This window comes from Nicotiana attenuata, unplaced genomic scaffold (genome assembly GCF_001879085.1).
Source record: "Nicotiana attenuata strain UT unplaced genomic scaffold, NIATTr2, whole genome shotgun sequence".
In the NCBI taxonomy this organism is placed as follows: Eukaryota; Viridiplantae; Streptophyta; class Magnoliopsida; order Solanales; family Solanaceae; genus Nicotiana; species Nicotiana attenuata.
The window spans coordinates 325,748-397,836 of record NW_017670748.1 but is presented as its reverse complement, the minus strand read 5'-3'; the positions used below and the strand labels follow the sequence as shown (position 1 = coordinate 397,836).

The 72,089-nt window shown below is 39.8% G+C and overlaps 1 protein-coding gene and 1 long non-coding RNA gene across 3 annotated transcripts; both read right to left on the bottom strand.

The window, feature by feature from the left end:
- Nucleotides 1–29,191: 29,191 nt before the first annotated feature.
- On the bottom strand, nucleotides 29,192–32,487 carry LOC109242964. Of its 2 annotated transcripts, XR_002070469.1 has the most exons (3): nucleotides 29,745–32,485; nucleotides 29,543–29,652; nucleotides 29,192–29,432 (listed from the first exon to the last, which is right to left on the bottom strand). It is a non-coding gene; the product is annotated as an uncharacterized LOC109242964 (long non-coding RNA). The 2 variants fall into 2 exon arrangements; XR_002070468.1 differs by having other exon boundaries at nucleotides 29,543–32,487.
- Nucleotides 32,488–35,970: 3,483 nt separating this feature from the next.
- LOC109242963 (protein IQ-DOMAIN 31-like) lies at nucleotides 35,971–38,875 on the bottom strand. Its single transcript, XM_019409856.1, has 3 exons — nucleotides 38,382–38,875; nucleotides 37,428–37,637; nucleotides 35,971–36,888 (listed from the first exon to the last, which is right to left on the bottom strand). The coding sequence occupies exons 1-3, from the start codon at nucleotides 38,832–38,834 to the stop codon at nucleotides 36,247–36,249; spliced, it is 1,305 nt and encodes a 434-aa protein (XP_019265401.1). The 5' UTR covers nucleotides 38,835–38,875; the 3' UTR covers nucleotides 35,971–36,246.
- Nucleotides 38,876–72,089: the final 33,214 nt, after the last annotated feature.

Here is a 72,089-nt window from a genome sequence, read left to right as displayed (position 1 = left end):
CTTCAATCCCCCTTTGCGATACCAAAAATCCCAGAAACTCGCCAGAACTGACCCCGAACGGGCATTTCTCAGGGTTAAGCTTCATGTTATGCTTCTTTAGGATGTCAAAGGTTTCTTGCAGATGCTTAAGGTGATCAGCTGCATTCAAAGACTTAATAAGCATAGCGTCTATATAAACATCAAAAGTTTTTCCTATTTTTTTTCAAACATCTTTTTCAAGAGCCGCTGATAAGTGGCTCCAGCGTTCTTCAACCCGAAGCGCATCACATTATAGCAATATGTGCCCGAAATTAGTTATGAACGAAGTTGTAACGACCCAGCCGGCGATTTTGAAAGTACTAGAACTGATCCCCTATTTAGTGTTTCCCCCTTATCATTTTGTGCTTATGTGACTTGTCGGGAGGTTTTGGTTGTGGGTTCGAAGTGATTTGGGGCACTTAGTCCCTAAAACGAAAGTTTAAGTTCTAGGATTTTACCGCAGTTGGAACTATGTGAAGACGACTCCGAAAAGGAGTTTCATCTATTATGTTAGCTCCGTTAGGTGATTTTGGACTTAGGGGCGTGTCCGGATTGTGAATTGGAGGTCTGTATCTGAATTAGGCTTGAAATGGCGAAAGTCAAATTTTTGGGAAGTTTCACCAGGAGTGGACTTTTTGATATCGGGGTCGGATTCCAATTCTAAAAGTTGGAGTAGGTCAGTAATGTCAATTATGGCTTTCATGCAAAATTTGGGGTCATTCGGACGTGATTTGATAGGTTTTGGCATCACTTGTAGAAGTTTGAAGTTTCAAAGTTCATTGAGTTTGAATTGGAGGGTAATTCATGTTATTAGCGTTGTTTGATGTGATTTCAAGGCTCGGTTAAGTTTGTATGATGTTTTAGGACTTTTTGGTATGTTTGGTTGAGGTCCTGGGGGCCTCAGGTGGATTCTGGGTGGTTAACGGACTAAAAGTCGGAATTGTGGAAGTTGCAAAATTTTCTGGTTTTCTAGTTGCTGGTTTCCTTCTTCGCGCTCGCGAGGAGAGCTCCACGTTCAAGAAGAGGAGTTGGAGGCAGAAAGAGATTTGTGCTTCGCGTTCGCGAAGTGGGGGCCACGTTCGTGAAGCTTTGTTCAGCAGTGCATCGCGAACGCGTGAAGGGCATCGCGTTCACGTAAAGGAAGTAGAGCAGCTGGGACCCCAAGGCATTGTCTACGCGTTCGCGAAGCAGCAGGCAGTTGAAGCTAAACATTTTCGAAGGAGGAATTTTTGGTCCGTGATTAATTATTCAATGCGAACGCGAGGGTGTGGCCGCGTTCGCGAAGAAGAAAATGCCTGGGCGGCAGAATAAATTTCAAAATCGAGGGTTTAGCCATTTTTAACATAACTTGAGATAGAGAGCTCGGATTTGGAAAATTTTTTGAGGGATTTTCAGAGACATTGATTGGGTAGTGATTCTTCACTTGTTTTTGATTATATCCCACTAATCTATCATTAACTCCATCCTTTAATTTCAGATTTTGGTTGAGAAAATCGGGAAAAATGGGAAAAGTTCTTCAACCGAATTTTTGAGTTTTGATTGGGATTTTGACATCGGATTTGGATAATTTTGTTTGAGTGCACTTGTGAGTGAATGAGGGTACATATTTTGTAATTTTTACCCGATTCCGAAACATGGGCCTGGGTCGAGTTTTTGGGGCGATTTTCTAATTTCTTGCTTAAACCTTGATTTCATTAACTATATTAGTTTCTTATAGTTATATTTATGGTATGTAATTGCTTTTGGCTAGATTTGGTCCATTCGGAGTCGGAAAATTGTGGAAAAGGCATTATTACCGATTGATTGAGCTTGGTTCGAGGTAAGTGGCTTGCCTAACCTTGTGTGGGGAAAATCCCCTAAGGATTTGGTACTGTTGTGATATGTGAGCACCGTGTACGTGAGGTGACGAGTGCGTATACGGGATATTTGTTGTAAAATTCGATTTTGTACTAAGTAGTAACCTGTTTCATCTTAATTGAGTTATACCAGCATGTGTAGTTATCCTGTTAAGTTTAATAGCGCATGTCTACGTGTCCTAAATGCTTATCTGAACTCTGTGCAGCATGCTTAGTGGATTTCCTGCTTTTTCCTTGACTTGTACTTAGTCTAAACTTTACGATTTTTTGTTGTACTGTTATTTCCATTATTTTTGAGCTGCGTATTTACTTTGGGACTACGAGACGGTATCTCGGGAGATCCCCCTGCATATTTACTTTGGGACTACGAGACGGTATCTTTGGAGTCCCCCTGCATATTTACTTCCACGAGACAGTAACTTGGGAGATCCCCCCTTGCATATTTACTTTTGGGACTACGAGGCGGTATCTCGGGAGATCCCCTGCTGTTTTACCCATGTGTGTGTTGTACTGTTATTCTTCTGTGATTTCCTCTTTGTTAAATTCCACTCTCTTATTATAGTGTAATATTTTTCTGCTTTATTTATTATATATACCAATAGGGCCTTGACCCGACCTCGTCACTACTTGACCGAGGTTAGGCTTGGCACTTATTGGGTACCGTTGTGGTGTACTCATGCTACTCTTCTGCATATGTTTATATGCAGATCCAGGTACCTCTTTTTAACCATGTCATCAGTTAGCAGTGATAGTTTGGAGACTTCAAGGTATATTTGCCCCGTCCGTAGACCTCGGAGTCCCCCTTTACTCCCTGCTATGTCATTTACCTTTCCGTACTTTTTCTTAGACTCTAGTGTGTAGAGATACTAGTTTTCTTTTGTAGCTTATGACTTATGATGTTTCGAGTTTTAGGAAAATACTGTGTATCCTCGAGTATTGGTACTGTACATGCCGAGCGGTATTTTTATCAGTTATGTGATTATCTGTTGCAGTTAGTTGTTAAGGTTTTGCTTTCATTTTTGTTATTTTTGCAAATGTGAGTCTTACCTAGTCGTTGAGACTAGGTTCTGTCACGACATCTCACGGAGGGAGGATTGGGTCGTGACAAGTTGGTACCAGAGCTCTAAGTTCATAGGTGTCGTGAGTCACAAGCGTGTTTAGTAGTGTCTCAGGGATCGCTACAGAGACGTCTGTACTTGTCTTCGGGAGGCTATGGAACTGTTAGGAAAATTTCACTTCTTTTGATTCCTTGTCGTGCAAAATTGTTGACTTCGAAATTTTAAACTTCTATCTTCTATTCTCTCATAGATTGTGAGGACACGTACAGCCGGATCAGATGACCAGGCACCCGCGCCCTTACTAGAGCCGCGAGAGGCTAGGGCCAGAGCCAGGGTAGAGGCCGAGGACGTCTACATGGTGCAACCAGAGCACCCGCACGAGCTGCTATAGAGGAGCCACTAGTAGCTCCAGTCGGAGCGTAGGCACCTGAGCCGCCTGTTACTGCACCAGCTCTTCAGGAGACCATTGCACAGTTCTTGATCATGTTCGATACTCTAGCTTAGGCAGGGTTGATTCCCCTTGCTCCTTCCACATCTCGGGATGGGGGAGGAGCAAAGACTCCCGCCGTCCGCAACCCAGAGCAGCGGGTTCAGGTTGATCAGATTCCAGAGGTTATGCTAGTACAGCTGGTAGTCCCAGTTCAGCTGGAGGGTAGGGCAGCAGTTTCTGAGGAGCAACGTGGGCTCGAGAGGTACAAGAAGTACCACCCTCCTACTTTCAGTGGCTTGGCATCAGAGGATGCCCAGGGTTTTCTTGAGGAGTGCTATCGTATCCTCCGTACTATGGGCGTAGCAGAGTCGAATGGTGTTTCTTTCACTACGTTCCAGCTTAGAGGAGCACCCTATCAGTGGTGGCGTGCTTATGAGTTTGGTAGTCCGGATGAGGTAGCTTCACTTGCATGGACTCAATTCTCAGATATGTTTTTGGGAGAGTATGTTCCCCAGAGCCTCAGGGATGCTTGGCGTACAGAGTTTGAGCAGTTGCGCCAGGGTGCTATGAATGTGTCAGAGTATGCCGTTCGTTTCAGTGATTCGGCTAGACATGCACCAGCCTTGGTTGCTACAATTCGAGAGATGGTCCGTCGGTTTATCGAAGGGCTTCATCCCAGCATCAGGATTAGCATGGCCCGAGAGTTGGAGCTGGATATCTCGTACCAGCAGGTTGTAAGTATTGCTAGTAGAGTAGAGGGCATGATTGCTCGGGAGAGAGGGGGAGGGAGGCGAAGAGGTCTCGAGAGTCTGGCTTCTTATACTGGTACTCGTTCCTCAGCTGCAATTCGCCAAGGCAGGGGCTATGTGAGTCACCCTGTTCATTCAGCACTTCTAGCCGCCAGTGGTATTCCGACTACTCCTAGGCCCCAAGAGACTCATTATGCACCGCTAGTATCTAGTGAACCTCCTGAATAGGGTGCTTTTAGCGGACAGTCTAGCAGACCGTGCCCGAGCAGGCCACAACAGCCACGCCCTCCGAGAGCTTGTTTTGAGTGTGGCGACACTTGCCATATGGTGAAAGATTGCCCAGAATTAGGAGGGGTGCACCTCCATAGACCTCTCAGGCACCACGTGCTCTACCGGGTCCTCATGCTATGATCACACCACCAACTACCACTCCACTTGCTCATCCAGCTCGAGATGGAGGTCGAGGAGGTAGAGGTCGCCCTAGAGGGGGAGTCCGAGCCAGATATTATGCTCTTCCTCGCTCGTACAGAGGCGGTTGCTTCCGACTCTGTCATTACAGGCATTATTCTGGTCTTTCATAGAGATGCATCGGCTTATTCCAATGCATCGACTCTTCCTCGCTCGTACAGAGGCAGGATCCACTTATTCCAATGTGTCAGCTTATTTTGCTCCGTATTTGGGCATATCCCGTGATTCTATGAGTTCTCCTGTTTATGTGTATACACTTATGGGAGATTCTATTATTGTTAATCGTGTGTATCGGTCGTGTTTGGTTGTTCTTAGTGGTTTTAAGACCAGAGTCGATTTATTATTGCTCAGTATGGTAGATTTTGATATTATCTTGGGCATGGACTGGTTGTCTCCCCATTATGCTATTCTTCATTGTCACGCCAAGACCGTGACGCTGGCTATTCCCAGCTTACTGCGATTAGAGTGGAGAGGTACCTTAGATTATACTCCCAGCAGAGTTATTTCATTTCTTAAAGCTCAATGAATGGTTGAGAAGGGGTGTGACGCGTATCTTGCTTATGTGAGAGATCTCAATATTAATACCCCTACAGTTGAGTCAGTCCCAGTAGTGAGGGATTATACCGATGTATTTCCAGCGGAACTTCCAGGCAGGCCGCTCGACAGAGATATTGACTTTGGTATTGATTTATTGCTGGGCACTCAGCCCATCTCTATTCCTCCATATCGTATGGCTCCTCCTGAGTTGAAAGAGTTGAAGGAACAGTCAGAGGAATTAATTGAAAAGGGCTTCATTCGGCCCAGTGTGTCATACACCGGGGTGCTCCGGTCTGGTTTGTGAAAAAGGATGGTTCTATGTGTATGTGCATTGATTATCGCCAGTTGAACAAAGTTACAGTGAAGAACAGGTATCCATTTCCTCGTATTGATGACCTATTTGATCTGTTACAGCCAGAGTGTTTTCCAAGATTAAATTGCGTTCAGGCTATCATCAATTGAAGATTCGGGAGCCAGATATCCCGAAGACTACTTTCAGCACTCGGTATGGTCACTACAAGTTCCTTGTGATGTCATTTGGGCAGACCAACGCCCCAGCAGCATTTATGCATTTTATGCACAGTGTATTCCGGCCCTATCTTGACTCATTCGCCATTGCATTTATTGACGACATTCTGGAGTACTCTCAGAGTCGGGAGGATCATGAGCAGCACCTGAGGACTGTGCTTCAGACTTTGAGAGAAAAGAAGTTATATGCAAAATTCTCAAAATGTTAGTTATGGTTAGATTCTATGGCATTTTTGGGTCACGTAATGTCGAGTGAGGGGATCAAGGTGGATCCAAAGAAGGTAAAAGCAGTGCAGAGTTGGCCCAGACCGTCCTCAGCTACGGAGATCTGGAGTTTTCTTGGTTTGGCGGGGTATTACCATCGATTTATTGAGGGCTTCTCATCTATTGCAGCACATATGACTAGACTGACCCAGAAAGGTGATCCGTTCAGGTGGACAGAGGAGTGTGAGGAGAGCTTTCAAAAGCTCAAGACAACTTTGACTACAACCCCAATATTGGTATTGCCTACATGTTCGGGGTCTTATACTGTATATTGTTATGCGTCACGGGTCGATCTTGGCGCGGTGTTGATGCAGGATCGTAGGGTGATTGCCTACGCATCCAGAAAACTGAAGGTCCATGAAAAGAACTAACATGTCCATGACCTTGAGTTAGCAGCTATTGTTCATGCCTTGAAGATTTGGCGGCACTATTTGTACGGTGTCCCTTGTGAGATCTACACTGATCACCGGAGTTTGCAAATCTGTTCAAGTAGAAGGATCTAAACTTGCATCGGCAAAGGTGGTTAGAGCTGCTTAAGGATTATGATATCACTATTCTATATTATCTCGGGAAGGCCAATATGGTGGTCGATGCCTTGAGTCGCAGGCGGAGAGTTTGGGGTGCTTAGCATATTTACCAGTAGCAGAGAGGCCATTGGAATTAGATGTTCAGGCCTTGGCCAATAAAGTTTGTTAGATTGGATATTTCTGAGTCGGGTCGAGTTTTGGCTTGTGTGGTCTCCTAGTCTTCTCTTTATGATCGTATCAGGGAGCGACGGTATGATGACCCCCATCTGCTTTGTCCTTAAGGACACGATTTGATAGAATATAAGGTCCACCAAACTCTATAGAGAACCACGTTCTCTATCAGGTCCAACAGTACACACACACACAACAGTAATTAAATGGCAAAAGGAATTTTACATCGAAAATTCCCAACTCAACGGGATTAAAAACCACGACCTACCTTTGTAGGATTTCAACTTCACTACTGAGCAACTTTTAGATTACAACTTATGCAACCTAGGAATTAACTTCTTAATCCCTTACTAACTTGTAATACTCTATTACAAGCCACTTTGTAATAACTCTATTACAAATACTTTACAACATGACTAACTCTAGCCAAGACTCAAACACACAAGTTTAAGGTTTACAAATAGGTTCCTATAGCATGCTTCTAAACAAGCTAGATAGGAATTACAATTAAAGAACTATTTCAAAGTTACAACTCAACTAAGGACATATAATAACTCTATGTGGGAACTGGTCCGTAGTTGTTTTGTTCTTTGTTCTTGAAGCACTTGAAACTTGCTTGCTGGATAGTTGATGATCTTGTCAAATGTTCAACTGTTTTGTTTTACCTCCCTTGAATGCATATATACATATGTGACATCATATGTAATGATGCAAGCAAGGTAGGTAAAAAGTCTTCCCTGGGAAGTTGACTGCACCACTGTTCCTACACTGTAGCGTGTGCAGGCAGCAACTTTCTAGCTGCAGAGTTGACTTCGTACAGTCTCCTCAGGAACTGGTCGAGACCTGGTCCCTCAAATATTCCTTCCACTCTGAGAAGTTGAATCATATTCCATGCTGAATCCCAACCTGGAATCTTGTGAACTTGAGGTCTTGTAAATGTGTAACATGTTTCTTATCTGGTTCTGGATAGTAAGTTTGTCAGATCATCAAAACATAAAGTAAAGTACTTATAACCAAAGTATTTATAACCTATCACGGTTTATCACGGTGATTTTAAGGAGGTCATTATTGGTGATGATGGTGCATTGAAGATGCAAGCCAAGCTATGATGGTGCATTGAGGATGCAGGCCAGGCTATGTGTGCCCAATGTAGATGGATTGCATGAGTTGATTCTTCAAGAGGCTCACAGTTTGCGGCACTCCATTCATCCGGGTGCTGCCAAGATGTATCAGGACGTGAGGCATTATTATTGGTGGAGGAGAATAAAGAATGACATAGTGGAATACATAGCTCGATGTCTAAATTTCCAACAGGTGAAGTATGAGCATCAACGAACAGGTGGGTTGCTTTAGACGCTAGAAATTCTAGAGTGGAAATGGGATCGGATCACTATGGATTTCGTTGTTGGACTCTCACTAAATCAACGGAAGTTTGAAGTAGTTTGGGTGATTGTGGATAGGCAGACCAAGTCAGCTCATTTTATTCATGTGATGACTACTTATTCTTTCGAGCAGCTGGCTCGAGTTCATATCCGCGAGATTGTCAGGATTTACGGCGTGGCGGTATATATCATCTCGGACCGGGGTATGCAGTTTACATCACGGTTCTGGAGGGCCGTACAACATGAGTTAGGTACTCGAGTAGAGTTGAGCACAACATTTCACCCTCAGACGGACGGACGGACTGAGTGCACTATTCTGATACTAGAGGATATGCTTCGTGCATGTGTGATGGAGTTTGGAGGTTCTTGGGATCAGTTCTTGCCACCTGCGGAGTTTGCATACAACAACATTTATCAGTCAAGCATCCAGATGGCACCGTATAAGTCTTTGTATGGTAGAAGGTGCCGGACTCCACTAGGTTAGTCGAGCCGGGTGAGCCTAGGCTTTTGGGTACAGACTTAGTTCAGGATGATTTGGAGAAGGTAAAAGTGATTCAAGATCGACTCCACATAGCCCAGTCCAGACAGAAGAGTTATGCGGATCAGAAGATTCGCGATGTTGCATTCATGGTTGGAGAGCGAGTCTTGCTCCGGGTTTCACCCATGGAGGGCGTTATGAGGTCTGATAAGAAGGGCAAGCTGAGCGCAAGGTTTATTGGCCCATTTGAGGTGTTGCGACAAGTTAGGGAGGTTGCTTATGAGCTTGCCTTACCTCCAGTCTAGCAGGAGTTCATCCGATATTCCATGTTTCAATGCTCCGGAAGAATCACGGTGATCCGTATCATGTGTTGGATTTTAGCTCAGTCCAGTTGGACAAGGATCTATCTTATGTTAAGGAGCCAGTGGTTATTTTGTACAAGCAGGTTCGAAAGTTAAGGTCAAAGAATATTTCTTCAGTGAAGGTTCAGTGGAGGGGTCAGCCGGTCAAGGAGGTGACTTGGAAGACCGAGCATGATATGCGCATCCGTTATCCTCATCTTTTCACCACTTCAGGTATATTTCTATGCTCGTTGGAGGACGAACGATTATTTTAAGAGGGGGAGGATGTAACGACCCGGCCAGTCGTTTTGAGAGTAATAGCCCCGATCCCCTATTTACTGTTTCTCCCGTATCTTTTTTTGCATATGTATCTTTCCGTGAGGTTTTAGTTGTGGGTTCGGAGTGATTTGGGAAACTTAGTCCCTAAAACAGAAGTTTAAGTTCTAGGATTTTGACCATAATTAGAACTGTGTAAAGATGACTTCGGAATGGAGTTTCGTCGGTTCCTTTAGCTCCGTTAGGTGATATTGGACTCAAGGGCGTGTCTAGATTGTGAATTAGAGGTCTGTAGCTGAATTAAGCTTGAAATGGCGAAAGTCAAATTTTTGTAAAGTTTCACCGAGAGTGGACTTTTTGATATCAGGGTCGGATTGTGATTCCGAAAGTTGGAGTGTCCGTAATGTCAGTTATGACTTGCGTGCAAAATTTAGGGTCAATCTCGTGTTTTTAGTGTTGTTTGATGTGCTTTGAAGGATCGACTAAGTTTGTATGATGTTTTATGACTTTTTGGTATGTTTGGTTGAGGTCCCGAGGGCCTCGGGTGGATTCCGGGTTGTTAACGAACTAAAAATCGGACTTGTGGAAGTTGTAGAATTTTCTGGTTTTCCAATTGTTGGTTTCCTTCTTCGCTTTCGCGAGGGGAGTTCCGCGTTCGCGGAGAGGAGTTGGAGGCAGGAAGAGATTTGTGCTTCGTGTTCGCAAAGTGGAGGCCGCGTTCGTGAAGGTTTGTTCAGCAGTGCATCTAGGACCCCAAGGCTTTGTTCTACTCATTCGCGTAGTGGAGAGCGCGTTCGCGAAGCAGCAGACAGTGGAAGCTACGCGTTCGCGAGAGGTCACTCGCGTTCGCGAAGGATGGATTTTGGTTAGTGATTAATTGTTCAACGCGAACGCGAGGGTGTGGCCGCGAACGCGAAGAAGAAAATGCCTGGGCAGCAGATTATATTTCAAAATCGAGGGTTTAGCCATTTTTAACATAACTTTAGATAGAGAGCTCGGATTTGGACGAAATTTTGAGGGATTTTTAGAGACATCGATTGGGTAGTGATTCTTCACTTGTTTTTTGTTATATCCCACTAATCTATCATTAACTCCATCCTTTAATTTCATATTTGAGTTGATAAAATTGGGAAAAGTGGGAAAAGTTCTTCAACCGAACTTTTGAGTTTTGATTGGGATTTTCCCGAGATGCGGGCCCGGGTCGACTTTTTTGTTGCTTAAACCTTGATTTAATTAATTAGATTAGTTTCTTATAGTTATATTTATGGTATGTAATTGCTTTTGGCTATATTTGGGCCGTTCGGAGTCGGAGAATCGTGGAAAAGGCATTGGTACTGATTGATTGAGCTTGGTTCGAGGTAAGTAGCTTGCCTAACCTTGTGTGGGGGAAATCCCCTTAGGATTTGGTATTGTTGTGATATGTGAGCGCCGTGTACGTGAGGTGACGAGTGTGTACATGGGCTATTTGTTGTAAAATCCGATTTTTTACTGAGTAATAACCTGTTTCATCTTAGTTGGGTTATACCAGCATGTGTAGTTATCTTGTTTAGCCAAATATCACATGTCTACGTGTCCTAAATGCTTATCTGAACTTTGTGCAGCATGCTTAGTGGATTTTCTACTTTTTCCTTGACTTGTACTTAGTCTAAACTGTAGGATTTCTTACTGTAACTATTATTTCCATTATTTTTGAGCTGCGTATTTACTTTGGGACTACGAGGCGGTATCTCCGAAGATCCCCTGCATATTTACTTTGGGACTACGAGACAATATCTCGGGAGATCCCCCTGCATATTTACTTTGGGACTACGAGACGATATCTCGGGAGGTCCCCCCTGCATATTTAGTTTTGGGACTACGAGACGGTATCACGGGAGAACCCCTACTGATTTACCCCTGTGTGTTGTACTGTTATTCTACTATGATTTCCTCTTTATTTATTATATATACCAGTAGGGCCCTGAGCTGACGTCGTCACTACTCGACCGAGGTTAGGCTTGGCACTTACTGGGTACCGTTGTGATGTACTCATGCTACTCTTCTGTACATGTTTATGCAGATCCAGGTACCTCTTTTCAGCCATGTCATCAGTGCGCAGTGATAGTTTTGGGACTTCAACGTATATCTGCCCCGTCCGTAGACCTCGGAGTCCCCCTTTACTCCCTGCTATGTCATTTACCCTTCTGTACTTTTTCTTAGACTCTAGTATGTAGAGATACTAGTTTTCTTCTATAGCTAGTGACTTATGATGTTCCGGGTTTTGGGAAAATACTGTGTTTCCTCGAGTGTTGGTATTGCACATGCCGAGCGGCAATTTTATCAGTTATTTGATTATCTGTTGCAGTTAGTTGTTAGATTTTTGCTTTCATTTTTGTTATTTCCGCAAATGTTAGACTTACCTAGTCTTCGGTAGTGAATCCATCTGCTGACCGGAAACCTCTGTTGCGGCCTTCTATCCGTTCATAGGGCAAAAATTGGCCCCTCGAAGACCTTCTATCTGTGTCGAAGTCATCTTTTGATTTTTCTTTATTCTTTTCTTGTCCCTTTGCCGACGATGGGAAACCGGCCTGATCAACCTCGATCCTTATCTTTTACTCATACCAATTGTGTACATCCGCTCAAGTAGTTGCTTGGAACTCAAGCAAACTTTCCTTCAGTTTTTGGGAGGCATCCGAACTTCTCAGATCCAGTCCCTTGGTGAATGCTTCGGTAACCCATTCATCTGGAACAACTGGGAGCAACATCCTCTCCTTTTGGAATCGGGTAAAGAATTCTCTCAGCAACTCGGATTCTCTTTGTGCAATTTTGAATATGTTGGCCTTTTGGGCCTGTACCTTTCTGGCCCCGACATGAGCCTTAATAAAAGAATCCGCAAGCATCTCAAAGGAATCTATGGAATGCTCGGGTAATAGTGAATACCACGTCAAGGCTCTCCTCGTGAGAGTCTCTCCAAATTTCTTTAGCAAAGCAGATTCAATCTCGTGAGGAGTTAGATCATTTCCCTTTACTGCCGTCGTGTAGGTGGTTATGAGCTCCTGAGGGTCTGAAGTTCCATCATACTTTGGCACGTCGGGCATTTTAAACCGCTTCGGGATTAATTCTGGTGTCGCACTCGATTTGTATGGAACCTGAGTATACTTCTTTGAGTCCGGTCCTTTAAGCACTGGTGGTGAGCACAGATTTGGTCCGTGGGGGCATTTACCTCTGTCATAAACCGTAAAAGTTCATTTCCGAAGGCGTCGTTTTTGCTATTGGGGCCAGATCCGCTTCCCCCAGCTCCATCGGAACCAATTTCCCCCCACAGGGTGTTGTTATCAACTCTCTATGTTGCTTGATTTGGGGTGTTGATACCCAATTTTTCCCTGTATATTTCAATATGCAAAATACCTTCAAAATAGCCTGTATATGCATATATAAGCATGTCCCAATGTTTTACTATTTTCCCCTAATTTTCAAAGATTTTTAAATCAATTTATTGCTTTATTTTTATCAAGAAAAAACCAATAATTACTCCAAAAAAATATCATTTTTTTGGTGAGTCATTTATTGGATTCTCATATTTATGCTAAAATATAGCTAACATAATTTTTGCATATTTTTATAAATTTATTTGGTATTTTCAAAGCTAAATTGCATGTAATTGCAATATTGGCCTCTTTTAAGATCTACTCGTATTTATAGTCATAAAATTTGACTCCAATATTTCTAATTTAATAATTATGTATTATTAATCATTTTAGTGCCTTTAATTTACTTCCAGAAATTACTTTACTATTTTTTATAAAATAAATAAGGGAAAAATGGCTATTTAAATGATAGCCCATTTGCATTTCAATTTTAGCCGGATTTGAGCTTCTAATTAAACCCAATTCCTAAACCCAATTACCCATCCCAATTAACTTAGATTTTTACCTTTCGAAACCTCAAATAAGACCAATATCCCTCCCCTTTTAGGATTAGTAGTCCTAAGTGCCTCCGGGACTGATAGGATTGGGGCGGGTAATAGCATGCAATAAGTAATCGAGATCAATCCGCGTTTTAAGTACCCTAACGGGGTGGGATGGGTAGATATGGATATGATGACCAGGCGATAATGTCACGTGTAGCCCCTCATTGAGGAGTGATTACCGGGCATTGTGTGGGGTGATCCATATTATTAATAAACCTAGGACCCTTCTCCCTTTATTCTTTATTTATTTCTTTTCAGCATTACTCTTTATTTTTATAATCAGATTTTCTAATTACTCTTTCAAACCTTGTTTACTTTCAAACCTTTGTGTGATGAAATCCCCTCTTATTTGAGCCTTGTTTGTTTATATGCTAATTGTACCCAAATTCACAATAATTGTCTGGCCGGGAACCACACTAGTGGATTCTGAGGGGTGCCTAACACCTTCCCTTTAGAATAATTTCAAGCCCTTACCCTGTCTCTGGTTATTCAAATCGAACACTTCTGGTGTCCTAATGCACCCTAATCATTAGGGCGCGACAGCATGGCGACTCTGCTGGGGACTTCTTTTTCAGGCTTTTACCATTTCAGGCTATTATTGTGAATTTATGCTTCTTTGTGCGCAAATATTTGTTTATTTCTTTTAAGCATTTAATTCCCTTTTCAATTGCACAACTGACTTGTCTGTTGTTTCTTTCCTTTTCTACTTTCCTTTACTACTGCTTCAAATTATGAAACTGTTGTATTTACTGCTTCCTTAACGTGAAAATACGTGACAACATGCTTTTAATTATTGCATAATCATGCTCAACATCATATTCCACTCGTGCCAAAAAAATCCCATAGCAACGCTTATAATGAGTGGTTGCGCTCTTCCTATATTATTACCCCCTAAATCCGGAAAAGGCATAATTGCGGTAAAACCAGTCGATCAACGGTGTAGTCGACGGTTCCGTGCCTTTCCCCCTTGAGTTGTCCGCTCAAAGGTACCAGTCTAAAAACCCCATAGAAACCTTACTCTATTTAACTGTGCATGCATCATGGTCAAACCTAGCCGAGTCAGGTATGTTGTCCGCGTAATGACTCTTTAAGATAGCCTTGTCCAAAGTCCACTGGGTTTCCCTGAAACCCAAACGGACATTATCACGTTCTGTGAATTTATTTGGAGAACTAAATGCTTTTATGCCAATTATTGATGTTAAATAGTCGAGTCCGGTGGGGGAAAGGGCCTAACCTTATTTTCTTGCAGATAATGTGGCACGAAATCCCTAGATTCGGCATGGTTACCAGCATCCACCCGAGACTGCTAAGCTGGTGGAAAGATCTTCATTCCAGTGACCAGACTCTTGTCCGAAAATATCTAGGGAACCTACCCTCCCTCCTGGAAATCCAATCCAACAACAAGATCATAGAAGCTGCTACTCTGTTTTGGGATTGTGAAAGGTCTGTCTTCCGCTTTGGGGAAATTGAGATGACACCCTTGCTAGAAGAAATAGGAGGATTAGCCGGTTTGGTATGGGAGACTCCGGGATTATTGATGCCTGAGAACCGCAAGGGCAGGGGTTTCCTCAAAATGATGGGTCTGAAAAAGAATCCAAAACTGACATGCCTCAAAGAATCCTATATCCCCTTTGACTATTTGTACGAGAGGTACGGTCACAGCAAATCCTACCGTACCTATCCTGATGAGTTTGCCATTACCTCATTAAGACATATCCATCGAAGGGTCTTTGTATTCAAGTTCTATTTTCTGGGGTTGATTGTGTTTCCAATGAAGAAAGCAGGAATCCACACCCGACTAGCCATGGTCACTAAAACCTTAATGGAAGGAATTGGAGGGCAACCATTTAGCATCGTGCCCATGATCGTCGCAGAAATATACCGAGCCCTAGAGAAGTGTCAATGGGGAGCTAGTCACTTCGAAGGTTGCAATTTGCTACTTCAGCTGTGGCTCGTGGAGCATCTACAAAAGGGTGAATACCGGCAAGGCATTCAACAAAGGGACCGGGACGATCATATCGCTTTCCATTACCCAAAGCGAATGAATTATATCCCTGATATGTTTGCTCAGCCAGAGGATGCCAAAGGATGGTTCGAGCTATTTGATAATCTGACCGAGGAGCAAGTACAATGGATGTTCGAATGGTTTCCAACCGAAGAATTCATTGCCCGATCCCGAGACGCGCCTTTTCTGATATTGATCGGTCTGAGAGGAACGTACCCTTACGTCCCTCTCCGAGTTATGAGGCAAGCTGGTAGGAAGCAGGTTATACCCAGGGTCGACAAGATGAGTCATTTCCGAGCTGACTTCTAGGCTGACGATAGTCCTTACAAGTGCCAAGCTCAGCATATCCAAGATCGTCATGGGAAGGGATACCATCGAACCAGATAGATACCACGCCGGTTGTACTCCCTACTATTCCAGCTGGTTGGAGGATAATCATGATGGTCTGGGTCAACCTAGGTTCGTTCGAGGACACAGGATCATAGATGAAAAGGCTGAGGCCCAAGTCAAATACAATCAACTATACAAGAGAATTTGGGAATGCGAAAGTGAGAACCGTGAGATACAGGAAGCCAATCAAAAGTTAATTGAGGAATGGAAGGACATGGCCGTCAATGCCAACAAGCGACTAGGATATCTGGAGCGAGGCATAGTGGAACTGGAAAGAAGGTTTCTCAAAAGGGTCGAAGACTGTCAGAATGCTGAGGGGAACGAAGGCGGACATCTATCCAGAGCCTACCTGCTGCTGGGACTTCGCGAGCTGAGGAAGTTGTTCGACGGAGACAAGGATCCGAGTCTGGGGAGGGTCCTTCAGGGACCAAGTAGATAGGACTTTATCTTTTCGCTATATAAAATGTAATAAGGCCAATGGCCATTAATGACTTTATTTTTCCTGTTATTTAGTGTCGATTTTGGATTCGTCTATCTTTTATCAATAAAATGAGGCATTTAGCATTCCAAGTTCTCCAAATCAATTTGTCGTTAGGCCTACCAAATACGGACACGATTTACATTTCCGCATTATGTGTTTAAATATTGCAACATTTTTTCATGAACCTTACTAACTTGTTACCTTTTTTTTTTTTACTTTTTGTTTATTTATTCCCCTCCCCAAAGGTTAGTTCGTGAACTCTGGCAACATCATCCTATTTCACAAGATCCAGGGGTCTTCCACCCACTCCTCCTCTCAGTCCCGCCAAATACAAGAACAAAGGGAAGATGGAAGATTTGAACAGCGCCAGAAAGGAGAACTCAACTGAATGGGTAGAAGTCACTCACGGTCATGGTACTTTGGCTCCCAAGGAAAATGCATCCCAACTGGAACAAAAGCTGCTGAAATTTCAGGAAGAACTTGATCAGGTCCGGAATCTGGCGAATCTGTCATTTTCCCTCACTACTCCAGATATCAATTTCCCAAATTCTCAGAACCCTACAACTCCACAGAATCTCCCAAAACAACAGAACCATCCCGTTCCTTACCACCACTGCAACACCTGCCATAATTCCAACAATACCCTGTTGCTTATCCCGAAACCACAAAACTCCACAAATGACCACTGCCACACCCACCATAACGCTCCCATCTACGTGGAGACTATATAGCACTCCACCCAACCCATCTCAAGCACACCCGAGTCTGATGATAAAGATTTGCTTATCAAGAACCTGGCTGAAGAACTTAAGAAATTGACTAGCCGGATCCAGGGTGTTGAAGGAAACAAGGGAATTGAAGGGTTGAATTATGAAGATCTTTGCATACAGCCCGATGTCGAACTGCCCGTGGGGTACAAACCTCCTAAGTTCGAGATGTTCGATGGAATAGGTGATCCCAGGGTCCATTTAAGGACATATTGTGACAAAGTGGTTGGGGTAGGAAAAGACAAGAGAATCCGCATGAAGCTATTCATGAGGAGTATAAAAGGAGATGCACTATCCTGGTACATCAGCCAGGATCCTAAGAAATGGTCAAGTTGGGTCGGTATGGCCTCTGATTTCATGGAAAGGTTCAGATTTAACACAGAAAATGCGCCGGATGTGTTCTACATTCAGAATCTGAAGAAGAAACCTACAGAAACGTTTCGCGAGTATGCTACTCGCTGGAGGTCGGAAGTCGCTAAGGTCAGACCTGCCTTGGAGGAGGAACAAATGAACAAATTCTTTGTCCGGGCACAAGACCAGCAATACTATGAGCGACTAATGATGATTGAAAGCCACAAATTTTCTGACATCATCAAGCTGGGAGAAAGGATCAAAGAGGGCATCAAAAGTGGTATGGTTACTAATTTCGAGGCTTTACAAGCTACAAACAAGGCCTTACAGTCAGGCGGTGTGTCCAAAAAAAGGGACGTAGGAGCCGTAATGGTGGCACAGAGAACCAAATCTCCCGTCAAATACCAAACCTACCCAACACCTCCGCTCACATATCAGCCCACTCCGAATTACCAAGCACCCTCACCCTCTTACCAAGCTCCACCACCCACTTATCAATCACCTCCCACGTATCAGCCTACCTTACCCAAACATTCCCAACCCGCACATGATTACCAAGCCTACAATACTCAACCATCCCACTATCAATCCCCACCTGCACGCCAAAACTTCCCTAGACCTCGACCAAACTTTGACCAAAGACCTCCAAAACAATATACGGCTATCGCTGAACCTATCGACCAGTTGTATGAAAGACTTAAAGCTACTGGTTATGTCAACCCTATCCCTGCTGTAACCCCTGAGAACCCTTCTCAGTGGGTTAATCCAAATAAATCTTGTGCATACCATTCCGGCATGAAAGGACACACCATTGATGAATGTCGCTCTCTGAAAGATAAGATCCAGACTCTAATTGATAACAAGATTATTGTGGTGAAGGAACTTGCTCCAAATTTCCGCAATAACCCTATGCTAGACCACAAGGGTGGAGGCGTTCACATGATTGAAATAGAGGATGACTGGGACCCCGAGGGATCAATTGGTTTGATCGTAGAAGGTGACAACCCAAAGAAACCAATAGTCACCCTTAATTCGATCGTGGTCTAGATTCAGCCCTCTGGGGATGCCGAGGTAAATATGTCCATGCCACTTGAGTTTGAAGCACCATCATCAGCAAAGACGCCTACCCCATTCGAGGTTGCAGTTTTACCGCCCAAGGTACAGGCTCCGTTCGGAGTAAAGATAGCCACGCCAATTCCAGTGACAATGTCAGCCATAACACCATTCCATACAAAGGCTATACCATGGGACTACACAGCCGAGGCAAGAAGGAAAGGCAAGGTTATGTTCGGGGAAGCTATTGCGGCACAGGGTATGACGAGAACTGGTAGAGTTTATACCCCGGAATATCTGGCTGAGTCGAGCAAGCAGGCTTCTAGCCGGCCAACCATCGCCGAGACCGGGCCAGATGATCTCTGGAGAAATATATAGGACAAGGAATACTTGGTCATTGATTAGCTGAACAAAACACCAGCGCAAATTTCTATCCTTGCTTTGCTACAAAATTTCGATGCACACAAGAATGCCTTGTTAAGGGTGCTGAGTGAAGCATATGTGCCAAGCAACATCACCGGCGGAGAGATGGCTAACATGGTGGGACAGGTATTGGAAAGTCACAAGATCACTTTTCATGAAGATGAGCTGCCACCAGAAGGGTTGAGTCACAACAAGGCATTTCACATCACCGTGCAATGCGAAGATTATTGTATCACCAGAGTCCTGATTGATAGGGGATCCAGCCTCAACATTTGTCGGTTGGTAACACTCAGGACATTGGGAAAGGGACTGCATGAGATCAAGTACGGGGCCATCAACGTAAAAGCTTTCGACGGTTCCCAAAGGTCCACCATTGGGGAAATTAGTCTGTGTTTGCAAATGGGGCCTACTTGGTTCGATGTTGATTTTTAAGTGATAGATGTGCCGGCATCTTACAATCTGCTGTTGGGACAACCTTGGATTCATGCCGTTGGGGCCGTAGTGTCAACACTACATTAGGCAGTGAAGTTTGAGTGGAACCACCAAGAGGTGATCATTCACGGCGACGGTAGCAATTCCATATACAGTCGCCAGACCATCCCAGCAATCGGAGGCAAAAGGAAGATAGGTGGGGAGACCTATCACCACATCCAGTGAGTCAACGCCGTTGACAAGGACAAATGGTGGGACAACAAAATCGAGAGCATATTGAATTGGAGTGGGTACGAACCTGGCAAGGGGCTTGGCACGAACTTCCCAGGAATCGCTAAGCCCATAAAACTCAAGAAACATGGCACCACCTTCGGTTTGGGATATGAGTATACCTAGAAAGAATTCAACGACTGGTCGCCACCATGGCGCGGTCTTTACTATCCATTGGAGCAGCCAATATCGCGCTTGGAACAGACTTTCCAACCGGCCGAAGTTATCTATAGGTCAGAAGAAGAAGAAGCACTGGCAGTAGTAAAGAATTTGTTCCTGGAAGACAATGATATGGATTGTAGTGTCATTTTCGAGGAAGGGGGGGGAGGAAGGCCCTTCCATACAGGCTATAAGCAGAGGAGCATGCCTCAACAACTGGACCATCAGAACCACCAGAGCCCGGCGAGCCTCGGGGTAGCAAGGCTAAACAAGCATCATGCACAATCTTTTAATTTTATTAGTTTTTCTTTTGCATTTTAAATTTCCGCAATAAGATCTTCAATGTTCAAAACAGTTATGGAATTTATCAAAGCATTTCGATTTTCCCTACAAATCAACACTCTTATTATTTTCTCTCATTACTTTACTTATATAGCATTAGTATTACTTATCTTGATGAACCGACGACTGTGACATACAATGAGACAACGCAACAAACGGATATAGATTCAGAGGAAGATGACATACCGGAGGAGATTGTTAAGGAAGTTGAGAATTTTGAAAACAGACCAAAGTCCAACCTGGAAGAGACCGAAATTGTTAACTTGGGGGATGAAGAGAATGTCAAAGAAACACGAATCAGTGTTCACTTATCGTCATCAGAAAAAGAAGGAATACACAGAATTTCTAAGAGAATATGAGGACATATTCGCCTGGTCGTATGACGACATGACGGGCCTGAGCATGTCTATTGTGGCTCACAAACTGCCAACCGATCCGACATGTGTGCCAGTAAAGCAGAAGCTCAGAAAGTTCAAGCCGGATATAAGTTTGAGAATCAAGGAAGAAGTCACCAAGCAGGTCAAAGCCAAGGTCCTCGGGGTAGTGGAATACCCAACATGGTTAGCCAATATCGTGTCAGTACCAAAGAAGGACAGGAAGGTTAGAGTCTGTGTCGACTACCGGGATCTCAACCGGGCCAGTCCGAAAGATGACTTCCCCTTGCCAAATATACACATCCTGATCGACAATTGCGCCAAGCATGAATTGCAATCATTTGTGGATTGTTTCGCCGGTTACCACCAGATTTGGATGGATGAAGAAGATGTTGAGAAAACGGCTTTCATTACGCCATGGGAAATGTACTGCTACAAGACGATGCCGAATGGGTGAAGAGTCGTTACGAGCAGCTAGCTCTTATAGATGGGAAAAGAATGAACGCGGTATGTCATGGTCAGCTTTATCAGAATAGAATGTCCAGAGCCTTCAATAAAAGAGTCAAACCGAGACAATTCACACCAGGGCAGCTGGTATTAAAGAAAAATTTTCCGCATCAAGATGAAGCCAAAGGGAAATTCTCTCCCAACTGGCAAGGTCCATACATGGTTCACCGGGTTCTGATAGGAGGAGCCCTTATACTTGCTGAAATGGACGGAGAAGTCTGGCCGAAACCGATTAATTAATATGCAGTCAAGCGCTATTATGTGTAACCTTTGTGCTTTCTTATATGATGTAATTTGAACTACGTCTGACCTGATTCCCGTTTAAGAGGGGATACATAGGCAGCCTTATGGGTTCGGTCACAATCCAATAAAAATTTTATTTCCCCCCGCAATTGGAAACTGGGGCAGAATTTTGAGGAGGACCCTCAAAATTCTGAAGTAATTTCAGTCAATCATCGCAAGCAGCCATCAAAAGCATCAACCCATTAAACTGGGGTAGAATTTTGAGGAGGACCCTCAAAATTTCATAACAAGAGAGGTCGCAATGTCTTGAGCCACGTCACAATCGTCGTTTCATCTAAAAGTTATTTCTTAAATATATACTTATGACATATTTTTTACAAATTCATGCATGTTTATTATCGAAATCACTTTGTTCAGCGACGCTACCCCCAATGATACATACACGTGTCACCAGATCAAAGTCGAACAGGCCTTGCGGGGATACGAACTAACCTCCCCCCCTCTACAAAACTCACGATTTTTCTTTGGATGTAGACACTTGGATTGTGAAAGCATATGAAATACTATATACTCACGAGACAAACGTTGTTCAGGAATACAACTCTCAAAATTGTTGCATCTACCAGCATTTTCTATCCACGCACGCCGGCGATATTCCCTATATCGCAATGTCCCCAGTAGTTCCAATGTCGCAACCTGCTATCAGCTAAGAAACTCTATTACCATTTGCCATTTTATTTTTATTTCTGCATTGCATAAGGCTACCATTCTGCCTTCCGAGACTAAACACTGTCTCCGTCTGCATTTTCTGCATTGCATAAGGCTACCATTCTGCCTTCCGAGACTAAACGTAGTCTCCATCTGTATTTCTCCACTGCATAAGGCTACCATTCTGCCTTCCGAGACTAAACATTGTCTCCATCTGCATTTTCTGCATTGCATAAGGCTACCATTCTGCCTTCTGAGACTAAACGTTGTCTCCATTTGCATTTCTGCATTGCATAAGGCTACCATTCTGCCTTCCAAGACTAAACACTGTCTCCATCTGCATCTGCATGGCTGAAATATCGCCACTTTATTTACGCTTGCATGGCTGAAAGATCGCCACCTCATTTACATTTGCATGGCTGAAAGTTCGCCACCTCATGTACATTCTACATGGCTGAAAGATCGCCACCTTATTTACATTCTACATGGCTGAAATATCGCCACTTTATTTACGCTTGCATGGAAAGATCGCCACCTCATTTTCATTCTGCATGGCTGAAAGATCGTCACCTTATTTACATTCTGCATGGCTGAAATATCGCCACTTTATTTACGCTTGCATGGCTGAAAGATCGCCACCTTATTTACATTCTGCATGGCTGAAATATCGCCACTTTATTTACACTTGCATGGCTGAAAGATCGCCACCTCATTTACACTTGCATGGCTGAAAGATCGCCATTTTATTTACGCTTGCACGGCTGAAAGGTCCCCACTTTATTTACATTTGCATGGCTGAAACATCGCCACTTTATTTATGCTTGCATGGCTGAAAAATCGCCACCTACTGAATCTCACGGGCTGAAAGATCGCCAAATTATCCGAGGGCGTCATTGTTCGGAGGCACCATTTGCATAGCCCGAGAACGCCATGCCATGGCCTCAGGATTCCTTTAATCTTTGCATATCATTATTCAAATGCGTCATGGTTCGGAGGCTTCATTCTCATAGCCCGAGAGCATCATTTCATGGCTTGCGAATCCTTTATTATTATGCACATCATGGCCCAGGACGTCATGGTCTAAGGACGCCATCGTTACCGTCCAAAGACAACATTCATGGTCCGACGGGAATTTGTATCACGTTTAAATTTATGCACAATATATGCTTGTATTTGCTTATTTGCAGGTGAACCGTCAAGCAACGGCCATCTCGGCAGGAGTGATCCCACTCCAGTTCCCGCAGCCCTATCAGATTTCAACCATTTACCCTGTCCTAAATATTGCGTCCGTTATTGAAAGTCTCCATCGGCATACGTCGCCGACGGATCCTGAACAACATACGACCTGATTCCTATAAGACCAGGGATATGTAGGCAGCTCAGAAACTAGAGCACGGCCTAAGTCCTCTTCAAACCGTTTTGCCAAGTCAAAATTGGCGACCATATCTTTACCCGACAACTTTTTCATCATTCCCGGGTAAAGAGGGGCAGCTATTGATACCCAATTTTTCCCTGTATATTTCAATATGCAAAATACCATCAAAATAGCCTGTATATGCATATATAAGCATGTCCCAATGTTTTACTATTTTTCCCTAATTTTTAAATATTTTTAAATTAATTTATTGCTTTATTTTTATCAGGAAAAACCCAATAATTACTCCAAAAACATTTTTTTGGTGAGTCATTTACTGGATTCTCATATTTATGCTAAAATATAGCTAACATAATTTTTGCATATTTTTATAAATTTATTTGGTATTTTTAAAGCTAAATTGCATGTAATTGCAATATTGGCCTCTTTTAAGATCTAATCGTATTTATAGTTATAAAATTTGACTCCAATATTTCTAATTTAATGATTATGTATTATTAATGATATTAGTGCCTTTAATTTACTTCCAGAAATTATTTTACTATTTTTTATAAAATAAATGAGGGAAAAATGGCTATTTAAATGATAGCCCATTTGCATTGCAATTTTAGCCAGATTTGAACCTCTAATTAAACTCAATTCCTAAACTCAATTACCCAGCCCAATTACCTAGTCTACCCGACCCACAACCCTTTTAATAACCCGCCCGGATCCCCCTTTTAATCCCAGCCGTTGATCACTTAGATTAACGCTCACATCCGCTCCTTCCTTTTTTAACCCGACCTAACCCCTAAACCTAATCATTTCTCACCTGTAGCCACCCTTGGATTCCCCCCTTCTCCCAATTATCTCTCAAGCTCCCTCAGAAACCCTAGCCGCCTCCCTCCACTTCCACCCTAAAGTCGCCTGAATCAATGGCTTCCAAAGCCATTACAGGCCTGAGTCCTCCTCCTATGACTCCTACATGCCTGGTTACTATGGTTTCAAGGTCAAACCTTCAAGAAGCTTGGCCCAGACCTGGTTTTGTTCGAGTTCTATGGCTGTCTCCGACCTTGCTCCGGCCAGCCATGGCTGTTCAAGCCTGATCTTAACTTCTCCTGCTTAGATCAATATCTTTCTAAAGCCTTTCTCACCATCTGGGTTCGTCTGAAACCCTAACCTTCGATGTTCTTCTGATTCTTTTAGATCCACTATAGATCTGTGTTTTCTCTAAAGCTTTTAAACGTTTTCTCAAGTTTCTTTCAAAACTCTACTTTAAGAACCTTTGCCTTTTCTGATTTAGGGTTTTTGTTACTTTATTTTCGAAGTTCTTCTGATTTTTTAAACATATTCTACTGTGTTTCTTACGTTGTTCTGCTACTGTGTTTCTTTATGATTGTTCCTCTACTGTGTTGCTTATGTTGTTCTTCTACTGGAATGTGCATGTTAAAAGTCTTAGTTCCTTTTTGAGATTTCTGAACTTATTTCGTTAGTATTCTTTGCCTGATTTACTTGTTTTCATCTCTACACTCGATTGATGGTGAAAGCCCTAAATTTGGGGATTCATTTGAGTTTTGAGACTATTTGCTATGTGATTTGCTTGTTCTTCATTTCTGAACTTGCTTGGTTTCAAAGCCCTAATTTCTTTGAACCTATTCGAGTTTCTGAAAGTTGTTTCATCTACTGCTCGATTGAATTTCTGAATCTTTTGTTTCTTTATATGATTCTAACTTCCTGCTAAACTCTATAAGGTCTTTTACTTTACCCTTTGGCATGCTATTTGATACTTTCTCTTCTCTGTTACTGAGTAACTGAAATCGACCTATGTGACTACCTGTGTTTGCTACTATATGATGTTTCTCTTTGTCCTAAATTCAGCCTTGCCTGCTTAATACTTATATACTGTTTTATATGCTGAGATGACCTTCAATTTGGGACTGATTTCAGACCTCCTTGTGCAAGTCTAATTAATTCTTTCCTTGTTTTACTGATTTCCCTGATTCTTGGGTTGATTTGAGAACTTTCCCTTAGACTTTCGATTCTCCTATTTCTGACTTGGTTTATTTCAAATCCCTGACTCCTTGATTTACTATGTACTGGTTGGTATTCTGTTTCTTACCTTATTTGGTTAACCGTGTATTTCAAAGATCCTTCATTAATTCTTCCCTTAATTAAAACTCCTATGTATTTACCCTAATTGCCTACTTTGCATAAGGTGCTTACTTGATTTCTTTCCTTAAAAGTTTTCTGCCCATTACCGTTTAAGTTTAAACTCCTTAATTAAAGGAAGTTCTTATACTGATTGATTTTTAATTGATACACAGTTCCATAATTATTTTCTTTCCTTATTTTATGCCTGTTTTCACACTATAAATGCCCTGCACTCTCATTAACACAACACACACGAACACTCTTAGTTTTCTGAACTCGCACTCACATTCAAAAAAAAAAGCATTCTCTCTTGTTACTTGTACTGTGGCCTATTTTTCAAAGTCCTGCTACTGCTTTAACTGTATTTTGCTTCCTTGAAACTGGTATGTCCTGTTTAAGATTTTCAGCAATCACAAACAATGTGTTTATTTAATACCTTTACTTGCATGTCTGCCTACTGTTCGTGCTCAGTTCAGCGTTTACTTTAGCAAGATATAATCTTCTCCTATTATGACTCCCAAACCCCCTACCCCAATGTGTTTGATGCTAATGGTTTGTTTGAGGCATGACAGTATTAAACATTATTGTCTATGGCTCAAACTTGATTCCCCTGGAATCATAACCTCTATGTCACCATCATGTGTTATGTATTCTTGTTGATTCTGTAAGCATAACAGCACTCTCTATTGCAGTGTATACCCAGGATTAGCTAATGCCTAAGTACATAGGCTCTTTGGCAATTTCCCCAATCCCTGAACCCTTTATATGACTTGTTTATGACTGTTTCCCGGCCCCTTCCTCCCTCTTCTATACTTTCTTAGTTCTTTAAAACTCTGTTTTCTTCACTCACACTCTCTCTTAGACTTAAGTTCCGCCCCCCTCTTGTGAGCCTTGCCTTGGGAACTTTGAGTTCTCTCTGAACTTGGACACTTGAGGGCTGGCACTTCCACACTGCACTTGTCCCTATTCTATTGATACAATTTGGTTCTGAGCACTGCCCGGAGTCCCATTGAGGCTCTTAGGAAACTATGACACACTCAAATTGGAGAAAGGCTTTGGATCAATGGTCTTTGAGTTGGTCTATCTCATAATTCAGACAGGAAGTCAGAATCAGGCTTTCCTCTGGATGTATTTTTTTACTTTTTCTGATGTAATTTTGTTCATTCTGGCTTGTAATAAGTTGTAATAAACGCTTGGGCTGGCTAGTGAAAAAAGGGGATGGGTAACTATGCTTACAAAGGGTTGAAAATCATGCCTATAGGTCTATCACAATTCTGCATATTCAAATACATATAGAAATCATGCCTATAGGTCTATTACAATTCTGCATATTCAAATACATATAGAAAATCATGCCTATAGGTCTATCACAATTTTGCATATTCAAATACATATAGAAATCATGCCTATAGGTCTATTACAATTTTGCATATGCAAATACATATAGAGGTCGTGCCTATAGGTCTATTACAATTCTGCATATTCAAATACATATAGAAATCATGCCTATAGGTCTATTACAATTCTGCATATTCAAATACATATAGAAATCATGTCTATAGGATGTTCTAATTCTGCATATTCAGTTGCATATAAACAGCATAGCAGAAGGTTTTAAACAAAGTTTTGCATTTAGATATATCCATAAGTTTTAAAACAAGCTTCTACATTTTAGATACCATGCTTTAGGTTTAAAAACAAGTTTCTGCACCCTGGTGCTATAAGGTTTAAAAGCAGTAATGCATAGAAAGCATGCCTATAGGAGCTTCTGAATAAATCTGATTCGCCTCACTCAGTGTTAGATGTAAAATCAGTAGTAATGGATACTATCAGTTGCAGAACTTGTAATCATTTCGTTTAAGTTCAGCCTCTCTTTAATAATCTGAATCCCTCGCTTAACCAAAGTTCAGCAATCATGCCTATAGGGTTTTAAACAATTTGTTCGAGTTTTAATGTCTTATTACCTTCTAAATTCAGTAGATATCATCTCTATAGGATCCCGTCTTAACACTTAGGCAAGCCATAGAATAAAACTATAAACTGAATCTGTTTTAACAATTACAACTATTAGGCAGGCCTGATTCGGACTTCTTATCTGAATTATCTAATGAACCAGCCTGCCTCAACTTTTAAATATTCTCTCACATTTAGTATTTAATCAGACCTAAACAGTATGTGAAAAGTCATGCTAATTATGTGTTTTTTATGTTCGGTATAATTGAGCCCCTGTTAGTTTATGTGTTTTTCCCCTAAAATGTGCAATATGTGTTTTGTATGTCGCCTTAGATTTTTACCTTTCGAAACCTCAAATAAGTCCAATCCCTTTTAGGATTAGTAGTCCTAAGTGCCTCCAGGACTGATAGGATTGGGGCGGGTAATAGCATGCAATAAGTAATCGAGACCAATCCGCGTTTTAAATACCCTAACGGGGTGGGATAGGTAGATATGGATATGATGACCACGCGATAATGTCACGTGTAGCCTCTCATTGAGGAGTGATTACCGGGCATTGTGTGGGGTGATTCATATTATTAATAAACCTAGGACCCTTCTCCCTTTATTCTTTATTTATTTCTTTTCAGCATTTTAACTCTTTATTTTTATAATCAGCTTTTCTAATTACTCTTTCAAACCTTTGTATGATGAAATCCTCTCTTATTTGAGCCTTGTTTGTTTATATGCTAATTGTACCCAAATTCAAAATAATTGTCTGGCCAGGAACCATACTAGTGGATTCTGAGGGGTGCCTAACACCTTCCCCTTAGAATAATTTCAAGCCCTTACCCTATCTCTGGTTATTCAAATCGAACTCTTCTAGTGTCCTAATGCACCCTAATCATTAGGTGGAGACTCTTCAAAATTGCAAAACCCAGTTCCCAAAAGGAACGAGTCGTCCCTCCAAATGTCACAAACCCGATTTCACGAGAAAAAGGGGGCGCGACATGGGGGTGCACCGAGAAGAACTGGATCTCTCCTATTTGCGTTATTGGAAGCCCCTGATAATGCCTGCTTCAACTCCGTCATAACTTTATCCTACCGCATGAGGTGGCTCAGAATAATCGCTTGTTGCTCTTGTAGGACCCTTACCGCATCAACAACATGCTCCTCTTCACTGTCAACGGGAGTTGCCTCCCGAACATGTCGAGGATATCGCATGTTGTGTACCGGCGTGGCATCATTTCCCTCATTGTGGGTGTCACTGATTGAATCCTCGAAATGAGTCTGATCTCCTCGAACCTCGGGATTGTGTGTGTTGTTAAAATTGTTACCTGTCATTTCTTATGACTTTTTCTAAGACAAAATAATCAAAATACGTTAGTGAAAAAGGCAAGGATCAACTTAATTACACGGCTATCTAGACCCCCACGGTGGGCGCCAAACTGTTTAACCGTAAAACGATACAGTTGAATTTATACGTAGTTTCTAGACAAGTGAATTAATTCAATCCTGAAATAATAAGATAATTGAAGAAATATATAATACTTAGCCTTGATATGAAGACGAACTGACAGAAATAAGGATTCCGGTAGTGAAGCCTCCGGGCGCAACAGTAATAAGAACAGTAATAAGAACAGAAAATAAGAAGATAAAATTATATAGAGTTTTGAGTAGATTGTAGTGTTAGTTTGAAAGAAAATTCGTGTCCTTACAATGATAACATAATATTTATAGCTATGTCTAGGGAACAAGGTCCTAGGATCGTGCCCTTCTTTAATGTCAATTATTATGGCCACTGATAAAGATGTAACGATGAGCATAAATGACAAATTCCTTATAACGGGTAGTGCTGCACTTAATGCCAGGGAATATTCTTCATTAATTCCATTGGGTGGAAGGTATTTATTGCCTCTTTATGAGTTTCATTCCCTACGGTGCCAAACAGGATAATTACCCTCGGTTCCACGTTCTTTCTTTTAAGCGGCCACTTGGCATAGCATATTTTACCCTATACATGGAGACTCCTCATATTTTCCAATATGTCTTATTCTTGAGGATGGTATTAGCAGTGGGTCATTTGGCACGTCAACAGCTATTTGCACAGCAGTTTGTTCATGTATAACAATCTGAGACTCCCTTGGAATCGGATATATCACCACCATCAAACGTAGGAAAATCTTTTTGACATTCTGGCACACTATCCAGCTAGTCTATTTAAACATATCATAAAAGATATTAAAAAACTTTACGTATTGATTGTATAAACACGTAAAATAATTAAGAAAATATAACATTGCTCCAAATATAACATGAAGAACACTGGTATCTCCCTGGTTGTCTTGGCAAACTAAATTCATTTGGGTGGCCTCATGCACATGAACGACATCATTATTACCTTGATCGTGATTGTTACTAGGAGAATCTTGTCTATGCTCATCAACCTTTCCACACTCTGTTACACATTTAGTAAATATGATAATTTCATAAATTATACAAAATAAATATATGAATGGTTGAAATTTAAAATATTTAAATAAATTATTCTTTTTAAGATTAGAATACCTTTGCATCACTCTTTGCAGAGACTCCGTTATGAATATTGTTATTTTCATCAAATAATGTAGCAAAAGAGTCCATCACATACTTCTTGAATGAAAAAATTCCTTACTAAGCTGAACACAATTAGAACACGATACTAAAAAATTACATTTATTAAAATGAAATGAATGAACATTCAAAAATATTAACGGTAAAGAATTCTTACCTTTTCAAAAGCATTCTCATTGGATCTTTGATCGAAATTGTGTGCGAGTATATTATCATTAAATACTTTCTCGAATGACTACATCACATACTTTTTGAAAGACTCAAATTCCCTTCTCAACTGAACAGAGTTCAAAAATAAAATTATTTATTGGTAAAATATTCATGTGCTTCAACAAATGTAAGTTGAAAACAAACATACCCTTTCATAGTCACTCACTGTATATTTTTTCTCCGAAAGACTATGATATTAGGGGCACTACTATTTATATTTGTTTGCTGCTGGTTGTTGCTCCTTTACGGAGGTGGAGTTATGAAACCAAATTCATCGACATTAATTTCACAAACATTCTCAGAAACAACACCTTTTTGTATAAGCATATTCAACATTCATGGGCAAATATAATGCACCTAACTCACCCACGGTTGCAGAAATATTTGTAAACACCAACTACAATAAATAAAAAAAGTCAACAATTTATGATGATAAGTACAAAAATTCTACACAAAAATTGTATATCAAGCATCATACAATGAATATTATTATGCATGGAAATGTGTATCATTGTGTTTTAGTGTAAATATAAAAATATCACAATTATTTTAGCATATGTACAGAATACTTTAAAGTGCAAATATAAATTTCACGATGTTACCTTGTTCCTTGATTCTCCCAACACGCCGTTGCATAATTTCTCAAAGTCGGGCCTTTCTATTTTAGGATGCGTGACACTCAGCTTGCAAATGGCAATATTAGGGTCTACTTCAGAACAACACTTATAAACCCAAATCTGCAATGCAAGTGGTAAACTGCCAAACCTATGAAACCTCTTTACGAATCTAAACTTATTTCTCACCGAACCAATCAAAGATTCAAATACAACATTCCCCATGGAAACTGCTCATATTTCTCACTCTCAATCAGATAAAATTTCGATTACTTACAAATGATCTTTTACTAACTGTGAAAAATAAGAAGGTGTATATGAAGTACAATAACAAAATTTTTAGAGCGTCATTATCTGACTGCCATCTCTTTGCTATAAACCAATCAATAAGGTCATCCTTTGATACTCTATCACGATCAGAAAAGTAAGCATCGTTGAGCCTATTATATCCACTATAAGTTTCTTCATCGTTGACCACACCAACACACCTTAGTCCAGATATAATTGCGAATTCTCTAATCCCAAAACACAAGGTATTATGATTGATCTTGACGTAAAACTCATAATCACTATCTTGAAACAACTCCCTCTACATTAAGAACCATATGACCTGATCCTAAACAATAACAGGAGGCAAATCGAAGAAATAGCCGAAACAAGTTTTCCTAATCATTTGAATCTGCTCATCAGTCGATTTCGACTTTAACTCATCAACAACCTCAATATTGGTATGTGAGCTCCAACAAGAAATGGATAATTTTGTATCCAATGCGACATGAAAATTTCATTTCTACATTTTGAAAAAATAATAATTGTACTAAGCCATATACGTAGAAAGTGAACATCACCAAATTCTCTGCAGCTACACATCTTCAGAAAGAATAGCTCAATACATTTTCATGAATCTTAGATTTTAGCTGCTGCATTTTAACAGAAATCAAATATAAAAGAAAAGCATACTAAATAAAAAAGGTTTAAGAAAAAATATGTAGTTAAGTATGGGGATTAAATCAATACACAAATGTTATGGGTTAAACATGAAAGGGAAAGAGGAAAGTTTAGAGTTAAAATTCATTCTGAACAAGGTGGGCAAGATAAGCTGATCACTTGCCAATTCCTAGACCACGATATGGATCTAAACCACCCAAAGTCATTATGTAAACACGATATGGAGCTACTTATGCGAAAGGCGTAACATTCACTCAAGCACCAATTAGGAAAAATTCAATCTTTCAATTCTTACTGAAAATTCAAAGGAATTAACAAGAACTGGTAACAAAAAGAATGGTGCCTAACCTTTTATTTCAACTTCTATATTCACATAGCATCTAAGTATACATTAAACAAGGATGCTAGTGCTTAAATACGCTTTGCACGAATTCACAGGTTTCGCTGATAACTTTATTTAAGCAGTAGAAAGGATCCCGGCCTAATATTTCAAGCACAACACAACAAAGAAAAGAACTATAGCTAACATTATGTACAAAATAAATCGAATAAATATATTAAATCAATTGAGATTAAAAAAGTACCTTTAAAGGATGTTTATCACGTTCAACTTCCTTCGTGCTAACACCCTTTCTCTTTTTGGGTTTAACAATAATATTTTGTTGTATACCAGACGCATTTGCTATTTTTTCCCTTTGTCTTTAGTATACATTGCATCAACCCATTTTTTCCTTTGATTATCATGTCGAATATGTATTCCATGTGGTGAACTCGATCCCTTTAACACTGTAACTTCGAAATCAGAGTCACAATCGATATGAAGTGATGAAGATTTGACCACTGTTACTTTAGATTTTGATATCTTAGAGGTTGAATTTTTGCCCATCTTTCAACCTGGAAAGAATGCTGATATTCTCGTCGAAATTCTACAAAAGACTCTTGATATAGAGAAATAGTTGAGAAAAAGATTAAGAAGAAACCATAACCGAGTATTTATCGGAGAAGAAGAGAGAGATTTGGGGGATTCGAAAAATCTGGAATTTGGGGAAGATAGAGAAGAATAGCGTTAAAGAATGAGAGATGGGGATGTGCTGAATATTACTTTTGATTTAATTTTGGCTATGATATATCAATTAAGAAAAAGAAAAACTTAAAGTTGGGCTATAGGGTGTCAATATCTAAAGCTAGGGCTTTTTTATACCAACTCTTTTAGTAGATCGTTATACCATGCCATTTTTTCAAGTATATTTAAGCCCATTAGGGGTTATTTGGTTGAGGAACAAGTTATTCAAGAATTAACCCAAATAGCTGCTCACCTAATTTCTTAAACTAAAAATGGCCGGCAAATGTATAATCTATATATAATTCATGTATTATATTTGTATAGTTGTGTATATCAATATATAATCTATATATACTCGCAAGAAAGAGTAAACATTGAATTTGGCCGATTTTTGGGATTATAATGACAAGATTATAATACGAAGATTAAATAGTGACATGATTATTTCGCGAATTACTTTTATTAGTAGATGTTTGATTTATTGAACTAAAAAGATGAAATATAAGGACGATTTAATATAAAACATGTATTGATGTATACTAAATTAGTTGAGATAAAGTTTATTTCCTATTTTAACCTTCAATTTTTTAAAAGGACTTCCGAAGAAAAGCCTCGGAGAAGGGCATTTTTGTCATTGTAGTGTTTATCCCACCTTTAGAGCCTGTTTGGAAAGCCACTTAGGAATTGTATTTGGATATAATTGGGTGTAATTACACAGTTTGGCATGTTTGTTTGGCCAAGTAATTGCTTGATCAACATGGAATTAGGTGTAATTGGAGGGGTGTAATTACACTCTCCAATTCTCAAAGGGGAGGTGATAATTGGTAGTAATTACACTGTGTAATTATAAGATTGCTTTTTAGTCTCTTTCCTTTTTGTTTTATTTTAATTTATTTTCTTCATAAATTTTTATTTCTATTATTATACTTTTTAATTTTTTTTTGAAATTTTAAAACTATTTTTCTTTGTACATTTTTATCTTTTATTTCTCTACCTTTACTTCTAGTGATTCCATGTGATTGCTTATAATTTATTTCTTATTTATTTTATTATTCTATTTTTTGAAATTGCATCCCCTAATATTAGAAATAATGAGTCATTAACAAACTTAGCATATAACGAGTGATGCAATTAAAGTGAAATTTCGTTGTTAAATATGATTATAAACTTATTACATTTCCTAATCTTAAGTTGTAGTGAAACTTACTATTATTATGTTGGAATTTGACACATGTTAAATGTTTTTTCTTTTTTTTGGATTTTGAAATTGTGTTATATTCATGGTTCCAATTTACTTGTTTAGTAGTGTTGGCTCACATTGCATGTTGTTCGTTGTTTAGTTAGAATTAATAGATTATTTTGTCAAATATTTGAATAATGTTATGACATTATATTTATAAATATTAATTTATTTTATCAAACATGAATTCCATGATGTTCTTACAAAACGTATGTTTTTAGTTTTTGTAAGTATCCAAACTAAATATTATTAATTTGTAAAATATATATAAATTATTTTTCAAATATTAGTTATAAATATATGACTACTAATTAATATATATTTACGAAAAATATATATCTTAAATACCAAATATAATATCATTTATACTTATAAAAATTTATAGGCATATATTTATTATATTAACTTTTAAGTTTTGATAATCACTTCATTTAAAATTTAATCTAACAGTGTAATTACACTTGTGCAACCAAACAGTAAACTTGTGATTACATTGTAATTACACTATGACAAACAAACATGTCGTCGTAATTACACAACTGTGTAATTACTAGGCTGTGTAATTACTACCTTGTAATTACACCAATTCCAATTACCTGTTGGCTTTCCAAACAGACCCTTAGTAATTCGGAAATTATTATTTTACCCTCAATGTGAGATAGAATAATACCATAATTGTGGTATAACAATCGGAATTACTAATTCCGAATTAAAAAATTTAACTAAACGTGGAATAAACTAATCTTCTAATTGATATCTTGGACTGCAAGGGACAGAAAAATTGATATTTAGAAATCTTGTTGACAGAGGCGAAGCGAAGATTTGAAGTTTATGATTTCGGAGTTTTAGTCCTTTTAAGTTACTGGATTCTAAATTAATAATTTATATATATTAGGCACTCACCTGGAGAACAAGGGAATACAGTTCAAGTTTTGATGGATTCTTTAGGACAAATATATAGATTAGATCAAAATGACTGAGTTCGGCCAAATTCATACTCGATGGGTTAGCTCCGCCCCTGCTTGTTGAGCATCCAGTAGTTAAAAGGAAAGTTGTGAAAATTGAAGCGTCTCTTTTCTTTTTTTGGTTGGAAAATTGAAGCGTCTCTTTTCTTTTTTTGGTTGGAAAATTGAAGCGTCAACGAAATTGAACATGGCGTATGTGTACGAAATTGATGCTTTGACCAAAACAAAAAAGAAATAGAAGGATTTAAATTAACAATATCAAAAAAATAAAATATATCCTACTATAACTAAACCGAACAGGGGAGGAATTTAAGCAGAACCTAATAATTTTGGCCTAAATTATGTATCGTGTTAAATTTTTTACTTAATATAAATAAATAATTTATTTAAAAATCATTACAATGTATTTTTTAAAATTCTGAAACCATAAACTTAAAATTCAAATTTCGCCTCCCACTGAAAATACTACTTTTGTTTAGTTTCTCACCAGTCACAAGTGACACCAGAAGATGACAAATAAATTCAAACAAATATGTTTGCCATATGATGTTGAAAGTTATCTTATTCTCAGCCAAAAATAACAAACTTCTATCCAATCATTTACATTTTGAATTTTGAAACCAACTACCATGAATTTTGGTGTAGTGACAAACAAACTCTGTCCTATTTTTTTCAAAAAAATATGAAACTGACTTTACCCATAATTTGAGGAATTATTTATGCATTTTATTAACAAACACTTGATTCTTTCACGTAAAGGACAAGAAGTGGCATTGGCATTTGTGAACTCAAATGTTTACATTGACTTCATTTAGAAACAGAAATTGCCTAATGATTCAAATGAATAAACAAAGCATTTTACTTTTGAATATTTTTTTTTTTAATTATAGCTTCTAGTCAACTTACACTTGTTTATTTTAGATTTTTTTATATATTCACATCTCTTACTCTTACGTATAAAAATAAAAATCTTCATAAAGAACTGACGTAAAAAAAATCTGTAACGCGCCACAAAACTAACCCCTCCTATCACAGGATAAACTGTTATAAAAAAAAAATATTACATTGTCAATTTATATAACTTAAATTCACGTGCATATGAGCAGGAGCGGATTCAAAATTCATTAAATTATAACAAAATAGTATATATAAGCCCATAACTTTAAAAATATAATGAGTTCAATGCTAAAAATCTTAAAAGTTGAACTCATATAATTGAAATCCCTGAATCCGCCTTTTTATATGAAAACTTTTTTTAATATGTTTATACGAGGACTTCATATATCAAGTTTTGTTCAAGTATTCTTCAATACGACATTAGAGTGGCTTGGGCAGTCAAAAGCTAGTAACAATAGCTAATATTAATCAAAGGAAATGATTGTTCACATGATTAGACGTTAAATAAAACATGCTTTAGATTAATAATTACAATTACTAATACTAAAAATCAACCTCGAAAACTTGTTCAATGCAATCTTAACATCACATCATGCCTATAACTTTATATACATTCCCTTTGTTCTATCTCTATCAACTAGTATTCTCTTTCTAGGTTAACCACAATATAGCCTTTTAAAAAGTGCTATATTTGGAATAATATTTTTGTCTTGAAACTTTCATCATTTTGAATAGTCTCTTTCACCTTCTTGCAATCTTGTGAACTCTGTTGAATTTCCAAGTTTACCCATAATAGTATTCTTGAAATTGATTTTGTCTTGAGCTTGTGAACATGACCTTTGCATTTTTACACCACTTAAAGAAGCCCTTGATTCCATCATTTCATTTAATGACACTTTTTTCATCTTAGGACAAATTACATTCTCTGGCCTTTGTTTTGGAGCACTTTGGGACCTTAATTTAGCCTTAAATGATTGTGTTTTAGCCATATAATTAGGATAATAATAATTATTATTGTTGTCATAATAATTATTATTATTCCTAAAATAATAGCTTTCCACACAAACACTTTTGGCTGGTGTAATTGGTGTGTTTGAACCACAAGAATTTGCAAACCTTGGTGTACTTTGGGCTGTTATGGCTAAATCTGCAAATTCTGGCATTGGTTTGAAAGAATCATCACAAGAATCAGAAGAAACCCAAGTGTTCGTTCTTCTTGATCTTGACTTTGGTCTTCCAGTGTCCATTTCCACAATTTTTGCACTTTCTTCACTTGCATTTATGTTATTAGCCTCAAATGATGCAGATAGCCTTCTGCTATGACTTTTCATTGTATGGCCACTTCTTGATTCCTCAAAACGTTCCTACAAATTAAGTCGGAAGTTAGAGGCAGATCTAGGACGTGTTCTGCACATTCAACAAAATATAAAAAGGACAGTTTGGTGCACAGAGTTAAGCATCACGTATTCACGTAGCGATCGGGGAAGGGCCGCACCCCAAGGGATGTGATGTAAGCAGTCTATTCCGATGCAAGCATTGCTGGCTGATTTCACGTTTAACAATATATAAATATATAAAAAAGAATTTACCGTAAAGTATACAAACATATAATAAGATTTTATAATCATTCAGAACTCACTAATTCTAGATTCTAGATTCTGAATTCGCCGTATTTTCACAACATTAAAGGGCAACCCAGGTGTACTAAGCTCCCGCTATGCACGGGGTCCGGGGAAAGGCCAGACCACAAGGGTCTATTGAACGCAACCTTACCCTGCATTTCTGCAAGAGGTTGTTTCCACGGCTCGAACCCGTAACCTCCTGGTCACATGACAACAACTTTACCAGTTTACCCGTATTTTAACAACATTAAAATTTTAAAAAGTTAAATTAAGGGACTTACAATTGATTTTCTGGCTTGAAATTGGGGATGAGAACTTTGATTATTTATGAAGAAACCTCCTCGAGATTTTTGGGCACGAACACTAGCTTGTGCTCTCATTAAAGCTTGCATACTATGAAGTGTAGCAGTGGCTTGCTTTCTTACCAAATAACCCCTAACCAATGCTTGTAGTTTCACTAATCCTTTTAATGCCCTCAATGCCTTTCTTGCCTGTTTCACATTTAAACAACAAAAATTCATTAAAAAAAATTATTAGAAAATCGGACAGACATAATATAATTAAGTAATAAAAATATTATGTCTCTAACGATTAAAACTTTTAAATAAGATGGTCATAACACTACTAAAAAAACTGAAATTAGGTATCAAGTTCGTCGCCAATGATATATCGCTAAATTGCTCGTAGCTAATAAAATTTTTTGATAATCTGTCATTAATCCATTGCTAAGGAGGATTAGCGCTAGATTTTGTTGTTTAGCTACTAAATTTATCTGTCGCTAATTTCTGTTTTTAATAGTGTAAAATTCAATATGATATTACAACAGATAAAGACTCTAAATACCCAAAAAGTAAAAAATATTTTTAGGTATTTGACCAATAAAAAGAATTAAGACGGATAAATCCACTATAAGAGGTCGTTTTGAAAACGGGATAAGGATATTAATTTTTAGCATAAAATTTAAAAGTATATTTATTTCATATTTAGTTGTAGACATTAGCTAATATCGCGATAAATTTTATATGAAAATCTTGATAATAGCTATGCTATATAAAATATGAAATTCTAATCTCCGAATTATAATTTCAGGATTATAATAGTTCGCAAACCAAACGACCCCTAAGTACTTTAATTAAAAATACAAAGGCTACCATATTAATGAGTTACATTAAATAAAGAGGTAGTACTATAGTATGAACATATGATTAAGCAATTATTATGAGATTTGTAGGTACCAAGAATCCACGGAAGACGGTTTGAATCTTTGTAGCAGCCCACTTTTCACGGCCAAACACGGCAGTGCTTCTACCTTGACTAGTTAATCTAACCACTGCCACCGCCGCTTGTGCGGCAGCGACAGCAGCATCAGCTGCAGCAGCGGTGGCTGCTGCCACTGCAATTGCATGTTTGCTTTGTTCCTTATCAGAATCTTGACCATAAAAAGAACTTAACCACGCAGCTTCAGCAGGTGTAATATTTGGTGGTATAGTGGTGGGGTTGTGACACAATCTGCCGGCAGCGGCGGAGACGGCGGTGGAAGTGGCGGTGACGGTGGCGGTGGTGGTGTCTCTTCCTGAATGGCCAAAGCATGTAGTACTAATTCTTTCCTTTTCTTCAGTTTCTTTGTGGTTATTCTCTAATTTTCTTATCCCAAACAACCCTTTCAACCACCTTACTGCTTTGCCCATTTTTTGAAGAGTTTGTGTTTTGTGGGTGGGGTGGGGGTGGAGAAGGGGGGTGGGGGTGAAGGAAGGAAGGAGGGAGAAGACAATGGAAATTAACTAAGGGAAAAAGATATAACGGAAAGGCTTTTAAAAGAGTGAAAATGAGAGGGAGAGAAAATCCAGGATTTTGCCATATGGTTGAAAAGTAGTCATATAAAGAACTGCAAAAAGGAAGAAAAAAGGTAGTATGAAAATGAAGTTCAAACCTATTCACATATTTCCAAGTCTATAACCTAGTGTTTAGCCATAGATTACAAAATTTTATTTGTCCGACTTTGAGCGAATTTTGGTTTGAAAATGAAAAATTTGACATAAGTTTTTAATATATATATATATATATATTTTAAAATATGAAATGTGACTTATACCCATAAATTTTAAAAGCTATCAAAAATACCCAACAACTCCGAAAAAAATTCATACAAAACAAACGAAACAAATCTGAAGAAAATTCATATAAAACAAGCGAAACAAACTTGAAGAAATTTCTACAAACATTAGCAAATTTTAACAAATTACCTTCAAATTTTGTCTTTGCGGTGGATTGCCACATATTGACACAAGAACTTTGGCGAAGGTTTTTTTATATTTATAAGGAAGGGCAAAGTCGCGCGAGTTTAATGAGGGAAAAGTGGGTAAATATGGATTAGCTTGATCATAATAATGGAAAGTGGATTTTTTTTTTTTTAAAAGCACATAAGTTTGGGACATTTTTTGAATTTTTTTAAAACCAAACAGTAATATTTTGGGTCAAAAACAACTCTTGAGTTGGTTTTGAGATTTGAATTTTGGAATTCGAAAATTTACCAAAATATGGATAAAATATATAAACAAACATGTATTTTTCCAAAAATAAATTTGGAAAAAATTTGGCAAAATCTAGGGTCAAACTGGGCTTAAGTATTTAGTAATAGGGGTGTGCATTCGATTTATCGATTCGATTTTGACCCTTATCGATTATCGATTTGTACATATGCTTATCGTTATCGTTTCAATAAGGTTTCGATTTTTTCGGTTTCGATTTATCGATTTTGGGGGCTTATCGATTCGGTTATCGATTACACCAATAAGAAAATTTGCGGGATTCCACGGAAGTATATCGCTATAAATGCGCCTAACTAATATGGACAAAAAGAAGCTAAAATAAGAGGAACACCATTTATAATATAAAAATTGTGTCAACAAGCACATGCAACAAAACTAAAGTAAGGGATCAAATGTATGTCACCAACACTCCAACGGTATAAAAAAAACAAAACAAAACAAAACACATCATCACGGCTAATTCTGTTTTCCATTAATTTGAACTTCATTCACTTGATCCTTAAATATGATCATTCCTTAAATTTGGTAGAGGAAATAATAGGGTAAGGGACTTAGGGTAAAGGAAAGGGTATAGATTAGGGAAAATAATATTGTATAGCCGCTTTCAAAATAGTAGCGGAATATATATACATTATGTATGTTATATTAATCTACACAAATAGGTAATTACTCATTTAACAAGTGTCTACAGTCTAGGGGTGTGCATTCGATCTATCGATTTTGACCCTTATCGATAATTACTTATCGATTATCGATTTGTACATATGCTTATCGTTATCGTTTCAATAAGGTTTCGATTTTTTCGATTTCGATTTCGATAACAAATAATTGATTCGATTTATCGATAAACCGATTCGAATGCACACTCCTATTTAGTAATACACATTATATGTATCAATATACATGATAAAGTAATTAATATACATGTACTCTCTATGTTGTTCGGACTCTCCGAAGATGTCGCCGGGTGTGTGTAGGATCCTTCAAAATTAGTGCACTTTCGGATGATCCGACACAATTACGGTAGTATTTTACAGAGTCCAAACATAATGTACTTTTACTTCAATTTATTAGTTGACCACGAAAAATTAATGTAATTTTGTATAAAGGTCTGAAACTCTGAATAGATGTAGATCGATGTAATTTAACTTGTTATAACGGATTACTTAATTTTATGTTATCAATTAATGTTTTTAAGTAGGATTACGTGCAATAATTTTTAGTTGACCTAATTTTTTGAATATCTTTTTATAAAATACCACTTAAATGAAATGACAATGATAAGTAGGACTCCTTCTAAGGATGGAAAAGATTGTTTGAAATCCAAATTCAGCTACGTTTAGCGTTTATAGCCAAAGAAATAGGTACTTACCTTATCACTTAACGTTGATATTCAAATTCAAAGATTTGGGTAGAATCCATCAATATGCATATTTGAACATATATATATATATATGAAAATAAAATAAAAGCAGCTTAGTAGAATAGGTTGTGAGCTAAACCTAACGAATTTTAAAGAGAGCAAATGAGAAATTAATTGCCTCCCCCCAATAAAATGAAAAGAATCAATTCCCTCTTTAACTTGCATCTAGTTTTTTTATTTTTATTTTTTTTTTTTTTTTGAATTTTGTTTTTCAAGCCAACATGGCAAATGGCAATATATGTAGATTTATAATAGTTGTTAAGATCAGTGTTTTAAAAAACTTTCTTGGGACTTGTGTCGGGGCTCGCCCCGGGGTGGGGCTATCAAAATGCCCCAAGGCTCACGTGCAGGATTTAGTTCAGTGACAGTACGCCTCAAGTGCCCGATTATGCGTCCCAAATACGGGTAACGCGCACTGCTCGTGGCTCGCCTAATAATTTCTAACGCAAATCATGCATTAAATTTTCTAATTAGTACCGTTGACTCTCAAAATTCTTTAATAAATGAATGATTAAGTTTATATTTATAAAAAAAATACTAGATATTTTATTAAATTTTTTTAATTTTTCTTAAAGTTTTCATGTACTTTATATATTTTTTGTGATTATTATGCTATTTTATTAATTAAAAAAATTTAAAGATTCATGGGACTTGCGTCTCGCCCCACGTTAAATAAAATGTCTCCTCTCACACACCCGCCTTTTAAAACACCAGTTAAGATTCACCACCACCACCAATAACAACAATAAACCAGTAAAATCCCAAAAGTGGGACTTAAGGTTCACCAAATAATTAAAATAAAATCAGCTCAGTAGAATAGGCTGTTAGCTAAACCTAATTAAACAATTTTAAAGGAAGCAAATGAGAAATTGCCAGTGCCTAAAATAACGAAAATAATTCAAAAAACCAAAGGAAAAAGAGGGAAAAAAGAGTGAATTATTGTTAGATAAACAGTCAAAGCTCGAGGAAATGCGCTCCCACTTAGACTTTCATTAGGATTCAATAAAGGGAATCAGATTCTATATAGAAAACTGAAACGCTTGTAACTTTCAACTTTCTCCAATCAGAAACTCAAGAAAGAAAAAAGAATAACAACTAAAGATGAAAAAGAGAAGGAAATTACTTTATGGAGCACAGTGTCTTAATTAAACAAATAATTGTAGGGTGGGGTAGAGTGAGTGGGGGTGTGTGGGTGAGTACTCGCACAGGGGTATAGCCGTATAAATACGCACATACGGAGTTAGAATTTGAAGCTTATTAGTTTGAAATTTTAGCTATCTTTTTAAGTTGTTGGTTCTAAAATAATGAATTTTTTAAGACCAATACAAGGTTTGAACCAAAGTTAATGTTCCCGTAACTTAAAGGTTAGCTCCGCCCTGCATAGGATTATGGAGTATAGTGTATAAATAATTATATACTACTATAATTTTTAATAACAGTAGTATTTGAGTCAACTTGTGCCCCGATGGACAAAGTATTACGTATTCATATAGGATCCGGAGAAGGATCGTACCTTTAGGAGTGTGATGTAGATAGCTTACCCTAACGCAAGCATTAGTGACACCTTTCACGGCTCAAATCCACAACTTATAAATCATACAAAAATAATTTTACCGCTATTTCAAAGTTCCCCTTCCTGTCTTGATTAATTCCACAAGATACGCATTATCTATGGATAATGTATGAATGATAGTAACCTTAGGCTTATAAGAAGTATTTACATACTCAAAAGTCATTAAGAAAGATACTTTTGTTTGTGTGAAGAGCATTCATCAGAGGCTTTCTGACACTCTCGTGAATGCTTGGACAAATTTAGAGGTACATATTCCCTACATAAAGACATCCTCTCTTCACTTTGCAACAGATTTCGTATTCTTAATTTGTACTTCTCGTTACACTTAGGTATGGATATATGGCAACGGCTGCAAAGAGATTTACAATTTTTACAACAACATAACACCAAACCTAGTGAAATTCCGCCAGTGTAATTTAAGAAGAGTAGTGTATTCGCAAATCTTATCCCTACCTTGTAAGAGGAAAGTGTTGGGCACATGCCCATGTTGTCCAGCCAAAGGCTCAATGGCCTAATCCTATTCTCTTTTGGTTTCCATTCCTATTTGGAATTGGATTCGGTTTATTCCTATTTTGAGTGGGTTTTGGCTTTAAGAGAAAGCACCACTCATGATCTATAAATAGGACAACCTTGGAGAATTATTCTATGCTCATTGATACAAGTCTTTGAAAGACTTAAGCACATAAGAGTGGTTTTTGAGAGAGCTTTCATCAAGAGAGAAGAGAGAAGAAAAGTATTTGTTTTGCTGCAGATTTTTATTCCGACCAGCCAACTTCAAATTACGTTTTTCGATTCGTTAACCGTTGGATCGGGCTGAAATTTTGACTGAGTGTTCATAATATCTTGGTCTTAGATTTGAACGGTGAAGATCGGATTTGGAGGCCCGTAGCATCTGATTTCGAGCCTCGAACAGCAGCTTCGTTTTTGTGAATTGTACTCTTTCTTCAATTGATTAGTTGTTGCTCTTGTTGCTATTATTGCTCCGTGTTTGGCCCTTGTTGTGTAGCCAATTTGGAGAAATTTTGTAACCCTCTTATTGTTATAGTGGAGCTTTTTGGATCTTTGTGATCCCGTGGTTTTTACCTTCGATTTGAAGGGTTTTCCACGTTAAAATTTGGTGTTCTTTATCTTCTTTATTTTCGGGTTTGCCTCTTCCTCGACATAACAGTGGTATCAGAGCCTTGGTTATTTATCCGGATTGTTACGGAATAGAGGCGAATATGAGCAAGATGGTATGTTTAAATGGGAGAAATGATAATGTTTGGAGAAGCAAGATAAAAGACTTGTTGTTCGTGAAGAAGATGCATCTACCCGTTTTTTCAACTCATAAACCCGAGAGTATATCCGATGAAGATTGGAATTTCGAGCACCAACAAGTATGTGCATATATACGGCAATGGGTTAAAGATAATGTTCGCAACCATATTGTGAACGAGATACATGCGAGATCATTGTGGGAAAAGCTAGATACTCTTTATGCTTCAAAAACCGGGAACAACAAATTGTTTTTCCTAAAGCAATTGATGACCTTTAAATACAAGGAAGGCAGCCCTATCCTTGATCACATAAATGATTTTCAGGGCGTCCTTGATCAGCTATCTGGAATGGGGGTTAATTTTGATGATGAGATACAAGGATTTTGGCTTCTTAATACTCTGCCAGACTCTTGGAAAACTCTTCGTATTTCTTTGACAAATTCAGCTCCTGGAGGTAAGGTAACCATGGAATATACTAAGAGTGGTGTGTTGAACGAGGAAGTAAGGAGAAAATCTCAGGGTTCGTCCTCACAAGCAGATATCTTGGTTACAGAAGACCGGGGGAGAGATAGAACAAGAGGCTCAAGGAATAGAGGTAAAAGTAGAAGTAAGTCAAGGTCCAAATACTATAACATTACATGCAACCACTGTGGCAAGAAAGGACATATCAAAAGGTTTTGCCGCAAGTTGAATCAAGACACTAGAGAAGGAAAGAAAGTTGAAAATAACGAGAACAATGTTGCTGCTATTGTTCGAGATGACCTTCGTTTTGCTTATGATAAAAACGTCATCAATTTGGTATCCCATGATACTAGCTGGATAGTAGATTCTGGAGCTACCTCACATGTCACACCAAGAAAAGATTTTTTCTCATCTTATACTGCTGTTGATTCTGGAGTGTTAAAGATAGGCAATGCCAGTGAAGTTAAGGTGTTTGGTGTTGGCACAGTTTGTTTGAAAACTAATAATGGTTCAACGTTAGTTCTTCAAGATGTCAAGCATGCTCCAGACTTTCCTTTCAATTTGATCTCCGCAGGAAGATTAGACGATGAAGGTTACCATAATGCCCTCTTTAATGGCCAATGAAAGCTCACTAAGGGCTCGTTAGTAGTGGCTCGCGGAGTCAAGTCTGGTTATTTATATGTGACACAGGGCTCTATTCTTAATGACTCAATAAATATGGTGGAAGGTGATACTTTATCAGAATTGTGGCACAGAAGATTGAGTCATATGAGCGATAGGGGGATTACGTGTTTGGCTAAGAAAAGTTTGCTTTCTAGATTAAAACAAGCAAAGCTGAAAAGGTATATCCATTGTTTAGCTGACAAACAGAAAAGGGTTTCCTTTCATAGTCATCCTCCCTCAAGAAAGCCCGATTTATTGGAGCTAGTACACTCTGATTTGTGTGGTCCTTTTAAAGTAAAGTCAAAAGGTGGTGCACTTTTCTTTGTGACCTTCATTGATGATCATTCTCGTAAGCTCTGGGTGTATCCTTTGAAATCTAAAGATCAAGCACTTGGCGTATTTAAGGAATTTCTGTGACGACCCGACCCGTCGTCACGTGAGTTACCGCCCCGTTTTCCTCATTTTCTGCTTCTTTATGCTTCATCATAAGAGGCGTGGTGTGAACGAGTTGTTTTGGATTGGCTTCAGAAGGAAATGAGACACTTAGTCTCTTTAAGGAAGGTTTGGTTTGGAAAAAGTCAATCGGATGTTGACTTATGAGTTAGAGGGCTCGGATGTGATTTCCGGTGATTCGGTTAGCTTCGGGGTATGATTTGTGACTTAGGAGCGTGATCGGAAGTAATTTTGGAGGTCCGGTGTAGAATTAGGCTTGAATTGGCGAAGTTAGTATTTTGGTGAATTCCGGTTGGTAGGTAAGATTTTGATCCGAGGGTCGAATGGGATTCCGAGAGTTGTTGTAGCTTCGTTAGGTGATTTGGGATGTGTGCACAAAATTTCAGGTCATTCGGAGGTGTTTTGGTCGGGTTTTTTATCGAATGTGTATTTCAGAAGTTTTAGAAGAACTTAGGCTTGAATCCGATGTAATTTGATAGTTTTGGTGTTGTTTGTGGTGTTTTGATGATTGGAGCAAGTTTGAATGGTGTTTTAGGATGGATTGGCACTTTTGGTTGAGGTCTCGGGGGCCTCGGGGTGATTCCGGGTGGCCATCGGGATGAATTTGGACTTGTAGCACTGCTGATAGTTGCTGGTATCTGGTATTTTCGCATTTGCGGAAAAAGGGGCCGCAGATGCAGTTCCGCAGATGCTAAGATGGAAGCGCAGGTGCAGATTTTGGGCCATTGGTGGACTTCCGCAGAAGCGGATGGTGGTCCATGTATGTGGCATCCGCAGAAGCGGATATAGACCGCAGAAGCGGAAACCGCAAATGCGGTAATTGGATCGCAGAAGCGAAAATAAGGTCTGGGCAGAAGGGTTTAAAAATTAATATTTCATCCGCGAGCTAAGGTATTTTTCCACCATTTTTGAGCAACCTTGAGAGCTTTTGGACGAGAATTGAAGGGGATCTCAACTGGGATTTATTGGAGGTGAGTTCTATGGCCTAAATACATGATTTAGTGGAAGAATAAACCTAGAAATTTATGGAAATTCATCAAAAAGGGAGAAAAGTTAGGGCTTGGTTTTTGGTATTTTAAAGTGGGTTTTGATGGGTCATTTGAACTCGGATTTGGGAGTTCTTGGTATGTATAGACTCGTGGCGAGATAAGGAATACGATGATGTTAAATTTTCTGATTTTGGAGAAGTGGGCCCGGGGCTCGGGTTTTGCCAATTTCGTGATTTTCGATGTTTTTCGATTCTTTTCGATTGGGTTATGTTCCCTTAGCCTATTGTAACGTATTCGTTGTGGTTTTGATCAGATTCGACGTGCGAGGAGGTCGATTCGCGAGGCAAGGGCATAGCGAGCTAGGATTTTGGCCGGCTTGAGGTGAGTAATGATAGTAAATGATATCCTGAGGGTTTGGAACCCCGGATTTGCACAACGTAGTGCTGTATTGAGGTAAAACACGCGCTTAATGGCGAGCGCGGGGTTGTTTACTACTGGGAATTGTGACTTGGTCCGTCCCGATTAATATTTTTACCGCGTATTTGACTGAAATGTATTTGTTACCAACATGATTTGGGCCTATTGCCATATTTTGGGCTTCATGCCGACTACTTGAATCCTTCGTGGATTTTTATCACTGTTTCCTCACTATTTTGATATACTACTTGAACTCAGCCCTGTTGATTATACTGTATTACAAACTCAGCTGCTTTAATTGAACTTTGAGACTTAAATGATATTTCCACTATTTTTTGGGCTGAGCACTACTATTTTATTGATGCCTGAGGGGCTTATGATGTTTTTCTGGACTGAGTGAGGCCGAGGGCCATATGTGAGGAGGCTTTCAGGCCTCGAGTGCGATGTGAGGAGGCTTTCAGGCCTCGAGTGTGATGTGAGGAGGCTTTCAGGCCTCGAGTGTGATGTGAGGAGGCTTTCAGGCCTTATGTGTGATGTGAGAAGGCTTTCAGGCCTTATGTTGATATAGCGCTTGGGCCGTAAGGGGTCCCTCCGGAGTCTGCACACCCACAGTGAGCGCGGGTACCCATATGATCTGATACTGAGCCCGAGGGGCTGATATTATGCTGAGTGACTGATACTGAGCCCGAGGGGCTGATACTGTTCTGAGCGATTGATACTGGGCCCGAGGGGCAGATTTCTACTCATTATTTACTTGTTGTTTTATCTGATTTACCTGTTTGTTTAAAAGGAGATTTCATTTGTCTTTTATTGTTTTACTGCTTTAAATGATTTACTGCCTGATATAGAATTGCCTTGTGCACTTATGTGTTTTCATGCCTTCGGTTATTATTTATTATTATTACTCACTGGGTCGGAGTACTCACATTACTCCCTGCACCATGTGTGCAGATTCAGGCATAGCAGAGTCCGCTCCTGAGCACTGATATTCTTCACAGACCAGGCAGCGAGTTGGAGCTTCGAGGTAGCTGTTGACGTCCGCAACCCCTTGACTCCCCTATCTTATGTTATTTCAGTTCCTTCAGACTATTGTATCAGATATTCTATTTCTTAGGCTTATAGCAACTCTGTAGTAGCTCATGACTTGTGACACCCCGGTTTGGGCTGTGTCGGGATGGTTTCCTTTGTTATTATCGTTGTTCCGTATTATTGACTATATTAAGCATGTGTTAGAATTGTTATTAATTGCTTAAAAGAGGTGTTTGCGTTGTTCTGGCTGGCCTTGTCTTCACGAGAAGCGCCATCACGACCGGGTTTAGAAATTGGATCGTGACAATTTCAGGCCTTAGCTGAGAGAAAGACGGGGAAGAAATTAAAATGTATTCGCACTTACAATGGTGGTGAATATTGTGGTCCCTTTGATAACTATTGCAAGGAACAAGGAATTCGTCATCAGAAAACTCCGCCCAAGACGCCTCAATTGAACGGTTTGGCAGAGAGGATGCTTAGAACTCTAGTTGAGAGAGTTAGATGCTTACTTTCAGAGGCTAAACTTCCAAATACATTTTGGGCGGAAGCACTTAACACTGTTGCCTATGTTATCAATTTTTCTCCAACTGTTGCTTTGGATGGTGATGTCCCAGACAGAGTTTGGTTTGCCAAAGATGTTTCTTATGATCACCTGAGTTTTTGGGTGTAAAGGTTGTGTGCATATTCCTAAAGATGAGAGATCGAAACTGGATGTCAAAACTAAGCAGTGCATCTTTATCGGTTATGGTCAAGATGAGTTTGGGTATCGTTTTTATGATCCAGTTGACAATAAACTTATTAGAAGTCGTGATGCAATATTAGACCAAACTATAGAAGATATTGACAAAGCTAAGAAGATAGATTCTCAGAGTAATGATAGCTTAGTTGACATTGATCCAGTTTCAATTGCTAAGGCACCTATTGCACATGAAGGAACCCAAAACAATGATGGAGATAGTGATCAAGATCAAAATGATCATCATGGTATAGATGTTATGGATGCTCCAGTTGATGAAGTTGTTGTTGATCAGCAACCAATTCCTGCACAGGTAACTACTTCGAATGCTCCTGAAATCTCTCTTAGAAGATCTATAAGGGAGAAGCAAAAATCCATGCGCTATCCTCCTGATGAGTATGTACTTTTGACTGACATGGGAGAACCTGAGAATTATGATGAAGCCATGCAAGATAATCACAAAGATCATTGGATCGAAGCGATGGAAGATGAGATGAAGTCACTCCATGAGAATGACACATATGAGTTAGTGAAATTGCCGAAAGGTAAGAGAGCTTTATCTAACAAATGGATATTCAGAATAAAGCAAGATAACCATACCTCTACGCCTAGATACAAGGCGAGGTTAGTTGTTAAAGGTTTTGGCCAGAAGAAGGGAGTTGACTTTGATGAAATTTTCTCCCTTGTTGTGAAGATGTCTTCTATTCGTGTGGTTCTAGGCTTAGCCGCAAGTCTAGATTTAGAGGTTGAGCAGATGGATGTCAAGACTGCTTTTCTTCATGGTGATTTAGATGAGGAGATTTATATGGAGCAACCTGAGGGTTTTGTAACTAAGGAAAAAGAAAATTATGTCTGCAAATTGAAAAAGAGCCTGTATGGATTGAAACAAGCTCCAAGGCAATGGTATTTGAAGTTTGAATCTGTCATAGAAGAACAAGGGTACAAGAAAACTTCTTCAGACCACTGTGTATTCTTCCAAAAGTTCTCTGATGATGATTTTATTATTTTATTGTTTTATGTGGATGACATGCTTATTGTTGGCAAGAATAAATCCAGAATCGCGGTCCTTAAGAAGCAGTTGAGCAAATCGTTTGCGATGAAGGACTTGGGGCTAGCAAAGAAAATCTTGGGCATTCAAATCCACCGATATAGAGACAGAAAGGAGTTATTTCTGTCCCAAAAGCAATACATTGAGAAGGTAATCAAGAGGTTCAATATGACAGATGCAAAAGTGGTTAGTACACCTCTTGCTAAACACTTCAAATTGAGTATTAGTCAGAGTCCATCTACTGATGAAGAGAAAAAGGAGATGTCTCGTATTCCTTACTCTTCTGCCGTTGGTAGCTTGATGTATGCTATGGTTTGCACTAGACCAGATATTGCACATGTTGTTGGTACTGTTAGTAGATTCCTTTCTAATCCTGGAAAAGAACATTGGGATGCAGTAAAATGGATATTAAGGTATTTGAAAGGTACTGCAGATTTGAAGCTGTGCTTTGGCAATGGCAAGCCTGAACTTGTTTGTTACACAGACTCTGATTTAGGAGGCAATCTTGATAATTCAAGATCCACTTCCGGTTATTTGATCAATTTTGCAGGGGGAGCTGTTTCTTGGCAATCTAGACTACAGAAGTGCATAGCTCTATCCACCACAGAAGCCGAATATATTGTTGTCACAGAAGGTGCCAAAGAACTATTATGGATGAAGGACTTTATTAATGATCTTGGCTTTGAGAAGCCAAGGTACATCTTATTTTGTGATAATCAGAGTGCTATCTGTCTCACCAAGCACTCCACTTTTCATTCTAAGATCAAACATATAAATAGAAAGTATCATTGGATAAGAATGGCCGTGGAAGAGAAATTATTTGAGGTTGAGAAGATACACACTGATGAAAATCCTTCGGATATGCTGACAAAGGCGGTGGTTGCAGATAAACATGAATTTTGTAGAAAATTGGCAGGCATGAAGCCTGTCAATAGTTCCTCTATTTGAAGACACATTTGGCCCCTTGGCTGGAGGGGGAGTTTGTTGGGCACATGCCCATGTTGTCCAGCCAAAGGCCCAATGGCCTAATCCTATTCTCTTTTGGTTTCCATTCCTATTTGGAATTGGATTCGGTTTATTCCTATTTTGAGTGGGTTTTGGCTTTAAGAGAAAGCACCACTCATGATCTATAAATAGGACAACCTTGGAGAATTATTCTATGCTCATAGATACAAGTCTTTGAAAGACTTAAGCACATAAGAGTGGTTTTTGAGAGAGCTTTCATCAAGAGAGAAGAGAGAAGAAAAGTATTTGTTTTGCTGCAGATTTTTATTCCGACTAGCCAACTTCAAATCACGTTCTCGGATTCGTTATCCGTTGGATCGGGCTGAAATTTTGACTGATTGTTCATAACACCTTGATCTTGGATTTGAACGGTGGAGATCGGATTTAGAGGCTCGTAGCATTAGATTTCGAGCCCCGAACAGCAGCTTCGTTTTTGTGAATTATACTCTTTCTTCAATTGATTAGTTGTTGCTCTTGTTGCTATTGTTGCTCCGTGTTTGGCCCTTGTTGTGTAGCCAATTTGGAGAAATTTTGTAACCCTCTTATTGTTATAGTGGAGCTTTTTGGATCTTTGTGATCACGTGGTTTTTACCTTCGATTTGAAGGGTTTTTCACGTTAAAATTTAGTGTTCTTTATTTTCGGGTTTGCCTCTTCCTCGACATAACAAAAAGAAGTTGTTTCCAATATACCCTTAGAATTTGCAATTTTTACCAGAGTTACAACAACAACACATACCCAATATTGTCCCACACCGTGGGTCTGGGGAGGGTAGTGTGTACGCAGACCTTACCCCTACCTTGTGAGAATAGAGAGGTTATTTCCAATATACCCTCGGCTCAGGAAAGCACAAGCACCACATTAATAAAAATATATAGACAAGAAGGGACAGTACCAAAAAGACATATAAAAGCAGAATAAAAATAACAAGACAGTAAGGTGATCAATAATGAAAGAAAATAACAGTTAGGCATAAAAATCTTCTACCAATAGAAAGCGAGACTGCGTGCCAATATTACTGTTATGAACACTCTAGACTACCTACTCTACTACCCTAATCCTCGACCTTCATACCTTTCTATTAAGGGTCATGTCTTTGGTCAGCTGAAGTTGTACCATGCCTTGCCTAATCACCTCTCCTTACCTCTTTTTGGCCTACCTCTACCTCTCCGTAGGCCCTCCGTTGTCAACCTCTCACACCTCCTTACCGGGGCGTCTGTGCTTCTCCTCCTCACATAACCAAACCACCTAAGCCGCGCTTCCCGCATCTTGTCCTCAATAGGGGCCACACCCACCTTTTCGCGAATAACCTCATTTCTGATCTCATCTAACCTGGTGTTCCTGCACATCGATCTCAACATCCTCATCTATGCTACCTTCATCTTCTGGACATGAGCGATCTTGACTGGCCAGCACTCAGCCCCATACAACATCGTTGGTCAGACCACCACTCTCTAGAACTTACCCTTAAGTTTCGGTGGAACCTTCTTGTCACACAAAACACCGGAAGCGAATCTCCGTTTCATCCATCCCGTCCCAATATGATGTGTGATATCCTCATCAATCTCCTTTCCCCCTGAATAATAGACCCAGGGTACTTAAAACTCCCTTTCCTAGGGATGACCTACGAGTCCAGCCTCACCTCTCCTTCCCCTCCTTGAGTCTCGCTACTGAACTTGTACTCCAAGTATTCTGTCTTGGTCCTGATCAACTTGAAACCTTTAGATTCCAGGGTCTGCCTCCATGCCTCTAATTGCGTGTTCACACCGTCTCGCGTCTCGTCAATCAATACAATATCATCTGCAAATAGCATGCACCACTGCACATCCCCTTGGATGTGGCACGTCAGTACGTCCATCACCAGAGCAAACAAAAAAGGGCTGAGTGCCGACCCCTGATGCAACCCCATCATAACCGGAAAATGGTCCGAGTCCCCACCCACCATCCTCACTCGCGTCTCTACCCCATCATACATGTCCTTAATCAACCTACCGTGGGCAACAGGTACACCTCTAGCCTCCAAACATCTCCACAAAACCTCCCTCGGAACTTTATTGTACGCCTTTTCTAAGTCGATGAACACCATATGCAAGTCCTTCTTTCTCTCCCTATATTGCTCTATTAATCTCCTAACAAGGTGGATGGCTTCTGAAGTCGAACGCCCTGGCATAAATTCAAACTGGTTCTCGAAAATAGACACTCTCCTCACCCTTAGCTCTACCACTCTCTCCCAGACTTTCATAGTATGGCTAAGCAGCTTGATACCCCGATAGTTATTGCAATTTTGGATATCACCCTTGTTATTTTATACAGGAACCATCGTGCTCCACCTCCCCTCTTCGAGCATCTTCTTCGTTCTAAAAATGACATTAAATAACCTAGTGAGCCACTCCAAGCCTGCCTTGCCTGCACTGTTCCAAAACTACACCGAGATTTCATCCGGCCCGGTCGCTTTGACCCTGCTCATCTTACGCATATCCCCCTCAACATTATCAACTCTAATCCGCCTACAATACCCAAAGTCACAACGACTCCCGGAGAGTTACAAATCACCCAGTACAATGCTCATGTCCCTCTCCTCGTTCAAGAGACCATGGAAGTAGGTCTTCCATCTCCGACGGATAAGCCCCTCATCCAACAAAACTCTACCTTCTTCGTCCTTGATGCATTTCACTTGGTCCAGGTCATGCGCCTTCCTTCTCGTGCCTTGGCTAACCCGGACAACCTCTTATCCCCATCTCGGCCCTCGTGTTCCTCATACAAATGACTAAAAGCTGCAGTCTTGGCCGCCGTAACTGCTAGCTTCTCTTTCTTAGCCAACTTATAATGCTCCCTATTCGCCCTCTTCTCCTCCTCGTCTACACTTTCCACTAGCTTCAGATACGTTGCTTTCGTGGTTTCCACTTTTCCTTGCACCTCTCCATTCTACCACCAGTCTCCCTTGTGACCACCAGAGTAACCCTTTGAGACCCCTAATACCTCTCTCGCGGCTTCCCTAATTTACTGGGTAGTCGTAGTCCACATAGCGCTTGCGTCCCCGCTACTCCTCCAAGCCCCCATAGTCACCAACTTGACCCCAACTCCTGCGCTTTAGCTTCCGTCAATTCCCCACTTGATACTAAGTTAGCTATACATCGCCCCCTTCCTCCTCTTCCTCGTGATCACAAGGTCCATGACCAGGAGCCCATGAAGGGTAGAGGTTCTCACTCGGGATGACCTTGCAATCCGTGCAAAGACCTCTATCGAACTTCCTGCAGAGTAAATAATCTATTTGAGTCTCGGTCACCGAGCTCCGGAAGGTGACCAAGTGCTCCCTCTTCTTCGGGAAACTCGAGTTTGTTATCACCAAATCAAATGCTCTAGCAAAATCCAGCAGAGACGTTCCTCCTCCCTTTCTATCTCCAAAATCAAAGCCACCATGCACGTCATCATACCCCCCCAAACGTCGCTCCAATGTGGTCGTTGAAATCTCCTCCTATGAAAAGCTTCCGGTATGCGGGATACCACACCATCTCATCCAAATCCTCCTAGAAACGCCTCTTGACTTCCTCACCCAAGCCTGCTTGGGGTGCATACGCACTGATTATGTTCAAAGTAAAACCTCCAACAACAAGTTTAATAGTCATCAGCCTGTCATCCACCCTCCTAACCTCCACCACTAGTTCACCGATGTCTTTATCAACCAAGATACCTACCCCGTTCCTGCCCCCACCCTCCCAGAATACCGAAGTTTAAATTTTTACCAGAATTATACTATTTAATTAATGGCGAAGTCAAGAATTATAAAAAGGACTTCATAGAAAAATAGTTTAAAAAATAGAATATCACACCTGGAATTTGAACTTATGTTTAAAGTGATTTTGAACTCCCTTTGCCACTTAAATTGATTTTTTTTCTTATTTTACGGAGATTCTGTTAAGAATGGACCTTGGGCCTAACTCAACCCCAAAAGCTAGCTTGTGAGGTGAGGATTGCTCAAGACCATATAAGGAGACCAAGATACCCATAACCCACCGATGTGGGACACAACTCAACAGATTCAACCGTTTATATATAGCTAAAAAGTCATTTTTCTATTATTGTGCAGTATAATTTTTCAATTGATGGGATTCAATTCCGCCTCTACCCCTGCACCTCATATTTGTATTATTTCGCTTTTACTTTAATCTTAATTGTAAGAGTATTTGTCTAAATTATTTTTATCTCTGACTAAAACATGTATGTTAATAAACACTTCACTAATTGGAACTGTAATTAAACATAAATTTGAAGAAAAAATAATGAATGACATCTTATTTTTCTCATACATCAAATATTTCTAAATAAATTCCAACGACTAATATTTAAGACCAAACGGATTATATTTTATACACAGTTGATACCTATTATTATGAAGAAGTATTGTCTGCAGTGATAATGTGCATTTATTGGCTCATACCAAGTTCAAACTCTGTAATTCTATGACCAACTACTCTTCATTTTTGTAACTGTCATCCTGAGTCTATTTTTAGTGCTTTTTTTTTAACCCCTAGTAATTTAATGCTGCAAATCCAAAAGCTAATAATGTTAGTACTATTTTGGAGTTATTCATTGGCTTTGGTTTACCACATATACATAATCTTGGAAGAATCAACTGATTATCTTCTTGTAACATCCTTTTCCTATCATCTATATATCTATATAAAAGTAGGCAATAAGAAAGTGAGGTGACACTTCTCTTAGACCAAGAAATATATTTATCTTTTTTCTCCTTTTTGAGATTTTTCATTATTCTTTTAATTTATTTTATAATAAAATTAAAAAAATTATTTTCATAACTCACAACTCTTTATCTTCATAACCTATACTTTTAATAGTCTCAATAACTCCAATCCCTTTCATATTCATAACCTCCAAAAATTTAATGTGTAAGGTTATGATAATTTATCTCATTTTTTTAATCTTCCCCTTCATTCTCTCATTTTCATAATTCATACTACCTTAACTTCAAATTTTAATAATATCCATAACTCTCATGCTTTTCATATTCATAACCCTCAAATATTTAATTTAAAAATTAAAATACCTTATGGTATTCATATATTTTTTCCTATATAAATTCATAACTTTGTTTCATGAGACCCCCACCCAAGACTACCCTTTCTATTCTTTACCTGAAATAGTGATGCCGTCATATTTACTGCAACATTCAATTCATGTTTTAGTTTGGCTTGAGGAAGAAGGCTCTGAATAATGATCGATATTGCGGGAGGGGGTATCGACAAGAACACGAAAAATTATATGCCGATTTTGCATTTCTATTTCCTTCTATTTTCTTAAGATTAACGTCTCAAGTTGTATCTTTTTCTTCTCTATTTACTTTCTCATGTGTTCTCTTTCGCTTTATTTTCTATGAACTTTTGTTTGTCGCAAGTTTGTGTTTTTGTTTAGACTCAAATTAATTATTTATGAGTTAAACTTTGTTGGAAGTCTGCTAACTACTAACCAATAACAGCTCACTAAAGAGATAAATTTTAAACATTCAAATACGCCCTTCATTGGATATTTTGGTAACACTTCTTATTTCTATTAGCGAGTAAAAAGTGTTAGCGCTAAAAGTCACAGAGCAGGCGCAGGTTCTTCTTTGCTGAGCCATCGGCATGTGTTTTTTCTTGTAAAATAGAAATTATTTTCTACTTCATTTCTACTTGTGAATTTTATAAAGTAAGTAGTTATTTTATTCGTATGATTGGAATATGTATTATATGTACGACAAAATAAAATAAATTATTTTGATTACTTTATAACTTTTGATTCTTTTGAAGTATTGTGATAATTATCTTTCTTTTTGAAAGTTATGTTTTGATTTCTTCTTTGAATTGCCTATTATTTGTAAAACAAAATACCTTTTCTATTTTGCTGAGAGGAAACAAATAATTGAGCAAGTATTCTGAAGTGAAGTACTCTGTTCTCCTTGGAATGGAGAATATGAGAGGGAAAGTAATGAATAGAAAAGAAAAGACAAAGATGAAGGCTAAAAATGGCATAACAAGAAGGAATAGAAAAAAGAATACGCTACAATTTCTGCATATTTATTTTGTTTTGTTTTGTTTTCTTTTCGTTATTAGTTTCATTACTTTTAATTTATATTTTTGTTATTTGAATATGAGAAATTTTAGCAAAGCCGATGTTTTACTATCTAATGAAAGAATTATCTATTTACATGCCTCTAACATATAATTGTACTTAAAAAGTCATGTATTAACCTCTCACTTTCTCCTCATTTATTATAATATATGGAAGTGAATTTTTTTTCTTAAAAATTCTTTCTCTTTTATTTTCTTTTAGAAAGAAAATCAGGAAATGCTAAGTATATGATTTATCAATATGTAGAATTACCTTTTATATCCATATTAATTGAAAAAAGTGATATTTCTTATAACCGTACCAAACCGGAAAATTTCACTAGTATATAATAATAACTGACCAAAACTTCTTCTGTGTTTTCTAGGCCGGTAAAAGAATACTATGGTTACATGAGGCTTTTATCATGTCTCAGAACTTAAAAAGCTAATCTATTTCTTGGTTTTTCATTCAATGTTTGTATACGCGCACAACGTAAGGCCAATCAAAGGGGAAAATACTCCTTTTCAAGATTATAAGAAACTTTAATTAAGGATAGTTATGGTCCATTGCAAGGTACGGAACGTGAGTCCCACATTGATATTGCGATATGCTGATGTAGGGTTTATATAGTGGGTGTTTGGACATAAGAATTGTCAAATTCCAAAAAGCTGAAATTTTATTTCAAATGAAAATGGTATTTGAAAATTAGAGTTGTGTTTGGATATGAATATAATTGGGTTATTTTTGAATTTTTGTGAGTGATCTGAGTGAAAATTTTGAAAAACAGTTTTTTGAAATTTTTCAAATTTTCAAAAAATTCCAAAATTCATCTTCAAGTGAAAATTGAAAATTTTATTGCCAAACACTGATTTCGAAAAAAATAAAAAAATTCAAAAAAGTGAATTCTTATGCCCAAACGGGCTCATAGTATTGGGCTCTCCCACCCAATAGCTAGCTTTTAGAGTGTAGTACGTACTCTCTGGGTTGTATCGACGGTATCAAATCCACTCACACCCATCGTGCCATGGATGGTGACGCCAGTATATTGCAGTGTTCGCACAGAACTAGTTCTCCGTAGATTATATCAAAAGCGGAAGGATCCTACCCATCCAACCACCACAATCCTTAGTGGTGACTTTAACGTACTTTTTCATGTACATCTCGGGCCATAAATCTATCTTGCACTCTATACGCCTCTCCACCGTTCAAAATAACACATAGATTCCTATTCCACATTGTTGTGACGACCCCAAACTACCCCCTGTCATGATGGCGCCTATCGCAGTACTAGGCCAGCCGATTCAACATTTAAAACATAAAAGGTCTCTTTCTTAATTCATTTACTAATTAGATATTATCACAATTCTTTCGTTTAAACATTTCAAACAAGCGGAAACAAATATGCCAAACATCCAACACTGCCCGATCCCGGTGTCACTAGTCATGAGCCACAAACATACAGTCTGATACTGTCTACTCAATACATGATAAGTCTGATAAACACAATTACTAAAAGATAGGAATGAGAAAGGCAGGGCTGCGGACGCCATGCAGTTACCTTGCAATCTCCGAAATGCTCTGAAAGCAAAAGACAGCTCTCACTCGGATGCTCTGGCACCTGGATCTGCACACAAGGTGCAAGGAGTAACGTGAGTACGCCAACTCAGTAAGTAACAATTATAAATAAAGTTTGAGTGCAGTGACGAGCATTTAAAATCATATACATATCATAACATAAAAACCTCAGTGGGAATAACAAGATCAAATCGGTAATCAAATTCTGAACATCTAGTAAAAACTCCAGTTTCAATGAAAGTCGTTAAAATATTTGTTCAACATTTTCAATAGAGGCTCAGTATAAAGAAGAGTGAAAACAGTATTTTTATAAAAACAAAGTATCAGTCATACATATATAGTCCCATGGGCAAGCCTCTCAGTCACTCATGACTCAACTGTCATCAATCAGTACCACACTCAACACTCACGCTCAATAGGTATCTTATAATAACCGATGCGGCGTGCAGCCCGATCCATAAATATATAGTTGACTCCGCTCACTGGGGGTGTACGGACTCCGGAGGGGCTCCTACAGCCCAAGCGCTATATCGTTGCGGCGTGCAGCCCGATCCAACATATTGCTGCAGCGTGTTAGCCCGATCCATATATATATATATATATATATATATATATATATATATATAACACGATGCGGCGTGCAGCCCGATCCATAACAATCCGGCCCTCGGCCTCACTCACTCATCAACCTCACAAGCCACTCGGGCATCTCAGGGAACTCAACCCAAAACACGTTCATAAATATTTAAACGAGTGATGAACGAGATTTAACAATAAACAGCTATAAACCATGACTGAGGATAAAGCTTTCTATCAACACAATGTGATGATAATAGTAAAATACCCCTAAGGGTCCAAACAGTATGGCACAAGGCCCCAAATATGGCATTCAGCCCAAGTTAACAGAATCATTCCTAAAACACATAGATATCATATAGAGTTTATCAAAATATGAAACTCTACAGTTGCCACGGGACGGACCAAGTCATAATCCCTACGGGTGCACGCCCACACGCCCATCACCTAGCGTGTTCGTCACCTCATTTATCAAAATAGTACGAAATTTCGGGGTTTCATATCCTCAGGTCTAGATCTACGATAGTTACTTACCTCGAACCAGACGAAAATCTACTCCGCAATGCCCTTGCCTCTCGACTCGGCCTCTATCGCCCCGAATCTATCCAAAATCAGAATCATATCATCAATACATGTCAAAGGAACAAAGCCCACGCAAAAATTATCAAATTTAATCAAAATTCCCGAAATTGGCCAAACCCGACCCCCGGGCCCACATCTCGAATTCCGATAAAAATCACAACACTAGAATCCTTATCCTCTCACGAGTCTATACATACCAAAAACATCAAAATCGGACCTAAAATGGCCCCTCAAATCCCCAATTAAACTCTCCAATTTCAAGCACTAATCTCCCAATTTCATCCCTACCTTTTTCACAAATTTCATGATTAAACAACAGGAAGTCATCACATATATAAGTATTAGGGCTCGAGTCACTCACCTTGCTGTTAACCCTTGAATCCCTTCTCAAAATCCCACTCAAAAGCTTCAATGCCGTCCAAAAATGGTGAAAAATAAGCTGAAAATCGCGAAGGAGAACATATATACTTTCTACCCAGGGATTCCGCAACTTCGGACAATTTCCCGCACCTGCGGTCCTAGGTGCGCACCTGCGAAAATCACATAAGGGACCTGGACCGCATCTGCGCCCAGTCACCGCACTTGCGGTGCCGCAGATGCTCCCAAATAACCGCATATGCGGTTCTTTTCTTGATAGCCCAAACACACACCTGCGACCTCCTTGCCGCATCTGCGTCCTCGCACCTGCGGTCCCCAATCCGCAGGTGCGGTTATGACAAGAGCACCAAAATCTGATGCATCAACTTGGTTCAAATCCTTCCGTCAACCACCCAAATCCATCCCGAGGCCCTCGGGACCTCAACCAAACATACCAACAAGTCCTATATCATCATTCAAACTTATTCCAACCTTCGGAATACTCAAAACAACATCGAAACACCAAATCACCCTCAGATTCAAGCCTAAGGATTTCCAAACTTCCGACTTTCGCAAACGATGTAAAAACTTGTCAAACCTCATCCGAATGACCTGAAATTTTGCACACACGTCACAAATGACACAACAGACCTACTCCAATTTCCGGAATTCCATTCCGACCCATTCAAGCCTAAATCTACCACGGACCTCCAAATTACATTCCGAACACGCTCCTAAGTCCAAATCACCTAACGAAGCTATCCGAACCATCAGAATTCACATCCGAGACCTTCTATACATAAGTCAACATCCGGTTGACTTTTCCAACTTAAGCTCCTAAATTAGAGACTAAGTGTCTCATTCCACTCCAAGACCACTCTGAACACAGAGCAACCAACACGATATGATGAAATACAGCTGAACAACACATAAAGAAGCAGAAATGGGGAGAACGAGGTTGTAACTCATGAAACGACCGGCCGGGTCGTTACATCCTCCCCCTCTTAAACAAACGTTCGTCCTCGAACGAGTCAAGAAACATAACTGAAACCTCAAACAGGTGTGGATATCTGCTCCGCATCTCCCGCTCGGTCTCCCTAGTAGCCTCCTCCACGGGCCGACCTCTCCACTATACTTTCACTGAATCTATATCCTTTGACCTCAACTTTCGGATCTGCCGCTCTAAAATAGCCACTGGCTCCACATCATAAGTCAAATCACCGCCCAACTAAACCGTGTTGAAATTCAAACATGAGATGGATCGCCAATATACTTCCGGAGCATAGAAATATGAAATACCGGATGCACACTCGACAAGCTAGGTGGCAACGCCAGCTCATAAGCCACCTCCCCAATACTCCGAAGCACCTCAAAAGGCCCAATGAACCGAGGACTCAATTTACCCTTCTTCCCAAATCTCATAGCACCCTTCATGGGTGATACCTTCAGTACAACCTTCTCCCCAACCATGTAAGACACATCACGGACCTTCTTGTCAGCATAACTCTTCTGTCTCGATTGCGCTGTACGAAGCCGCTCCTGAATCATTTTCACCTTGTCCAAAGTATCCCGTACCAAGTCTGCACCCAAAAGTCTAGCCTCGCCCGGCTCAAACCAACCAACTGGAGATCTATACCGTTTCCCATATAAAGCCTCGTATGGAGCCATCGAAATACTCGACCGATAGTTGTTGTTATATGCAAACTCTGCGAGGGGTAGAAACTGATCCCATGAACCCCCAAAATCAATGACACAAGCGCGCAACATGTCCTCCAATATCTGAATAATGCGCTCGGACTGCCCGTCCGTCTGAGGGTGAAAAGCTGTGCTCAACTCAACCTGGGTACCCAACTCTCGCTGCACGGCTCTCCAAAACTGCGAAGTGAACTGAGTACCTCTATCTGAAATGATGGAAACTGGGACACCATGCAGGCGAACAATCTCTCGGATATAAATCTCTGCTAACCGCTCTGAAGAATAGGTAATACACACAGGAATGAAGTGCGCGGACTTGGTCAGCCGGTCCACAATCACCCAAATAGCATCGAACTTCTTCAAAGTCCGTGGGAGTCCAACTACAAAATCCATGGTGATCCGCTCCCACTTCCACTCTGGAATATCCATCTGCTGAAGCAAGCCACCCGGCCTCTAATGCTCGTATTTCACCTGCTGACAATTGAGGCACCGAGCTACAAATTCCACTATATCTTTCTTTATTCTCCTTCGCCAGTAGTGATGTCTCAAATCCTAGTACATCTTCGCGGCACCCGGATGGATGGAATACCGCGAGCTATAGGCCTCCTCCAGAATCAACTCTCGAAGCCCATCTACATTGGGCACACATATCCGGCCCTGCATCCTCAATACCCTATCATCACCAATAGTCACATCTCTGGCATCATCGTGCTGAACTCTATCCTTAAGGACAAGCAAATGAGGATCATCATACTAGCGCTCTCTGATGCGATCAAACAAGGAAGACCGAGAAACCACACAAGCTAAGATCCGACTGGGCTCCGAAATATCCAACCTCACAAATCGATTGGCTAAGGCCTGAACATCGACTGCAAGAGGTCTCTCCCCAACAGAGATATACGCCAAACTGCCCATACTACCGCCTTCCTACTCAAGGCGTCGGCCACTACATTGGCCTTCTCCGGATGGTACAAGATAGTGATATCATAATCCTTTAGCAGCTCCAACCATCTCTGCTGCCTCAAATTGAGATCCTTCTTCTTGAACAAGCGCTGGAGGCTACGATGATCAGTAAACACCTCACAAGACACACCATAGAGATAATGCCTCCAAATCTTCAATGCGTGAACAATGGCAGCCAACTCCAAATCATGAACAGGGTAGTTCTTCTCATGGGGCTTCAACTGACGAGAAGCATAAGCAATCACTCTATCCTCCTGCATCAACACACACCCAATACCAACCCCCGAAGCATCACAATACACTGTATATGAACCCGAAGCTGATGGCAAAACTAACAAGGAGCTGTGGTCAAGGCAGTCTTGAGCTTTTGGAAGCTCGCCTCACACTCATCTGACCACATGAAAGAAGCACCCTTTTGAGTCAATTTAGTCAAGGGTGATGCAATAGATGAAAATCCCTGAACGAACCGACGGTAATAACCCGCCAAACCAAGAAAGCTACAAATCTCTGTGGCTGAGGACGGCCTGGGCCAACTCTGAACCGCCTCTATCTTCTTCGGATCGACCTGCATACCCTCATTGGACACCACGTGCCCCAAGAAAGCCACTGAACTAAGCCAAAACTCACACTTGGAGAACTTTGCATAAAGCTTCTCCTCCCTCAACCGCTGCAATACCACTCTCAAATGCTCTCCGCGTGCTCCTCCTGACTACACGAGTACACCAGAATATCATCAATGAATACAATAACAAACGAGTCGAGATAGGGCCGAAACACGTTGTTCATCAAATGCATGAACGCTGCTGGGGAATTGGTCAACCCAAAAGACATAACAAGGAACTCATAATGACCATATCTAAGAATATCCGAGTCCCTGATCTTCAACTGGTGATACCCTGACCGGAGATCAATCTTGGAGAACACCCTCGCTCCCTGAAGCTGGTCAAATAAATCATCAATACGAGGCAAAGGATACTTGTTCTTGATTGTAACTTTGTTCAACTTCCTGTAACCAATGCACATCCTCATCGTGCCATCCTTCTTCTTCACAAATAGGAAAGGCGCTCCCCAAGGCGACACACTAGGACGAATAAACCCCTTATCAAGGAGTTCCTGAAGCTGCTCCTTCAGCTTTTTCAACTCCGTCGGTGCCATACGATATGGTGGAATAGAAATGGGCTGAGTGCCCGGCACCAAATCAATACCAAAGTCAATATCCCTGTCCGGGGGCATGCCCGACAGGTCTACAGGAAACACATCTAGAAAATCCCTCACTACCGGGACTGAATCAATGGAAGGGGCCTCTGCGCTGACATCCCTCACGAAGGCCAAATAAGAAAGAAAACCCTTCCCAACCATCCGCTGGGCCTTCAAAAATGAAATCACCCTACTGGGAACAAAATCAGTCGAACCTCGCCACTCATCCGTGGCATACCCAGCATAGCCAACGTCACTGTCTTAGCATGACAATCCAAAATAGCGCGGCACAGAGATAGCCAATCCATGCCTAATATCACATCAAAATCCACCATACAAAGCAACAAAAGGTCCACTCGGGTCTCCAAACCCCCAATAGTCACCACACACGACCGATATACGCGGACCACAACAATAGGTATTGCCCACCGGAGTAGATACACGAACAGACGAAACGAGAGACTCACGGGGCGAATCCAAATAACGAGCAAAATATGATGACACGTATGAAAAAGTGGAACCAGGATCAAATAACACAGAGGCATCTCTGTGGCAAACTGAGACAATACCTGTAATCATGGCATCTGAAGCAATAACATCTGGTCTGGCTGGGAGTGCATAGAAACGGGCCTGACCACCGCCTGATCTACCTCCCCCTCTGGAGCGACCCATAGCTGCCTGGGCGGGTGGTGAAGTAACTGGAGCTGAAGTCGAGGGCTGACCCTTCTGCTGAGATGGACCCCCAAGAAGACGAGCACACTGTCTCCTCATTTGCCCAAACTCTCCACACTCATAACGACTCCCTGGTGTGGGGAACGGGGACTGAAGGGAACCCCTAGCACCGGGATGACTAGTCAAAGAACCTGGCATGGAAAAGCCCTGAACTGATGGAGCACGGGGCGAACTCTAGGTTGGAAGGGCACTAAGTGATGAATGGCCCTGATGAGAACTGTGAGAACCATGGCCCGATGATGCTCCACGATGAACTGGGCGAGCTGACTGAGCATGTCTGACTGGACGGCCTCTGCCGTGCTGAAACTGACCTCTCGAAGGAACACCACCTACCAGATCCCCGAGCCCTCTTGGCCTCCCTCTCATCTCGCTCCTGGCGACGAACTGACTCAATCTCTTGGGCAATATCGACAACTCGCTCAAAAGTAGCACCTGACACCCTCTCTCTGGTCATGAGAATCCGAAGCTGATATTTTAGGCCATCCACGAACCTCCCGATCCTCTCTCTATCCGTAGGAACCAACCAAACAACATGACGAGCTAGCTCTGAAAACCTTATCCCATACTACGTTACAGTCATATCATGCTGACGCAACTGCTCGAACTACCTACGCAGCTCCTCCCTGCGAGACTGTGGCACGTACTTCTCCAAAAATAGAGTGGAGGACTGTTGTCAGGTAAGGGGCGCTGCACCAACAGGCCTACGCCTCTCATAAGCCTCCCACCAAGTGAAGAAAGCTCCAGAAAACTAAAAAGTAGTAAATGCAACCCCACTGGTCTCCAGAATACCCGCTGTACGAAGAATCCTCTAACACTTATCCAAGAAACCCTGGGCATCCTCGCCCTCTGCACCACTGAAAGTCGGAGGCTGAAGTCTACCAAACCTTTCCAATCGACGCTGCTCGTTCTCAGGCATAACTAGTACTACAAAATCCTGAGCAGGTGCAACCGGCTGGGCTGGTGGTGCCCCCGGTGTCTGCAATCCCTGAACAACATGCTCGGGTGTGCGGGCGGCGGGAGTCTGAGTGCCTCCCCCGGCCTGAGAAGTGGCTGCTATACTGCGACCGCCTGAGCAAGACTAGTGCACACGGTCAAGATCTGAGCCAAGGTCTCCTGAAGACCCGAAATAATAATAGGCACAGTCGGTGCCTGAGCTGGTCCTGCTGGAGCATCCGCAACTAGGACCTGATCGTGAACTGGGGCGACTGGTGGATCTGCAGGTGATGCCCTAGCTGCTGTGCGGGCTACACCCCTACCCCTACCACGGCCTTGACCGCGACCTCGGCCTCTAGTGGCCTCAACTGGTGGTACTGGTGGCCGTTCGTCCTGTCATGTAGCACGTGTCCTCACCATCTGTGAGAGAATAGAATAGCAGAAGTTTAGCACTAGAATCAACAGATTCGCACGACAGGAATTTCAAGAATGTGAAGTTTTTCCTAAAGGTTCTGCAGCCTCCTGAGGATAAGTACAGATGTCTCCGTACCGATCCGCGAGACTATACTAAACCGGCTCATGACCCGTGAGACCTATGTAACCTAGGCTCTGATATCAACTTGTCACGACCCCAAACCACCCCCGGTTGTGATGGCGCCTATCGCAGTACTAGGCCAGCCGATTCAACATTTAAAACATAAAAGGTCTCTTTCTTAATTCATTTACTAATTAGATATTATCACAATTCTTTCGTTTAAACATTTCACACAAGCGGAAACAAATATGCCAAACATCCAACATTGCCCGATCCCGGTGTCACTAGTCATGAGCCACTAACATACAGTCTGATACTGTCTACTCAATGCAAGATAAGTCTGATAAAAACAATTACTAAAATATAGGAAGGAGAAAGGCAGGGCTACGGACGCCATGCAGCTACCTTGCAATCTCCGAAATGCTCTGAAGGCAAAAGACAGCTCTCACTCGGATGCTCTGGCACCTGGATCTGCACACAAGGTGCAGGGAGTAACGTGAATACGCCAACTCAGTAAGTAACAATTATGAATAAAGGATGAGTGCAGTGACGAGCATTTAAGATCATATACATATCATAACATAAAAACCTCAGTGAGTATAACAAGATCAAATCAGTAATCAAATTCTGAACATCTAGTAAAAACTCCATCCTCAATGAAAGTCGTTAAAACATTTGTTCAACATTTTCAATAGGCTAGGTATAAAGAAGAGTGAAAATAGTATTTTTATAAAAATAAAGTATCAGTCATACATATATAGCCCCTCGGGCAAGCCTCTCAGTCACTCGTGAATCAACTGTCATCAATCAATACCCACACTCAGCACTCACACTCAATAGGTATCTTATAATAACCGCTGCGGCGTGCAGCCCGATCCATAAATATATATATTCGACTGCGCTCACTGGGGGTGTACAGACTCCGGAGGGGCTCCTACAGCCCAACCGCTATATCGTTGTGGCGTGCAGCCCGATCCAACATATTGCTGCAGCGTGCAGCCCGATCCATGTATATATATATAAAGCTGCGTTGTGCAGCACGATCCATAACTATCCTCACAATCCGGCCCTCGGCCTCACTCACTCATCAATCTCACAAGCCACTCGCACATCTCAGTGCAAACTCAGGGAACTCATCCCAAAACACGTTCATAAATATTTAAATAGAGTGATGAACAGGATTTAACAATAAACAGGCATAAACCATGACTGAGGATAAAGCTTTCTATCAACACAATGTGAGGATAATAGTAAAATACCCCTAAGGGTCCAAACAGTACGGCACAAGGCCCCAAATATGGCATTCAGCCCAAGTTAACAGAATCATTCCTAAAACACATAGATATCATATAGAGTTTATCAAAATATGCAACTCCACAGTTGCCACGGGACGGACCAAGTCACAATCCCTACGAGTGCACGCCCACACGCCCGTCACCTAGCATGTGCGTCACCTCATTTATCAAAATAGTACGAAATTCTGGGGTTTCATACCCTCAGGTCTAGATTTACAATAGTTACTTACTTCGAACCGGACGAAAATCTACTCCGCAATGCCCTTGCCTCTCGACTCGGCCTCAAATCGCTCCGAATCTATCCAAAATCATATCATCATTACATGCCAAAGGAACAAAGCTCACGCGAAAATTATCAAATTTAATCAAAATTCTCGAAATTAGCCAAACCCGACCCCCGGGCCCCACATCTCGGATTCCGATAAAAATTACAACACTAGAATCCTTATCCTCTCACGAGTCTATACATACCAAAAACATCAAAATCGAACCTCAAATGGCCCCTCAAATCCCCAATTTAAACTCTCCAATTTCAAGCCCTAATCTCCCAATTTCATCCCTACTTTTCCACAAATTTCATAATTAAACAACAGGAAGTCATCACATATATATGTATCAGGGCTCGAGTCACTCACCTTGCTGTTAACCCTTGAATCCCTTCTCAAAATCGCACTCAAAAGCTTCAATGCCGCCCAATAATGGTGAGAAATAAGCTGAAAATCGCGGGGGAGAACATATATACTTTCTGCCCAGGGATTCCGCCTGCGGACTCGCACCTGCTGTCCCAGGTGCGCACCTGCGAAAATCACATAAGGGACCTGGATCGCATCTGCGCCCAATCACCGCACCTGCGTGCCGCAGATGCGCCCAAATAACCGCATCTACGGCTCTTTTCTTGATAGCCCAAACACACACCTGCGACCTCCTTGCTGCATCTGCGTCCTCGCACATGCGGTCCCCAATCCGCAGGTGCGGTTATGACAGGAGCAGCAAAATCTGCTGCATCAACTTGGTTCAAATCCTTTCGTCAACCACCCAAATCCATCCCGAGGTCCTCGGACCTCAACCAAACATACCAACAAGTCACATATCATCATTCAAACTTATACCAACCTTCGGAACACTCAAAACAACATCGAAATACCAAATCACCCTCGGATTCAAGCCTAAGGATTTCCAAACTTCCGAATTCCGCAAATGATGTAAAAACCTATCAAACCTCATCCGAATGACCTGAAATTTTGCACACACGTCACAAATGACACAACGGACCTACTGCAATTTCCGGAGATCCATTCCGACCCCGATATCAAGATTTCCACCGCCGACCGAAAAATACCAAATTTCCAACTTCGCCAATTCAAGCCTAAATCTACCACAGACCTCCAAATTACATTCCGAACACGCTCCTAAGTCCGAAATCACCTAACGAAGCTATCCGAACCATCAGAATTCACATCCGAGACCTTCTATACATAAGTCAACATCCATTTGACTTTTCCAACTTAAGCTCCTAAATTAGAGACTAAGTGTCTCATTCCACTCCAAGACCACTCCGAACACAGAGCAACCAACACGATATGATGAAATACAGCTGAACAACACATAAAGAAGCAGAAATGGGGAAAACGGGCTGTAACTCATGAAACGACCGGCCGGGTCGTTACAATTGTTATCATGTCGAAGGTTAATTTAGGACTGTACCTAAATTTTAGGTACATTAATTTTTGAATCTCTTACCTGTTAGCGGAATTATAATGCATGAATTGTTTACATGATGACTAATAATGAAATTATTATTGTTATACAAGAATTACTTGCTGTAAATTCATTTATCGTCTTTAAATAGTCTTATAATCCCCGTAATGTTAATGTATTTATTCTTATTCCATATTATTCTACGATAAAGTAATACATAGAGTGAATAAGAGTATTATTTGATACCGCTAACCGAACGCTTGATTAATAATGGGACAATTATTTTTTCTTGTGTGACCAACCAATTGTTATAGTATTATTTTATACAAGAATTTAAATTGGGATTAGTTATACCACCATACAACAATTATGAATCAAACGACTCCTACTTACAAATTGCATTCGACTTGAACACAATGTATTGTTTCTGCACCTACTGCGCCTTAAAGTTCTAACTCTATCCAATTGATTGATTTTAAAATATATGCTAATTTTACACACTATTGCTATATAGGAATATTAAATGATATTAAGAAATATGCAAAGTTTGTGCACTATTGCTATAGAGTAGTGAATTTACTGATACTCTGCACCTATTGCCTTAACCATAATCGGCCTAATCTATAAATTCTATGAATCAATTACTTCCAGAAGAATAATGTGTCTATTATGTAACTTTATTCTGCTGTAGTCTGTACATTGAAAGCTAAGAATAGCAAATAGATTGTGACAAACAGATGCAGTGATAAAGCCCAAAGACGTAAAAGGAAACTGAAGTAGAAATAACACCTACGTTCTGAATTTAAATTTTCAGTTAAATTTTTCAGAACAAAAATGTCTTGAAGTTAAAAAATTTAGTTTAAAATGTTAGGATAAAATAAATACGGGCGAATCTCTAAATAGCATCCCCTGAGAATGGCTATATGTGTACGTCTTGAAGGACTACGCATCACTGGCCTATATTTCCTAGTTCTGCAAGTGTTGGACCATGACTCCATGAGCAAGGAATAAATGCCTTCAGTAGGTTCTGAGCCCATTTCTTGAATGGCCTACTCTGGCTTCACTTATTTGTTAACGTGGGGTGATTTGCACAAATAAGATCTTTTGATGCCGCTGTTTAAATATTGACCTCGTTAAGAATTTTTTTGGATAAAAACCTCCACATTAGTAATACGAAAGCATGTTCGTGGCAGACGCCAACTTTCTTATTTTGATATTGGGCAAGACTTGCTTTAACAATATATTATGGTGATGGTTTGAATTTCTGGCTAAATCTTAATGATAACCATAATATGCTGTGTAGCCTGTATAAGTTCACCAACACAGCATGTTACGATGATTACCAAGAAAAGGACAATCTGATGCCCAAAGCATCTCGTGTTTATGCAGGATCCAGGGAAGGGTTGCACCCCGATTGAATGTGATGTAGACTGAATGTAAGCTCAGTTCGTGGCATGTTCAGATATAGGATTGTCCTACATATGTGCTGAAAGGGAAAGCGGATATGTAAGTTGGAACTAAGAAAGGATAGGTGCATGTTTATTGAATATCCAAGAAAACGAATGGAGTTTTATTTCATTGTCATAAAGAAAATAAGGCAATTGACGTTCAAGAACATCAAAACCCACAAGTCGGAATTGACGTTCCATTGCATTTAAGTAGTGGGAGAACGTTAATAGACATAACATGCCTTTATCGAGTGGGAGTGATGTTTGAAAAGTGAACACTATAGTAAGAAGTCACTAATATTTCAATGCCGGAAGGTGATGAAGGTAACATTTGTAGTACTTCATCGTAATGGGAGAATGCTAAAGAAAATCATTGTTCGGTGTACACTCTTGGGATAGTTTCAGTAACAGGATCACTGAAGAGTTTAACACAAAACTAGATGGTTACAACAAAGCACTACTGGACAAATATTGCATCAGAAATAACTTGGCAAAATTCTTTAACAAAACCTTATTTGGTGAAGATTTTTAATAGTCATGTAAAAGAATGCCTGAGAAAGTTGTAGATGCATGGTTATGAGCCTAAGTGGGAGATTGTTGGGGCATATACTATTAATCATGCATTTAGATATAGTATATTCTAATAATTATCATGGTTAAAAGTCTAAGTGGGAGATTGTTGGGATATATACTATTAACCATGGGTTTGGTTTAGATATAGTATTTATTATGGAATAATTGCTTATTCAATTTTAATAAAGTTTTAAACAGATCATATATTAGTCTGTGTCCTTTGCTTATATAGAAGATGATTTAGTGTATAGAGTTTAGCTTATACACGAAAGATTAAATCATCGGTTCTTATAAGTATAAAGTTTGAGTTCACAATCTAATGATGGAATTGGACAAACCATCATGGATGATTGTAGCACAAGATTAAATATAATTTATCTTGATTATGGGAATGGTTTAATTCCAATTTCTTGTGCTAGTACATTTTGTATGTATTGAACGGACCAAGTAGAGATAAGTATTTTATACTGACTTAATAAAATAAACTCTATAGCCATTAAATGTACTTATACTCTTAATCTTGATATAATTATTATTAGTTGTGTACATTATTATTGTTTTGATTTATTAAAAGGCGAGATTCTTTCGTGGGTCAATATGCCTGGTAAATTGGATAATAATAATGTACATTGGCGAAGTAATAGTTAGTTGATGGAATCCATGTCTCGGTTTAGAGATGATGATACACATTTATGAAAGCTTATAAGTTTTCATGTGTAAACTCGGCCGGTGAATTTTGTATCCGACACATGAAATAAGTTAAGCGAAAGTCTAAAGGAAATAATCAATAAATTAAATCGTTAGTAATTTAATTTAATTGATTAGTATCTGAATCTTAACACGAGGAGTTAAATAAGATTTCATGGATGAATTTCGAAATTGAATAAGGAGTGCAATTACGAATTTTTAGTGGAATAATTCGTAATTAATTATGGTGGATATTAATTTCGAAAATTATAAATTAATTCCATAATTGGAAGCCTTGTTAATTAAATTATGTGGTCCCCGTTGTGCCTAAATAATAGGAAATAAAGGAATCCTTTTTTCTGGCGGAAAAGAAAACTTAACAGGTTTTGGA

Coding starts and splice junctions, on each gene's coding strand:
- LOC109242963 (XM_019409856.1), bottom strand. CDS start 38,834: ATGGGCAAAGCAGTAAGGTGGTTGAAAGGGTTGTTTGGGATAAGAAAA. Junction 37,638..38,381: donor CCGTCTTCCGTGGATTCTTG/GTACCTACAAAT, acceptor AATGTGAAACAG/GCAAGAAAGGCATTGAGGGC. Junction 36,889..37,427: donor TTCAAGCCAGAAAATCAATT/GTAAGTCCCTTA, acceptor CTTAATTTGTAG/GAACGTTTTGAGGAATCAAG.